General features: G+C 41.2%; 4 protein-coding genes across 5 annotated transcripts; 3 read left to right on the top strand and 1 right to left on the bottom strand.

The window, feature by feature from the left end:
• Positions 1 to 23,615: 23,615 nt before the first annotated feature.
• Positions 23,616 to 26,397, top strand: tlx1 (T cell leukemia homeobox 1; the record flags this gene model as incomplete). The annotated part of the gene is made up of 3 exons (XM_083695037.1): positions 23,616 to 24,039; positions 24,872 to 25,109; positions 26,187 to 26,397. The coding sequence occupies 3 exons, from the start codon at positions 23,616 to 23,618 to the stop codon at positions 26,395 to 26,397; spliced, it is 873 nt and encodes a 290-aa protein (XP_083551163.1).
• A 4,193-nt stretch (positions 26,398 to 30,590) lies between these two features.
• On the top strand, positions 30,591 to 34,452 carry sdhaf4 (succinate dehydrogenase complex assembly factor 4). Its single transcript, XM_083695041.1, has 3 exons — positions 30,591 to 30,755; positions 33,338 to 33,454; positions 34,017 to 34,452. The coding sequence occupies exons 1-3, from the start codon at positions 30,677 to 30,679 to the stop codon at positions 34,124 to 34,126; spliced, it is 306 nt and encodes a 101-aa protein (XP_083551167.1). The 5' UTR covers positions 30,591 to 30,676; the 3' UTR covers positions 34,127 to 34,452.
• A 2,878-nt stretch (positions 34,453 to 37,330) lies between these two features.
• Positions 37,331 to 48,816, top strand: cep68 (centrosomal protein 68). 2 transcript variants are annotated; one of them, XM_083695029.1, is made up of 7 exons: positions 37,331 to 37,468; positions 41,543 to 41,940; positions 42,146 to 43,541; positions 43,694 to 43,899; positions 44,544 to 44,666; positions 45,083 to 45,179; positions 46,115 to 48,816. In XM_083695029.1, the coding sequence occupies exons 2-7, from the start codon at positions 41,590 to 41,592 to the stop codon at positions 46,318 to 46,320; spliced, it is 2,379 nt and encodes a 792-aa protein (XP_083551155.1). In that variant the 5' UTR covers positions 37,331 to 37,468; positions 41,543 to 41,589; the 3' UTR covers positions 46,321 to 48,816. The 2 variants fall into 2 exon arrangements, with proteins under 2 accessions (XP_083551155.1, XP_083551156.1); XM_083695030.1 differs by lacking the exon at positions 37,331 to 37,468 and having other exon boundaries at positions 41,438 to 41,940.
• A 253-nt stretch (positions 48,817 to 49,069) lies between these two features.
• On the bottom strand, positions 49,070 to 62,174 carry LOC310822633 (ras-related protein ORAB-1-like). The gene is made up of 6 exons (XM_083695039.1): positions 61,827 to 62,174; positions 54,471 to 54,543; positions 54,073 to 54,168; positions 51,738 to 51,833; positions 50,403 to 50,534; positions 49,070 to 50,299 (listed from the first exon to the last, which is right to left on the bottom strand). Exons 1-6 carry the CDS (start codon positions 61,838 to 61,840, stop codon positions 50,102 to 50,104), a joined length of 609 nt encoding a protein of 202 aa, XP_083551165.1. The 5' UTR covers positions 61,841 to 62,174; the 3' UTR covers positions 49,070 to 50,101.
• Positions 62,175 to 72,089: the final 9,915 nt, after the last annotated feature.

Raw genomic sequence — 72,089 nt, 5'->3', positions numbered from 1 at the left:
ATAAGTCCTTCTTGGAATTCTACACCAAACTCTACACTTCTGAATGCCCTTCAGTGTTCGCAATGACCCCCAATCCTCTTAACTCATTGACTTACCCTAAGATCAACGAAACCGCCGCTAGGGAACTGGGTGGCCCCGTTTCCACCTTAGAGATACACGATGCGATCAAATCTATGCAAAGCGGGAAGTCCCCTGGTCCTGATGGCTTCACAGTCGAATTCTACAAGGTGTATTCTACACTGTTAGTCCCAATTCTAGTTAGAATGTACGATTACCAGCAACTTTGTCTATGGCCTCCATATCTTTGCTTCTGAAGAAGGATAAGGACCCTACCTCCTGCGGTAGCTATAGGGCCATCTCGCTTTTGAATGTTGATTGTAAATTACTTGCCAAAATCCTGGCCTTCCGCCTCCAACGTGTGCTACCAGCCATAATTCCGCTGGACCAGTCGGGCTTTATGTTAGGAAAACACTCTTTTTTTAACACTACTTACTTAATTACTTACTACTACGTTACTTAATATTATTCATTCTCCCTCCTCTAACTCTCCTGAAATCGTGTTAGCACTTGACGCGGAGAAAGCTTTCGATAGGGTGGAGTGGGGCTACCTGTTTTTTATTTTAGAAAAATGTGGCTTTGACTCCCAATTTATCTCCTGGATTAAGCTTTTGTTTGCCTGCCCATCTGCATCCGTACATACCAATGGCGTCCGATCACCCCCTTTCCCTCTCCACCGTGGAACACGCCAAGGTTGCCCAATTTCCCCACTCTTGTTCGACTTAGCTATCGAGCCTCTTGCCATCTGGCTCAGAGGTCATGATGGGTTTGAAGGCATCACTTGCCACGGTCTGGTCCATAAACTTTCCCTCTACGCTGATGACCTTCTCCTCTTTGTTTCCAATCCCACATCCTCTCTTCCCCCAATTTTGTCAATATTAGACCAGATTGGTCGCATTTCAGGCTACAAACTAAATCTCCAAAAGAGCGAAATATTTTTCATAAACCAACAGGCGAAGTCACTGCCCCAATCTGCATTCCCCGGTGGGAGAGCCTTGGGGGGGTTCAGATACTTAGGGGTGTTTATCACTCCTTTAAAGAGCTGTTCGTCAAACATTTTCAGCCACTTCTGGACAAATGTAAATCGGATATATCTAGATGGGCTGTCCCTTGCAGGCCGTGTTAATCTTATAAAAATTGTCATTCTTCCAAAATTCTTATACCTTTTCCAACACATCCCTATCTGCATTAATAAATCTTTTTTCAATCAGCAGCTGAGTGCATTTATCTAATAACAAACCCGCCCGTATCAATAGGTTGACTCTCCAGCTCCCTAAGTCCTAAGGAGGACTAGCTCTTCCGAATCTCCGTCACTACTTTTGGGCCTGCAACATTAATAAACTCCTCTATTGGGCCAACTGCAAACTCTCCGGCCCCTGCCCACCTTGGCTTCATACCGAGGTGTCGTCCTCATCTTCCTCTTTACACTGCGTAGTTTGCTCTCAGCTCCCTATGGCGGTCCATAAATTATGAAGCAACCCAGTTGTCTCTAGCACAATTAAGATCTGGCTCCAATTAAGGAAACAACATGATCTTCACAGAGCCTCTATTCTTTCGCCGATTTTGAACAACCACCTTTTCTCCCCATCCTGCTCTGACCCCGCCTTTCGCAGGTGGTCAAACAATGGTCTTGTGACACTTAAAGACTTATATAAGGATGGGGTCTTCTCCTCCTTTGCCTCCCTGTCAGTTAAATTTAACTTGTCTAACAATCATCTCTTCCGATTTTTCCAAATAAGACACTTCGTCCAAAAGCAGTTCCCCCATTTCCCCAGTCGCCTCCCTGAATCGATATTGGACCGGTTTCTTACTCTCAATCATGAACAAAAACGTCTGATATCCGTTATGTACTATGAAATTGACTCACTGAATCCGGCCCCCACTGTACCTCTCAAGGAGTCATGGAAGCGTGACTTGGGTATTGACATCACTGACAGCCAGTGGAGCGACATTCTCAATCTGGTACACTCGTCATCCATATGGGCTAGGCATGGCCTACTGCAATGCAAGGTGCTTCACAGAGCTCACTTTACCAATGCTAAACTGGCAAAAATATTCCCAGATAGAAGTGATGCCTGTAATAGATGTAAGCAATCCCTAGCTGAGCTCTGGTCATGCCCGAGACTGACTGAACTTTTGTTCCAGTGTTTTTAAGACCATTGAACAGGCGTACAACACAACTACAGACCCTAACCCTCTAACTGCCTTGTTTGGACTCCCCCCTTCTCAATATATGCCCACGACAGTACAGCGTGTCATTGCCTTCACCACTTTGCTGGCCAGACGTTCTGTTCTCCTTAAATGGAAGCATGTCTCCCCCCCAACACACGATAGGTGGATACAGGAAATCTTACAATGCATACAATTAGAGAAGTTAACATTCTTCCATTCTCATGGAAAGGATCTTTGAAGGCCTTCCACAATACCTGGAATCCCCTATTAGTGTTTATCAACGACCTCAACCTCTTTCCTGATGATTTGGGTGCTCCCTAGACGGAACACAGCAAAGAGAGATTCTCACTGTTTCTTCCCCTTAACCCTTTTTTCACACTTTTTACTGTCTTATTATTATTTATTTTTTAATCTTCTGTTATTGTTATTATTTTTCTTCCTATTTCCTTTTTACTTATTATTTACGTTTGTATTTTTATTGTGACCTTGACCTTGGGGTGGTGGGAGGGGGGGGGGGTTACTATAAAAGAAAATATAGTATGTTGAATGTAGATGTTAAGCGCTGTGTACTCAGGAATTTCCATTTAACTTTTACCTGTTGGCAGAGGCTGATGTAATGTACTTTGCTGACACACTCTTTCTATTGGAAAACAAAGGAACACCATCCAATAGGCTATCTACCTAAAAGAAGAAAGAAAATGTATTGGCTATAGCACTGTCTTTCTTTTTTTATTTCTATTTTGTACACTGTCTCAGTTGCTACTACGTTGTAATGTGAACCGTCTACAATAAAAACATTTATTAAAAAAAAAAAAAAAAAAAAAAGGTACAGCAACAAATATACTGCCTCCGGAGTCTAAGATCTTTTGGGGCCAGCAGCCTCTGGTATTTGTTCTTCTGCCCTATCATGCAAACCATTACCCAGCACTACATGATCACCTGGTACAACAATCTAGCAGTCCAAACTCCGCTCACATCATCATCAGAAGTTATTGGCTGCCTGTAGAGCAAGGTTTCAACAGCAGCTGCATCAACAGCTTGAACAGGTTGGCACATAAGATCTCCTCCGAACCACAGCATCATAGACCCTTCAAAGAAGCCCTGCAGACAACTAAACAAAATGTTACCGCTACAATAATTAATTTATTCCCCACTCAAACTGCTGAATCAGGGTGGCAGCTGAGGAAATGGACTAGTCCAAGCCCATGCACACTACAATTACAACAGTATGGTTTTCTGTGGCTCAGGTCGTAGAGCATGGCGCTAACAACGCTTAGGTTGTGGGTTTGATTCCTCCTGGGACCATATATACTGAAATGTATGAACTCACTGCAATGTAAGTCGCTTTGGTTTAAAAGCATGAGCTAAATGGTATATATTATTACATGCACTTCATATCACTGTACTGTACACTACAACACTTTCTACAAACCATGCATTGTTGCATTGATTATTGGATTTATGTATGTTTCTTGTTTGTTATGTTTTAATATGTCATGTTTGTTATGTTTTAATATGTACAATAAAAACATATCTTATCTTAAGGAGAAAGGCCTTCTAAAGCTGTAACACATCTGGGTCCATGTTATCAAACCAAACCAACATATTTAACATAATGAAATACATGATTTGAATTCATCTCTGGCCAATAAAGCATATAAACAAACAAAACTTAAAATAGGTACATAAAGGTAAGTGCTCGACCACAAAAGTAGATTTTAGAAAGTGCTTTGTTTAGACAAAAGCATCCCTCTTCACTGAACTTCTTTATCATGTGATCCCATTCCTTGATGGCTACTGATTTATCATGGCCATTTAGCACTGTTCTAAAACTCAAACCTACATACTTCACCTTTAATAATCCAGGTGGAAAAGAGGGTTAAAGGGGCCATCTGGGATGGGTACATCAATGTTTTAAATTAATTATAAAGCTATTGATTCTTTAAGAATATAACTTATAAATGCCTCATGAGCTTAGTTCAACGATCTTACCACATCAGAACCCAAAATATAAGCTTTAATGGAAACAATGTAATTGTAAACAAACATTGTAACTAGAATTTGTTGTTGTTTGAAACCCAGTTTGCCCCCTTAACAATTGGTGAAAATTTAGTCCAAACATATACCATTATATATACATATATACCATTAGACCAAGAGAACATCCTCATGGTCTGAGGGCTACCATTCGGTTACAAATCTAAGACAGGGCTATCCATCGCAAGAACATGATTCACCTTGGCTACTACAAGATCTTAACAAAACACAGGGAATGGGTATAACACAGTATGGCTGTGTGGCTCAAACAAATAGTAACACAGATAAGCAGAAATAGTAATATAATTATCCAAAGAGAAACACGCACAAATGCATGTATGCACACACATGCACACACACACACACACACACACACACACACACACACACACACACACACACACACACACACACACACACACACACACACTCACTCGAAGGCATGTACACAAACCCGGCAAACCCGCACAGGCTCACAACGACACCTTACCTGTCTCTCTCCCCTCCAACTCCCTCATCAGTGCCTTTCTCTCTGCTGTGTGTGTGTGTGTGTGTGTGTGTGTGTGTGTTTGTGTGTGTGTGTGTGTGTGTGTGTGTGTGTGTGTGTGTGTGTGTGTGTGTGTGTGTGTGTGTGTGTGTGTGTGTGTGTGTGTGTGTGTGTGAAGGGTTACATAAAGGCCAAGTGGAAAGCACCTTTCTGCTCTTCAGAGTTAGCTCTGCCTAGGTCAGAAAAAAACAAAACACAGTAAAGGCAGGAGTCAGTGTGTCAGAATGAGTACTAAGGCGAGACCAGCTAACTGCCTGCCAGACCCCTGTCCCACTGGGGGACAGTGACCAACACACACACACACACACACACACACACACACACACACACACACACACACACACACACACACACACACACACACACACACTGGCAGCTGACAGAAGCCATTTCAGCAGCAGCTCTTACTTATCTCACTGAGTTATGGACCAGTAATGGCCTGTCAGACTCTCTCTCTCTCTCTCTCTCTCTCTCTCTCTCTCTCTCTCTCTCTCCCACTCGCTTCTCAATTTAATTCAGTTTAATTCAAATATGCATTAATGGCATGGCAGGAAAAAAAACAATGTTGCAATGCAATTCCAATACAATAGAAACAAACATATAGATGCATAGTGAATAAATACAAAGCAAAAACTGTCACTATAGTAGGCAGACATGATATACCATATAGTTTAAGGTGCCTGTCCATTGCCCCTGTGACAATACATCTCTTTACCACAAGAGGGCAGTTTCTTATCAGTGACATACAAGTGGGAGGAAAAATCAATCTTATTCATAACATGATATGAAGCTCCAATCACTCGCATGCATGAAGGTTTATTATATTTATCTATATTATGTCTAATTTGTATTCATATCAATGACCAGCAATGTAGTTAATGCCTTATGAAAACATATTACTCTCTATCACATTGCGTTTTATAACATGATTAAGAATTCTTGATATTTACAAGAAGAAATAGCTTTCATTGTGTCAATATGGAAAATATATAGACTTTGATTTTGATTATAATTTAGATTACCAATTTAGATTTAGATCATTATGAAGGGTATTTCAGTGATTTCAGGGGTGTCAGAGAGAAATAGCATTCAAGACAACAACAAAAAAGTGTTATCAACAGTATTCTACACAAGGCAGTGGATAGTAATTCATGTTTTAAACATGTGGTTCTCTGGTAGAATCCCTGCTTAAATGTACATTAACATTACTGGAACTACTTCATAGGTGTCTGGTTATCTTTTGTAACTGTACAGTTATTGAAAAATAATATACACTCTAGAATGAAATTAGTGCATGTATGATAATCAAGTTGGGAAGATCAAAATCTTGGAAAGATAATTTCTCTCCAAACTTTCCACTTGCAATCACTTGAACATGGTAATATTCATCTTATCTGTCCACAAGACCTTTTTCCAGACGTCTTTAGGCTTTTAAGGCACTTTGACCATCCTTTTTGAGGATTACTAGTGGTTTTCACCTTGCAGTGAAGCCTCTGTAGTTCAGCTGGTGACGTATTCTGCAGATGGTAGTCTCTTTTGAGTTATGTTCCAAACTGTTGATTTTGTCAAGTCGAAGGTTTTGACTTTAATGATGACAGACCCCAATAGTAGACTTCAAAGGCAAACGCAAAGCCTAGAATCAATACTAGACATTGACAGTTCTCTTATGCCTGAACAAATGATTTGAGGGAACACACCTGACTTACCAACACCTGTCAAGCAAATTGTCCCATTATATTGGTGCCCTGAAATAGCGGGACTACGTATAAAAAGTGTAAAACCAATCTGTACGCACATACTGTATATCAAATTAAAGCTGAGAATCTCTACGTTAACCTCATAGTAATTGTTTGATTTCAATTCCAAACTTTTGGAGTATAGAGCTAAAAGAAGAAAATATGCTTCACTGTTCACTCATTACGCAGGGCACTGTATATCTGGGGATTTTACATACTACAGAGCCGACCAGAGCCATACTATGCTGGTTCAGATATTTTCACATCGCACTTTCCAGCACTGTTTCAGCAACTATGGTTGCAGCCTAGTATAGCTCAACTTGGCTCAGCTCAGCTCAGCTTGGTAGTGTAATAATGTGTGTCTGAAAGATCTGAGGGGTTTTGAATCCACTCCATCCAACCCAATCTATAATGGTTTTATGTCTGCATTCTCTTAGCTATTATACAAACCCAGTGAGATGTATGACAACCTCTTACATGCTAAGTGATGTTTACAATGAGCTCTTCTCCTGCGTGCATGTACTGATCTAAACTTTACTTAACATGGTCCCTGATTTACTCCAGAGTTCAAACCAGTCACTCTCTCTGGTAAACTGCATTCAGACTGTGTACCCCTGTAGAAATGGAATACGAAAGAGAGGGGGACAGGGAGACAGAGAGAGAGGGGTTGTGTGTGTGTGTGTGTGTGTGTGTGTGTGTGTGTGTGTGTGTGTGTGTGTGTGTGTGTGTATGCAGGGGTACCTGTGCTCTGTCTCAATCTGCCAGGGCCTCTGACACTGAGATCTATCTTCCAATGGGCAGAAACGGGGGAAGAGGGGGAACAGAAGGAGTGAAAGAGAAAGAAAGAGGCGACAGTAATTAAACCTCTTGGTGGAGGGTGTGTTCCTCTAATGGTGCCAGCTACAATGTGTGTGTGTGTGTGTGTGTGTGTGTGTGTGTGTGTGTGTGTGTGTGTGTGTCTGTGTGTGTGTGTGTGTGTGTGTGTGTGTGTGACACTTTTATTACTGGCAGAGCAATGCAATTTCCTGTCAAGAGGGCTGGGCCTCAGTGACATGATGGCGGCCTAATTTACCTCCAGGATCAAGCCTCTACATCAGCATCAACGACATACACAATCAAACAACAACACATCAGACTTTACATTTATTCATTACCTCATGTTTATTTACATTTATGGAACAGTTGAAGGTTTCATTGCATCCAATCCTTTTCATCTGATGCATCTAGAATTCAATTGAAAGTCCAATATATCATAGAATGAATCCATTTCCAATCCCATGTCAAGGCTTGGCAATGATGTTTTTTTCTGACCTAGGCAGAGCTAACTCTGAAGAGCAGAAAGGTGCTTTCCACTTGGCCTTTATGTAACCCTTCACACACACACACACACACACACACACACACACACACACACACACACACACACACACACACACACACACACACACACACACACACACAGCAGAGAGAAAGGCACTGATGAGGGAGTTGGAGGGGAGAGGGACAGGTAAGGTGTCGTTGTGTGCCTGTGCGGGTTTGCCGGGTTTGTGTACATGCCTTAGAGTGAGTGTGTGTGTGTGTGTGTGTGTGTGTGTGTGTGTGTGTGTGTGTGTGTGTGTGTGTGTGTGTGTGTGTGTGTGAGTGTGAGTGAATGAGTGCGTGCGTGCATGCATGCATGCATGTGTGCGTGGTGCGTGTGTTGGTCCGTGTGTGCGTGTGTGCGTGCATGTAGGTTGGAGCCATGGCCAGCTTTGAGAGGGTAATCCATCTCCATCACTTAAATGATTATCCCCATTAATCTGGTGTAAACTAATAAAGTAAACACAACCCCCCTCACCCTCGCTTCTCTGAATGTTGGACTGAGCTTCATTAAGTCTTTAGTACATTAATATGTCTTCATGTCCTCCTGCCGTTCCCTTCACCTGGTGCTGGGGGTCCCCCGGGACTATCACAGAGGGCCCCTCTCACTCCCTTCACACACCCCCCCCCCTCTCTCTCTCCTCTGGGAGACGAGAAAAAGAGAGAGAGTGATTGTGTGTGTGTGTTTGTGTGTGTGTGTGTGTGTGTGTGTGTGTGTGTGTGAGAGAGAGAGAGAGAGAGAGAGAGAGAGTGTAAGCGTCAGCGCATGTGTGTCTATGTGAAGAGTGCCGTGTATTTAATTTGTTGCTCGAGGCTCAGATGGCCCCCGCGGTCGCCGTGGTAATTTGGCTGATCAGGTTAGAGAACTGTTGCCGCGGTGCGGTGATCAATCATCCGGGTGTCACGGCGACAGGGGCCCCGATCGGCGTTGACTCCGCCTACCCGGCTTGAGTCCGCTGTAATTGGCTCCAGATTGATGCAGTGATATTCTCCTGCGATGTCAAACAAAAGTTTGGTCAATTAAGGCAGTTAAAGTCGCCCCGACCCCCCCACCTCCACCTGTCTGAGGTGTTTATGCTGTCACTGTGTGGAAGGCTGACAACACTAGGACAAGTCACACACTTTGATGGTGGATCTGCTTGCAGTTTGGGTGGAAAGACAAAAGAGAGAGGCTATGCAGTGTGTGCGTCTGTGTGTGCCATTTGTTATAGGAAGCAATGAGTTTGTGTGTGTGTGTGTGTGTGTGTGTGTGTGTGTGTGTGTGTGTGTGTGTGTGTGTGTGTGTGTGTGTGTGTGTGTGTGGACAGAGGGGTCTGGGCTGTTTTAAACTCTGACACTGTTTATCTTGTTGAGTGATGCCGTGCTGCCTCTCCTCATTATTGACCTAAACAGATCATAACTCTCGTACGACACACTCTACACACACACACACACACACACAAACTCATTGCTTCCTATAACAAATGGCACACACAGACACACTCAGTGCTTCCTCTAACACAAGCACGCACACACACACATACCCAAATTCAGGTCCTCTTTCAACACTCACAGGCACACCCAGGCCTTCCGTTGTCCGCCAGACACACACACTCCAAGCTTCCCCCAACAGGCTACGGTCACACACTCCTACCCTCCTCTGACACATTAAGTGCCAAATAGGATAAACAGAATGAGTATGAGAGAGATGGATGCACGTGCTTAACAGCTGGACAGACATGTACAGAGAACAATAGATCTACTATGTTGCTGGAGTGCTGTACTGTGTCATATGAGGAATTTCTTATGAGGATAGCAATGTTAGGGTATGCCATACAATGTCAGAGATAAATCCTTGCAAGCCTCGTAGGTAGGTCATGTTTCAGGTGGTAACAGGTTAGGGTTGTGGTTATGACTCGCCATGACTCCTGCGTAAGTGTGTTTCTCCTGTTTCCTGTGGCGGATCGGAAGCTGCTGTCTTCTCCCCTCTCTCCCCTCCCTCATCTCTCTCCCCCTCTTCTCCCCCCTCACCTCCCTCCCCTCTCAGGGATATTTATGAGCTTGCTAGCGCAGCAGGGTTCACATGCTGTTGGCCAACAAGCTCTCCAACAATGTGGCATTATACGTCAAGCTCTCCTCCTCCCACAGTTATTTTGGACAGACGTTTTCCGTAGTTTATCCATAGTTTGACTTATCGAATGAGTCTTTACAGCTGGAATTCATATGTAAATCAAAACCAATTTGGCTGAGATACTCATTGTGTTCGTCACTGACATATCAATATCAGTCTGTTAATAAGATTAATTGAATTTCAGTTTGAGAGTTAATAACTGTCCATCATTCTCTGTCAGGACTTTTCAGTTCATGAATTTCAATTCATCTACTGAATTCACTGTAATTGTCCCTAACCTAGATCATCCTGTCTTTGATTTTCATTAATTTGTATTTTATGCCTTGGTGTCCCCTTGTTAATGTAAAGTGACCTTGAGTGTTTTGAAAGGTTAAGGATCAAATGTATTATTATTATTATTTCAGTCAGGACACTTACATTGGTTTAATCATGTTTAATGAAATGGTAGTACATTAGGCTTGGCTTAATTGGATGGCTCCACTCTGTATAGGTCCCCGCTAATTTTACAACTTCTCAAACCCACCCTAGGTAGGTTAAATACACAGCGACTGAGCGGCTGGAGGCTGGTACGACCCATAAGTATAACTCTCATAGCCAGTGGCGTCACACTGTTTAACCATGGTGGAGTGTTGCATAACTCGGTTCTTTTAAGCCTCGTCCCATTAACATGTGATGTGTTTAGCATACGTGAGATCAGCTGTCCGTCACTTTGACTTAAAGTGTCCTGCCTGAACGTAAACTTCATTATTATTACTTTTATACTGACTGGACTCTTGAGGGAATCAGAACCTGTGAAATGTTCCAGTATGATTCGAAGAAGAATGATTGTCTAATTATAAAACGACAAATCTAGATTCTTTCTCTGATGCATTTCTATATATATGCTGTAGCTTCTGTTCAGAATGTTCGGCTACTAGTCATGACATGTAGACAGATGACATCATGATTTCTTGTTGTGACAACATTTTACTCCATCAATGAGTGCAGATGAATAGTTTCCTATCATTACAATCCAGTCATTGTTTTATGAACCGTATCATCAATTACCATACAGGCCTACAACTGACTAACATTATTCTGGCAACTGCATGACATTCCTGTGACTCGATAGAGAGTGTTGCTGTGTAACCCTATCTGGTTGTTGTGTGACGGTATTGTGTCTAGAGGCATTTGTTTTGCTCGTTTGTTGCTGTAGCAGTTCTAGGCGGTGCTGCGTGGCGTCTGATCTTGGCTGACCTGAGACCTGTTTGTTTTGGTTCTCCTGGTCCATTAAGCCAATTAGAGCTGACCTTTGACTCCAGCACAGAGAGAGAGAGAAAGAGAGAGCTGTCTGTCACATCAAACCCCCCCCCCCACCCCCCCCCCCGCGCACTGCCAGAGGGTCATCACTACACACACACACAGCCTCTCAACACATGCTTTCATCTCTATCTCTCTCTCACAACACACATATACAGAGACAGACATACAGTACAGACACACAGTACAGACAGACAAATGCAGTACAAAATGTTACAGTGTTGTGGATACAGGAGGCTGAGGGCTTCAGCATGGATCAGTTGCTGCTGCTCATCCTCCCACTAAGTGTGACTGGACAGACACCACAGCCCTATCAGAGCAGGTCATTACACCAGCCACACAGGCCCCTGGGGCTGCATAGGCACCAGCCAGTCTGTGTGTGTGTGTGGGTGCGTGCGTGCGTGCATGCGTGCGTGCGTGCGTGCATGCGTGTGTGCGAGCATGTGTGCCTGCGTGCCTGCGTGCCTGCGTGCCTGCGTGCCTGCGTGCCTGCGTGCGTTCGTGCATGCATGTGTTCATGCATGTGTTTGGGCTGGAAGCCTGTTTGTTTTGCTGTGTGTTGCTGTGTAATTGAGAGGGCCAGGCAACAAGGCCAAACGGATAACCATTGAAGCCTCCTACCTGTCCACTGTGATGCCAGGTCTGTGGCAGTCAGCAGGTCTGTGTTTCTGTGCAAACATGTTGAAAGACCGACAAATCAAGGGTTTTAAGAGTGACAAGTCTTGTTGTGTTTGTTAGTGTGTTTACTGGAGCCCTGTCCAATCAAACCCAGTAACCAGTTTCCAAATCAAAACATTAAAGGAGCAGGGCATATGTTTGTTGGGAATCTGCTACCTCTGGCCACCATGGTTTGAAGTTCCAAACAATAACAGTGTCCCTAATAATAATAATATGACCCCCCAAAATGGACCTGCAGTGTGAGAGACAGAAAGGCGAAAAACACCCCTGGAGAGTAACAACATGTTTGTAAACAAACCAAGTGTCGGGTAAGAAGGAAGCTTTTAGAAGCTTGAATGTTACATACTCAACCTTTAATTCCTCTTTTACAGAGAAAATCCACATTTGGATGTACTCCACAAAAAACATTATGTACAAATGAATATCATTCAAACTTTTTTTCTCATCCTGAAACCTCCCCGGTTACAGTATGCCCTGGTGAAGGCAGGTTACAGGTTTAATGTAATATGCCCTGGTGAAGGCAGCAATAAAGAGTTTATTGATTTACTCGTTATGTAGTTGTCTCTGCTCTCTCTGCTGTACTGTAGACCTAGCCTGGGATTAATGGAGGATTATGATGGAGAAAGATTTCTGATGATATTATTGGATATTATTATAGTACACAAATGTGTACCATGATCTGTAAACAAAAAATACAAAGCGCAAATATAATTTACTATCCACACACAAACACCTCTTGATTTGTATTTGTAAAGCATTATTTTAATAAATGCAAAATTATTTGGAAATATGCCTAAAGATTTGTGAATAAATGCCCTTAAATTCGCAAACAAATTTCACAATGTGTGAATAAAAACGAAAGCAGTGACAAACATCTTTCCAAAGTTATAATTAAAAGCATTGCTTTGTGTAGGTGTCCAATAATTTCAATACAACACTTAGACACATTAGAACTGTCAAACCTGCATTTGTGGATCAAATTACATCATTGGATTTGTTTTCATTTGTTTACAGCATTTTGGCACTAACATTCTGTGTGTTTATAGAGAAATGATCCATAAATGCATAAGCTTTATCTTAGTTGACTATCTCCTTTTAACTAGAACATCATGATGGAAGCTGTAGGCTGGAAAGGCTTCTGCAAAACTTCCTTTCATGTTGACTTGGTTTATACCATAGATTTTTACCACAGTTTATACTCAGAGGGTGACACAACAAGTCGTAAAGACCTCATGAACATTCCATTGTTGCATGACATCAAAAGTGTAAACACAGAACGACAGCTATGCAACAGGTAGATGCCAAGTGGGATCCTTGGGACGACCCTAAAACCTTAACCATTTAGCCAATAAGTCCTAACCCTGCAACACAGAGTATTGTGCTATATCCCAGGCATGGATTTAGCTGATGAGGCTGCTTTTACCTGCTCTATTCCAACCTAAACATCCCTGTAAACATAGTGTATCAAAAAGGGTATTCATCTAACTGGAATTGTATGCTTGCTTCTCTTTCAAAATTGCAAGTCCCATTGCTAGCTTCACACCATTGCTACAAAGTGTCAGTACAATAAAATTAGTCCACAGTTAACTTTTCATAAGTAACAGCCTAACATGTGAACTAAACACAGAGAATGTCTAAACTAACATTTTCAATGTGACGAAAATAAAAGCAGGGAATGGCAAAGATGTTAGAGTTTAATGGAGATAGCCAACTGAGATGCATTTGTGAACCATTTCTCTATGAACACATAGAAGTTTAATGCAAAAGAAATGAAAACAAATCCACAGACATAATTTGATCCACAAATGCAGATTCGATTGTATTCAAATTATTAGATACAGAGCAATGCTTTTATTTATAACTTTGGAAAGATGTCACTGCTTTAGTTTTTATTCACATTCATCGTGACATTTGTTTGCAACTGTTTCATATCGTAAAAGGTTTTGTATTTAATCTAAACTATATGTAAAGTTGCAAAATGCACAAACATTATTTGGGGAATTTTGAAATAAATATGATGATTGTCCACTGGTGTGACTGTTCACAAAGGGCCGCAAAATTGAACATTGATCATTTAAAGAATAATGAGTAAAAATCCACACTTAAATTCCTGGCATGTCAACACAGAAGTGTATTCAAGTCTGTTCATAACATGTTTAAATATGTATAATGGGATTATGAAATATACATTTACTTGGATGGCATTATTCAGAAGAGGCCCATTCTCAATCTGGAGTATAGAGAGCATCGCTGGAGCATATGGTGTGGACAGAGGATGAATTTGTTATCATAAATTAATCAAAATATTGTACTTTTCTAGCATTGCCTTTTGTGTTGAGCTGTTACTTCCTTTGGTGTGACGCCTTTTAAATGAGAATGCAAAAGAATTATATTTTTTTAATCAATAAACTATGAAAACCATTGGGAGAAGAACCCAGTGAGTTCAAATGAAAAGCTTGAGAATCACCACAAGGCCCCAAAATGACCAAACATCATGAAGTCTGTTGATGTGACATTTCAGAGGACATAGCTGTCACACCAATGGACCTGTTCTCAGTGTAACCAGTATAAATGGTGTTTTACAGACAAATTTGCACCCATTCATAATTATTCGGAACATTAAAAGTGATGCGGGGTAGATTATTGACAATCTCAAATGCAATTATCCTTAGAAGGAAAATTAGAGCATGTGTCCACTGTTTGTGAAGGGCAGGATGAGCCTCCCATCTTCCTCACATTCCTTTCTCTCTGTAGCAACTATAGGGTGTAAACTCTGGTTCATATTAATAAGTCATAATGTCCTCTTCTCCATAATTGCAATCAAGAGTTCACTAAACTTGAGGCCTTTTCCAAATATAGCACCGCAAGATCATTTACATACTAACCATAAGACATATGCTGGAGTCTGCTTCTTTTGCAGGGTGTGAGCACGTGAAAGCCTGCTATTGGCCTCTTTTGCTGCCCATCACTGTGAGCAATGCAAAGCATGATGGGATGGATCTAAAGGTTCATTGTGCACTTTGTGCACGTCAGTGAAATATTTACGTTTGTCATGATATGGTTTAATTTGTCCTAAACAGGTGTCCCCACATGAAATTAGTTTCCTATTCTGATCAATTGTCTAAGTATTTTTTATGTTGTGTTTGGAAAAGTACATTCTTGCTACAGTATTTACTATACTTGGGGAGCAGCCTATGTGGCACAATGACAAATTCGCTGATGGACTACTTGAATTTACTCCTGGAGTGGACATTACTCAGGCTTCATAGAGGTGTTCTAACAGATTTCAAGTTGTTTTATTGAATTGTTACATTTAAGAGATGTAAGGGTGTTCACAAATGAATTCATATATTTTTAAGGGAAAAATCTCAGTTTTTTCCTTTGGTGTGATATGGGGTCCTTTGGGGTGGAGCTTATAAAATGAGTGCAAAGAAAAATAATAAAATATAATATAGAGGTACTGTCAGGTACTGTCATTATACCACACAAGTAAATTCATGTTTTTTTAACAATGTGCTGCAAATTGCAGCAAATCTAACTCAAAATGTAATGGAGAGACATACAGGGGTCTCAACATTATAACAGAACATTCTGTCCTATTTCACTTGATAACCAAAAGACAGTAAATTATGTAGAAACAGGAGTAATCAAGGATAAATATAAACATATTTGTTATATATATATATATATATATATATATGTTACATCTGTTATGGTGTCACACCGGAGGACAAATTCAAGGCTCTGATGCATTCAAAGGTTAATAAAATTGGACTGAAACTTCAAATCCAACATAATTGGATACGTTTTGGGACATGAGTTTTTGTCAACTATCCATATATTCACAAATCTTTAGCCATATTTACAAATCATTTTGCATTTATTAAAATAATTGTTTACAAATAGAAGTCAACAGGTGTTTGTTTCTGGACAGTAAATATTATGTGTGCTTTGTGTTTTTTGTTCCCCATCGATGAAATCGGGGAGGGGACGAATATTCTGTCTCTGTTTGTTTCTGTCACACACTTTTTCTCCAACACCACTGGGACAATTTTGATAAAACTTGGGTGAATGATGGGTTTTGCCATAGAGGTTGTTTAGGAGTTTTGAGGTAAAAACATCATAAAAGGGTGCAATGTGTAGAGCTAACAGTATAACCTAATGCAATAGCCCTATAGCCTAACAAATTTGGGAATAATATTTTGTGAGTGAAGTCTGTGATGCAGCATAACGTAAGACTGACACTTGGCCTATATCAATACGGAAACCAGAGTTGTGTAACTTAGATTTATAGCCAGTCGCATCTGTGCAAATATGTTGTCTTTCTCTTTTGGTGAAATTTGTGTGAAGTAAAGGCGTCTTATATCAATAATGATAGGAGCCGAACGACGTCCAAATAATACTTCTCTTTGGTCACAGTAGGTGATCGCACCAACAGGAAAGCCCTCCCTGTGTGCAACGGGGACAAAGCACTGTTAAACAGAGACAACCAGAGTAGCAAAAGGTTTATGAATAAACGTCTTGCTTCTTTCACAGGCTTCTCTATCACTCTCCTTTTACATAGAGGCGCTACATCATTCATGGGAGACATGTTTACTGTACTGTTTGTTTATGGATCATGGTACACATTTGTGAGTTGTACCTTATTTATTTACAATAATATCGGCAGTAATCTATCTCTGTAGATTATTGCCTCCACTCATACAGTCAACACTGGGGTCATGAATATATGTATGAAACCCTGCTTAAGTATTCAGAGCAGGGAGATGATGGGGCTAATTAACAAAGAAGAATTAGGGCCATCTACAGTGTGTCACTTTGATAAATGTCCCCCCCCCCCCACATACACACACACACTGGTGCACCAAGGACAACAGAGTTCCAAAGTAGAGTTCCACAGAGCCCCGCAGAGTTCTATAGGGTTCTGATGTTTTGTAAAGAGTTCCACAGAGTTCTTCCAGTGTTCTAGAGTAGAACAGAGTTAGCAGGCATTCACACGGCTGCAACAGAAAGCGAGGCACTGACTGTAAGTGGATCGCACTGCTTGTTGTTTGCTGTGGCTACGACCCTGCACTGACCACAAGTGGACCACAGGCTTACACTGCTGATGTGCAGGAGTAGGGGCTGAGGAGTGGGGGGAGAGAGACCAGTAGCTAACAAGATTGTCCTATCTGTCCAGGAGGAGTAAACGTCTTCCAGCTGGATGTGCGGCCAGGATGGGAATGGGAAGCAGGAATGCCCCCACTCGTCTTTCCAAATCATACACAGGATACACAGGCGACAGGAAGGCCGCACTCGACCCAACATGCAACAGGACATTACGGGAGGCACCCACGATGCAATGGGGGAGGGCATGGAGGGGGGGCATCTGGGTTGTCAGCACTGACAGGAGCTACCGTTTGGCCAGACAGAGTCCACCTGCTGGCCTGCTGTTGTGTGTGCGTGTGCGTGCGTGTGTGTGTGCGTGTGTGCGTGTGTGTGTGTGTGTGTGTGTGTGTGTGTGTGTGTGTGTGTGTGTGTGTGTGTGTGTGTGTGTGTTTCCTTCAGCTATCACAGGCATCCACATATCTCTAAATTACAAGTGCCATAAACAGTATAGGCTCTGACTCCACTAACACCCAGACCATATACCATCACACTACAGCAGCTGATAGCATTCACACTCATGTCTTCTGATGGACCCTGTATGGCGTTAATGAGGATATTCACATTTCACACTGAACGCTATGATAAATAGCATTCGGTCATGAATGGTGCTATTCACATGGGGTGTAGTGAGAGATCACGGCATAGAGATTCTATGCCGTGGCTCTGTTGTTGTGTCTACACTCCTGAAGCTCTCATGGCACAGATTGCCCTCATTTGTTACCAGGGTGACATGTGTGATGTCATCGGCCCTGCTTTAGTCGCTTTGGTGATCAGTGTTCTCTCTGGAATGTCAGAGCAATCAAAGGAATGATGGAATATGATCGGTTCATAATTCTGCTTGATCTGGACATCTGAGTGGATCATAATTATATGATTATATAAAAATAATTTTTCCAATAGTTTCGTAGCCTAAGTAGCACTTAATTTCTCCCGACAACACCATAACAAAGTCTTCCATGCATGAAATAATGACGTGTCAAATGATTAACTTTGCTAGTCTAGGATAGGAGTGGTTTTGGATTTTAAAGTACATTTAAAAAGTACTACTTTAGCTACAAAGCTTTCGGAACAGAGTAGTCTATCCATAAACACAATTCTGGCCAGGGAGACACAACATTCTCGTACTCCTGCCCCCTCTCTCTCTTACAATAATAACTTTTATTTGTAACACACTTTTCATTTGTACAATCTCAAAGCACATACAGCTGAGTGCAAAATACACTAAAAACAACAAAGAGGACTAGAGGAAGGCTAAACAGGTTCACAGGCCTGGTGTCATAAAGAGGTTTGTGCACACATTCATTATCTCAAGTCAGATTAGGCTCATCAGATCATTTGATTGATAGTTTCATGGATAGATAGATTAATTGATTTTCCTCTATACAAATTCACACAGCAATGTATGGCAAGCATCCTGTCCTACGTCAAAGTTCAGAATAAGAATTGTTATAAGTGCTTGTGATCCTGGAGTCCCTGCTTCCGTTCCAAGCATTATGGCCAAGCATCCCCCATCCTCTCCCTGTCCCTTGGCTTCCCCAGTCACTCCTCTCACCCACACTATCAATCCCTCTGCAGAGGTCAAACACAGTGAGCCGCAGTGACAGGAGGCCTTATATGGGAAAGGCGGAGGGGTTAGTGGATCCATCAGGCCTTTAGTTAGACTATTATGGTCTCATTATTGTAAGAAAAGGTGCAGCTCACCAGGTTAAACTAGATGACGGCAAGTGGTCAGTCTCCCACTCTCTCTCTCTTTCTCTCTCTCTGTCTCTCTCTCTCTGTCTCTCTCTCTCTCTCTGTCTCTGTCTCTCTCTCTCTCTGTCTCTGTGTATCTGTCTGTATGTGTGTGTGTCTCTCTCTCTCTGGTTCCCATCCATCATTTGAAAATGGGCTTTTCTGGAAGTCGCTGACGCTCAGATGATAAGCGTGCTGATATGGACCTGTCACTCAAGCCAGGGAAAGAAAACAGTTATTTTCAGCAAAAAAAAAAAATATATGAAAAAAAAGAAAGTTATATCTGTTATATCCCATGAAATAGTAGAGTTGTTCAAAGAAAATAGGTCAAGTAACTGAATAAGTTAAATTTCCCTGAGATTATGTTGTGTGTGCATATGTGTGTGTGTGTGTGTGTGTGTGTGTGTGTGTGTGTGTGTGTGTGTGTGTGTGTGTGTGTGTGTGTGTGTGTGTGTTGACAGGCTGCATGAGGTCATTGCATCTGTCGTCACCTTCGTATGGCTACACCTATGGTCTGGACTGTAGCAACAAGCAAGCGGGACCATCCTCCACCCCACCACTAAGCACACCTTATTATCTTCCAAGCCTCCCAAAAAAAAGATACCCACAGAGTTTAGATCATACCACTCAAGCCATCCACCCTTAGAAGTCTGCACTGAGCGTAAGCTGAATGGAGGCCTAAACCTGAGCGTGTGTGTGAGTGTATGTGTGTGTGCATACCAGGAGAATGTACATATGTGTACCCTGAGAGTATGCATATATATACCCTGGGAGTGTTTCCTCTCATTTAGAGCATTAGTGTTTTAGACAAAATATTTTGTCTCTACTGCCTCACATTACCCACCGATGTGACAACAAAGTGAAGTTTGCACTGATGGATCATTCTGCCTGAGGCAGTGTGAACCAAAACATGCCTGTCCCCCCCCCATGTTTTTCCTGTGTGTGTGTAACCTGTGTGTTTCTCATGTTTTCGATCGGAGACTGTAATGTGTGTGTGTGTGTGTGTGTGTGTGTGTGCACGCGTGCGTGTGTGTGTGTGTGTGTGTGTGTTAGCTAGCTCTCAGGAGGAAACAGAAGGGTTGTGGGTCTAGCCGTGTCTGTGTCACGTTAGATCCCAGTGGTGGCGGCCATTTCCCTGTGTTACTAAAAAACAGGATGATAGCTCACTTATCTCAGTAATAGCTGTTATTTCAGACCTGAGATGGCCTCATCAGCTACCTCATGGATACACACTGAGTCTCTCCACTCCAGTCAGTCACAGACTATAGGCGCAGGCCTCTCCAGGAAATACTGGAACCTTCGACTCACAGTACACCTCACAGAAACCTCACATAGCCTGTGCCAACATGTATGTGTAATGCTTTGGTTTTTTATAAGGTGGTAAATCATTTATGGATCGATTCTAGCCTATCATTATTTACAACAACAAATCCGCCAGTGCATGACATTTTAGACAGTATAACATATAATAGGCTAGAATATAATATAGCCTAGCCTATGTTAGGATAGGTTGTGCGATCTATTTATAAAATAATTGTCCTACTTTTGCCTGAGTTCAATAGGGTATTTGTGTGCCAGTGGATATCTGGGTGCACAAGCACGCAGGCATTGACATAAGTTTGGCTTGAGGCAGCCGTTGTATTTGACGGCTGCTCCAGTGTGTTGACACAACATGCCCAATGTTCCATCTGGTTAATTCATTTTGAGAATGTGGCTGCGCACTGTTATTCATATTGATACAATTCATTTATGTCTGCATTATCTCCATGGAAAGCGGAGCGGTCTGAGAGTGGATTGTTGGAGAAGAATGGTTTAATGTTCTTGGACGACGAGCGATGAGCCTCACGCTCATCCAAACTGTCACCATGGCCACACGCGCTTGGCTCGGGCGCTCATCTCTCTCTTTCTCTCTCTCTCTCTCTCTCGTTAAGTGCATGTGCGAGAGGGGACAAGCTGATGGAGTTGGCGCCAGGGAAGTCAGGGTCAAGGGTCAAGGACTGCGCAGGTAGACCCAGAAAGATGATAGCCACAGGGAACACACAACAGACGAGTGGAAGAAGAAACAAATACCACCACGACTAGACCTTGCATGATAGAAAGAGCCCAGAGGATCACCATTTTAAAACCAAATACCTTGAAACATGTTTAGGCCTAGCCTATATATTCCTAACAATAGGCTATCGAGGCCTAATATATTATGACATAAATAAGACACTAGAATTAGGCACTGCTACTTTAAGGGTGAGCAATCAATGAATATCACTGAGAGGAGAACTTTTGCCAAACCCCATAAGGACACCCGAGCCGCTCAATAATTGAGTTTGATGATTTGACTGCCGCTGAGATTGGAGTGGTTCTCCTCTCCTTCACATTGACCCAGAGGCAATTCATATTTCACACACATTTCTACTTTATTCACGTATTCACTGCCAGACTGACAATCATAGCCTAGTATTGTGTTATTAGAATAGGTCCAATCATGTAGAAAGTGGAATAAACTTGACTGGTGTTAACGATCATATTTAATAGGCTATTTAATTATTTAAATCATATTTGTGTATAAAGTGCAATAAACTTGACTTGTTATATTAGCCTTATCTTCTGAAGGAAGACGTGTGTAGGTATAGCCAAACTCCCTTTTTCCAAACAAAAAGTGAAGAGAAAAAAAATAACTGCATTAGCAGCATATTGCATTTCATTTTAATAATTGACCCGTCTGTGAACATACATAAGTGTGGGAGCACTGCGTGCATTAAACTTTAATGTCGGTCAATTGCAGAATCGGTGGACCTATATCAAATATTTATACTTTAATGCTTTCTGTTAAATAATCACGTCCCTAAAGCTTTCCAGAGGAGAGATAATCAATGACCCAGATGGTTTAATTTTCATTTAATTGTTTTGAAGTTGGTGTTTTTGTCTGTTGAAATTATAAGTTTGTCTAGTTGAAATGAATTGGACATTAGCTAGATTAATATCGCAGGATACCGAAATGTCACAGATAATTTATGATATTTTATTTAAGAGATAAATTACCCAAACATCTTTGATTTACCTGAAATGTTATTGAATAGGTCTACATGCACAAAGCCATATATAATTAATGAAAGTAATTAATACAATCATAATGTTATAGCCTAATCAATGGAGGAATAAGGCTATTAAAATGTAGCATATGCCTCCCATAGGATATTTTTACTTCTTAAGTTTCATATTATTATTATTATTAGTCTCCTTTAGTTATGTATATATTGGATGATATGAAGTGTGCATATACTAGGCTGGTTCTAAACATGCACTGCAGCCAATTGCTAAGCCTAATTAAAAACGCATTATAATGGTGCCATTGCCACCACGAAACATAAATGAATAATGCATCGGACTATATCAGTACGACACTGAATATCGAATATTTGGATAAAGATATAATTAATCTGGATGAAGATATAATTAATCTTATGCAGGCGTTGCACACAGGATAGGTACTTACAAATATACAGGATACATTTGATCTCAGTTATAACCTATGAAGGGCTATAACTCTCTGTGAAGGACATTATGCCTTTTCGAACCACAATGGATTCTAATCACATTGTTTAATGCGACAGGCGCACACTTTATGAATCATCCATTATAGCCTATACATGATTATTGCAGTTATTCTAAATCAAACATTATAGCCAAGGTTTATATCTTAATTGATTTTATATTTGAATTAAGGCGAATTTTCTGCTTAAGATATTGTGCAGATGAATTCTGTTGTTTTCCCCCACATACTTTCTCCCACCATTGCATGTTCTCTAACCATTGTATAGATGGACCGGCACAATAAATATTGTAAACTAAGTTTTAGTGCTGACTTGAGAGATTTTCTGGGGATGTTTCGGTCAAGATAATTTCCTCAACTCTGACATAGATTTGACTCCACTCCACTCCTGTAAAGACACAGACCTCACTGTCATTCTACATTTGCGTCATGCCTATAGCTCCAATTACAGTCTTTATGATGGATGAATTGACAAAGCGCTAAAGGAGAACATTCTCCCGCAATTAAATCGAGCATTAATTATCAACTGTAAGTGTACTTTGCGGAGTTGGCCACGTCACGTGCATCAGTTAGTCATTCTTTATTGTAATCTTATTAGATACTTTTTCTAATACGTCGTTTTGGGAAAGTGTATCATTCCCTTATTGTAGGCTATATATCGTGAAACTTTAAACAGGCCTTTAAACAATAATTCATTTTTCACACGACTCCTTATGAAGTGTGCCAAGAGTCCATGGAAGAGCAGCGTCCCAGTGCGCAGCTTTCACTGACTGAGCTATGGCCTCGCGGTGTCTTTCGCTAATTGAGTCTCGAGACCTAAAATTGGGGTTTAATCTCGCGCTGCCTATTTGGCACTTTGATTGATGCCCTCGCGCTCCAGCCGGCTTGGCTCTCCAAGCCAAAAAGGGAAGAAGACGAAGAGGGGAAAAAAAACAGACAATCGCGTTTAATCTCACTCTCTCTCTTTCTCTCTCACACACACGCACGCACGCACGCACGCACACACATACACTCTCTCTCTCTCTCTCTCTCTCTCACACACACACACACACACACACACACACACACACACACACACACACAACTATTTGATAACGACTGCATGGAGCGAGAGCAGAAGACCTTTTAAAAAGCTCCAAGATAAGGCGCGCGGCGTGGAGCACCTCTGTACCTCGCGGGGGGCTCGCAGAGGCCATGGATCATATAGGAGCGCATTTCCAGCACGCGGAGCCCATCAGCTTTGGGATCGACCAGATCCTCAACAACGCAGACCAGAGCTGCATGCTCGGCGCGAGGATGCCCGAGCCGGACTACGGCCTCGGCTGCGTCGTCAGCACTGCCTACAACACCATGACCGGCAACTTTACCGGCAATAACTCCGGATATAATGGCAACGCGTGTGGTGTGGCCTCGCTGGGCGGCACCTATAACATGAACATGGGGAATAACTTTAACGCGGCCGGAGTCATCCGTGTGCCTGCGCACCGACCGCTGAACGGCGGCCACTCGTCCATCCCAGGCGGCATGTCCACGATGCAAGGCGCCATCAACAACATGACGGGACTAACGTTCCCGTGGATGGAGAGCAACAGAAGATACACCAAAGACAGGTTCACAGGTACACTATCGAAAATGTTTGGGTCTGTTTGTTTGAATGTGAGAGATGTGCAGTATGTGACGGAAAATTGCTTTGCTTGCAAATACTGTTGTATTTCTTTATGAGTGCATGCAATCTTTAGTTTTTTTTCTCTGATGCATTTAGCTCTCAAAATAATCGATATTTATGATTCGATAATGTGGTTTGGTCAGTGAGAATATTTAGATGTTTTACAATTGCTTAATTTGATAAATACCAATGTTTAGTGAGTTTTAGATGATTATCAATAGGCTACCACTTATTAATTAGGTAATATTAATTTAAGATCTATGGCCTACATAGGCCTATTCGTATAAATTCGTTTACAAATTGTATTTAATAAATTATGACAATGTTGCCCCTATAAGAATAGCCTTATTAAACTATTGTGAAAATAAACGCATGCATTGCACCAGTGTCATTCCATAGTTTTGACACAAAATGCATGCTTATCTTCATGTTACTAGTCTTTAGGACAAATAGGTCAGCATCACCAGATGTTGATAACTGTGATATGCAATTGCATATATAAAGTATGTAAAATATGTTTTAGATCAACCTACAATATGTTTCACTCGCTTTTGAGAGAACATGTGCTCCTAACATCAATATATCAGAGAATCAGATTGGGATTTGACATTTGATAATTAATTGCTGTTATGGGGCATATAGGCTACAGCTTAATACATTTCCCTACGAGATATCCCCTCACGAAGCTTCCCTCTCTGCCTGTCTATGCTAACACTTGCTTTGTCGCTCTTCTTTCGCTGATTTTTTGGTTGCTTGCTTTTCGCCCCTCTGTCTCCCTCCCCAGTGGCGCTCTCACCCCTCACTGTTACACGTCGTGTAGGTCATCCGTACCAGAACCGGACGCCACCCAAAAAGAAAAAGCCCCGGACGTCGTTCACGCGCCTGCAGATCTGCGAGCTGGAGAAGCGGTTCCACCGACAGAAGTACCTGGCGTCCGCGGAGCGCGCGGCCCTGGCCAAGGCTCTCAAGATGACTGACGCGCAAGTCAAAACATGGTTCCAGAACAGAAGGACAAAATGGAGGTGAGATTACAGATGATTGTCTGCAGCCAACAATTTTAAGGTATAAGGTACCCTTCTCCTCTCCAGCACAGAATGTTGTGTCGTTTTTTGTCTTTAGCTCTGTTGATACTTTTGGATAGTCTGGATATAGACTATTGGCACTGCAAATGTAGGCCTAACGGTGTAGGTATTTAAATACAGGTTGATAGTTTATAATCTTATTTTCCTATCTTCATATTTTAAACGTATAGGCCTGTATAACAAAATAAAACGTTTCCTTACTCGGTGTATTGATTTTTTTTTCTCAAGTAAAACTCTAATCTAATTCCATACACACAAATATTTAGTCACTTAACGCATTGAAAATGTCTATCAATCTGCTACAATTTATTTATTTTCTATGTGTCTAACAAAACAGTTATGTACATATTTGGACTAAATTAGAACAGTGAGCTACTGAAATGAGAACATAACGATAGCATGTAGGTTAAGGTATCCCTTTTCTATAATTGTATGATGTTTTGACAAATTCAGTAGGGAAAATATATTGCACACAATTTATGAGGAATAATATGAGACAATACTAATGCGTTATAAAGACATAATATTGCTCGCATTGATTTTGACAAAGTCATTGCATCTAATTATCACATCGAATTGTTAACACAGCTAAATTAGCTGCATCCTCCTATTGCTCCTATTGTAACAGTCCCAGCCTTCGACAACTTGTCCCACATACAATTATTTAGCTATAATATTTAGTGCATTCATTTTTATTTTGGCTAGAGGAAATAAAATATGCTATAGGCTACTTTAATGATATAGCCTTTTGGAATTTGTGTGGTAATGAATTTGGATATCAGTGAGGGTTAATTATTTTTACAGTTAATTTTCTCAATATGCCAATTTACCTATTTTTCATGTTTCGGTTTGTATAATTGTTTTTGAAATGGTAGGCATAAAAGATTAAGTAAATACATTTTAAAAAAACCCCACTGTGGACCAGTATACATCGACAGGTCTGAGGCGCTGTTGTGTGTGCTGGATTGGATTTGTTACTGACGCCCCGGTGTCTCCCTCGTCTCTCCGGTATAACAGGCGGCAGACAGCTGAGGAGAGAGAAGCGGAGAGACAGCAGGCCAACCGGATCCTCATGCAACTCCAACAAGAGGCGTTTCAGAAAACGATAAACCAACCGGTAAACCCTGACCCGCTCTGCCTTCACAACAGCTCCCTGTTCGCCCTCCAGAACCTCCAGCCGTGGAGTGAGAACACTACTAAAATGAGCAGCGTGTCCGCTTGCGAATAGGAAAACAAACTATGAGATTTGACTTATTTTTCTTGTTTCAGATTTTTCTAAAGGCTATTGAAGTCATTATGGAACAGTTACTCTTAAATTTCATGTGAACTTGAATATCATGACTCATGAGGACCGACCGGGATGACGGGATTCGTTTGACTTCAACTGACTCTAAAACATGTCTAAAAGCATCACTGACCATCAGGACACATACTGTACATTTGTCTCACAATCTTATTGCTGTAGTAGGCCTAGGCCTTATAGCAACTTGATTTTTATTGATCTCATATCATTTTCACTGTAAGGGAATTAGGCTATGAACTCTAAAAAAGAAGCACTTCTTATAGCACTTTTGAAGTTAATAACGTCATATACATATTATCAATCAATATGATTCATTTACGAAAAACTGTATATTTCGCAATATGATCGAATGATGGCTTTTGATGATTTCTCAATAAGTAGCCTATCTGATGAAATATGATTATTACGACTATTTGTATCAATAAAATGTTTTTGAAGAGGGCTGTATGGGGGCAGCCTCACCTCCGTGCAGAAGAAATGTTTTGTCAGACCGCATAATGTATCGTCATTAATAAGAGCCCTTTTATCAAACAACAATTTGACCTTTTACCACATCACAGGTACTGAGCACTTAGGTATGTTAGGATAAGGATTAATTTCTAGTCTGGTGGGAATTAAAGGTAGGCCAAAATGGTAATATAGTATATAGTATATAGTAATTAGCCTACTCAACAATACGTTTTTTTATTATTTTTTTATTTAAATAAACAACACTTGGTATAATCTAGTGGGCCCCATAGTATCAAATACTTGTGTTGAGTCTTTGAAGTCAGTAATAGAGGACTCATTGTTTGTATTTGTAGACACTGTTATTAGATAATTTCTAGATCTACCAGGTAGATCCCTGCCCTGCTTGTTGGCTCACTCCCCTCTCTACTGCAACTCTTCCCCAGGTTGTGGCTGCAAAAGAGAACATATTCTCAGTCAATTTACCTGTTAAAATTAGGGATACATTAAACATAAATAAAAAATAAATAACAGCTGAATTTTCAATCATATTTAGGCTACACTCATTCTTTGTTCACATTTCTAGAACTTTCTTGTCCTCACATTCAATGACAGTGATCCATGTTATGCATTATAGACCAACTAGAGTTTATGGCCGTATTAAATATTTTATAAGAATGTATTAATACAACAGCATTGTACTTTGTGTATTTGTAAATTTTTTCACTGATTTTGGAGTGTATGGAATGGGTTAAAATGTTGGGACTATGCTGATCGGAACACTTTCATTTCAGAACAGGCACCATCCCCACACTGTATATCTGTTCAACATTAGTCAGTACCAGACCACTTTAATGGATGTCCTCTGTAAGTGACTGACACTTGTGGTTGTATGATAAATGGGAGTCTACATTATGGAAAATATAGTGTGTCTGTAGTCTGTAGCCATATGTGTGGGTGTGTAGCTAAAGCTGATTGTATGCTATTGCAGGCTGTGTGTGTGTGTGTGTGTGTGTGTGTGTGTGTGTGTGTGTGTGTGTGTGTGTGTGTGTGTGTGTGTGTGTGTGTGTGTGTGTGTGTGTGTGTGTGTGCTGCTGATCACACACAGCTGTAGGACAGTGTGTGTGTGAGTTAGTCCAGGGCTTCTCTCCCCATGGTCAAAAAGGAATGTAGGGTAGAATTTCATCATCCACTCTGAAATATCAGCACTGCGTCACTTAAGTGGCTTTCCCCAAAACTCCTGAAATTCCTAAATCAAGCAAGTGCTTTTTTCTGTTTTTCAAACCCCTTAAGGGAGAAAGGCGGGTAAAATGGCTAATAAGAAGCGACGTAATCAACCCTAACCATAGTAAGTAACAGATGGCCTGTTCCACCTGAGGGAGGGCACATATTAGTGCCATATCCACTACTCCTTTTTTTATTTCTCATTATATTCTGTAAATTTTCTTCATTCTTTATTTATTGTTTTATTCACAGACTTGGCTTATTTAATCAAATAAATGTTTATTTCAAGTCCATTATACAGTACAGTACATACAGATGTCTGCTTATTGCATTTCCACCAGTCTGACTCTAACCCCAAGTGAGCATATAACTTCTTGTTTCTCCTCCACAACAATAACTAGTTTCACAACACATATGTCTCATACTTTGCTAGAAATTGTATGCTATTGCTCTTAGGACAGTTATAGCACATGAAGTTCTAGCACATTTTATGTGTGTGTGTGTGTGTGTGTGTGTGTGTGTGTGTGTGTGTGTGTGTGTGTGTGTGTGTGTGTGTGTGTGTGTGTGTGTATCAGAATATGGAAATGTCAAACATTTATTTTGTTTTAGGGGATTTCGTATACAATGGCTACAATATAATAAACCTGTGATATTTCATATCCCAAAAGCTGTGATGCATTCATCACTACACCAACTCCCAATGGGCATAAACCATGAACTAGAGCATAGCTTCCTGCTTATAGCACCATGATCTAGAACTCTATTACCATTGGTTACCCTAATGTTCTTATACAGTAGCACCAAGATCTAGAACTCTGTTACACTTGGTTACCCTAATGTTTTGACCTCTTCTTTGACCTGCAATGAGGATTTTTTCCTTCTTAATGTAACCTAAATATTTCTAAATTGCAAACTCAAGGCTAGAGCTCTATCCATGTGAGTCTCAGCCCTCCCTGCATCTACACTCACCACCAGATAATAAAGCAACACACTCTGATTAAGGTTGCAGCAAAATTAGCATCAAATAAACAAATGTGCATCGAGCCCTTTCATGAACATTGCTGCAATTAATTTGAAATTAATTTGGGACTGTTTTAAGTTTCCATGAATAAGACTATAGAACACTCAAATTAGCTAGAATATAATTATATTTAGGAGGCTACATTGAGAGTTTGGCAAAACAACTAGATATTAATCACTTATGCATACAAAGCCATACAACTGTGTGTTTGTCGCTGGGGAAGTTTAAATGTATGAATTGATTAAATGTTTGTTTTTTCATTTCAAGCTGCATGTAAAATAAATGTATAGTTTATTGCAGACTTTATCCTTCAATCATTGTTTTCATAATATTTGTGGGTGAACAGCTTATGGAAATGTGTATGTTTCAAATTTGTATTAAATGATTCATGATTTTGTATTTGATAAATAGTTGACTCTTCTGATTCACTTTTCTATATGTAAAATCAGGCACATTATAGTGTCCTTTGTGGGCTACCAAAGATGGCTTTCTGCCCTCACCTCTTCCCCTTGATTAGGCCCAGTGAGGTATAAACACTAGACAGGTTTACAGCAGGCCACTACTTCCACACATCACATCTTAGACTTGTGGTAAAAGCTACGGAAAGCGGCCAAGGATCAAGAAGGCCACTTTAGACTTTTGAGATGCCCTCCAAGTGAAGCAATGTAGCCTATACTGTACATCTGCAATGTTTTGTGGGGAAAATATTTTATTGTCAACCTTAACAGTACACTAAGTTTGAAGTATGTAAAATGCACATGTTTTATACATAGAGGATACAAGATCCTTTTATCACACAACCAAGGGTTGTGGAAGTTGGGGAGCCGCTTTTCACAGCAAGGTGGGGAGTTCTACATTCATTGGCATACTAGTATAATGAACACAAGACAGACATACACTAGCCTGCCCAACCACTCCATATGCTGTAATGTAGCATTTATCTTCTATGAGATCACACTATTTTACTTGGATAAATGTAGCCATTGAAAGTTAGGAACCTAACTTGCAGAGGAGGAGCAGGACCTCTGCAGTCTGCCACTGGTCTGCAGTCTGCCACTGCTGCACATATGGGAATGCTGCACCCACATAACTCAAGCCGGAGGACCTGATGTTGGTTTGATTGACAGAAAAAGAGGGGTTGATATTTGTGCTTTATCTGATCACGGCTGGGGTTAATTAATTCAAAAACAAGTGCCTGGTTTGAATTTACAAAAACAAATACAAAATCATTTGATAAATGCCCTATTTGCAATAATGTAATTATCATTTTATATAACCTAAATTGAAGCCCAACCTTGCATCGACACCTATCGCTTTGAACAGATTCGCAACTGGTGCTCTGGCTCTCCCTAGTGGTCATAGGTGGCTATTGCACCATATTCAGTCGCGAAATGATGACGCTCAAAACGTCAAAGACGCTTGCCATAACACGAGAAAATTGTGTAACTGTCACTGTTAGACTGTAAGCACTTTGCAAGCTGGTGAAACAACGTATTTTCATAAGCAACCAGCATGTCTTATTTACGCTTGTGTGCTTCTACAACAAAATGTCTTGCCAAAAACGGGTTACTCGTGGAATCTGCTTTTACAGGTGAGTAGAGAGGTGGTCGGTGCTGCTTGAGTGGTAGTGCTAACTGTTATTGCTCGCCTCATTGATGATGAAGTAGACTAGCTATGGACTTCGGAGACATTGTCATGTATCGAAATACAAATTATCCCGCCAAGACACCGTTTGTAATAAAATCCTGCTTTCACTTACTGTAATGGTAGGCAGGTCCCATAGAGCATGGGCTTCGAGGTGACCCCGATTCATCTCGTGTCGTGACGGTGCGGCTAAAGGGATTGAGAGCTTGCACTTCACAGGTGTTGCGTGTTCGCATGTCACATTATGGTCGATCACATTTTCACAGAGATATTACATAGTGTATTCTGTATATCTGCTAATGCCGCTCTACAAACAGACATTGACGTATCTTACGCAGCTCATGCATGAAACGTTGCTGTGAACCTGAGTCGTTGTTTATTAGTTATACATACCACAACCCATAATGAACAAGGTCAATGGATGGTCCACACCACGTACACTCTACGTGAATGAAGACTTGGATAGGTATAAGCATTACATGTCTACACTTTGCTACCAGATAGGATGGAATACTAGCCAGATTGGTTATACCTTTCCAGTTCATTTCAGATCCACACGCGGTGTACCTTTGGTGGGGGCTAGGAATTGTTTCTGCACTGTTTCTGCAGATTGAAGGAAAATGTCTAACACATTTGACATGTTCATTTAGAGGTTTATAAAAGGGAAAAGAAACAGACTCAGCAGTGTTGGGGTCAATCGTGAACTGAATGATCATGGACCCTGACATGCATAAGGACATTGTGAACCTTAAACAGAGGGCATGAACCGCCAAGTGAGATTTGATCTGAAGAGAAGAGCAAGTACCTATGAGTATAAGGGTAAGCCTAACAGCACTATTCAATAGTGCACAATTGCAAAAATGTAGCTCCCTTTGAAAATTCTATGAAAGTATCCGATATGTTTGTATCTGAATGTCATTTGACTAGATGAGGAACTCTTCTACAAATGTGCACAGTCTAAAAACAACCCTCACCTGGCCACGGTGGTCAAAACTGCAGCAGAGGTTATATTTGCAGAATCTCACAGAAGCTCTGTTCGAGCTCACTGTGGGGTTCACAGAACCCAGCAGGCCATTGCTGCAATATTCTCTTGGCCATGAATGTCCATAGACGTACAAACAATGGGTAGATGTTAACACACTAGTTCACTCTAAAATCTGTGAATGTAATGTTTTCAGACTTCAAATGGTGTTGATCCATTACTCATATCATTTGTTGTCTAGATCCAGCTACATACCTCAATCCAAAATTAATGAAGGAAACGTGTTGCCTGTATTCTATGACTATCGTTTCCATTAATTTGGGGTTGAAACCTATAGCTCTGTAACCTACATCTACACAGCAAATTGTGTGGGACATGGACTCACCCCAAGAATGGACAATTTGAGGTCTGAAAATCTTTGTAACTTTGATTTTGGAGTGACCCAAGACATGAAAATACTTTGACCAATTATTGATCTTTTTTTATGCAATTTGACTAACCATGCACGTTTCTCCCAAGCAGCATCAATACATTAAAGTTAATAAAGAATCAGCATGCGTGTAGCCTATTGTGCATAATTTGTTAAAGTAGCCTATAGAGTTTGATATGCTAAAATGTGCTGAACAACGCCCCCAACAGGCACACATGTTCACTCATTTGAAATCCACAAACAATTTATTTTGGCTAAACTGTATCGAATGACTAGGCTATATAGACCGCAAAATGAATGACTGCGTTACTTGTCAACTGAGACAGTGGAATCGATTACATTTCAATGATTAACCATGATGTATAACTAGAATGATACATTCATACAATTATGACATGGTTAAGAATTAATTTCTGTTTGTAGAGCGGCATTATCAGAGAGAGAATAGACTAAATGTATTCGTGAAAAAATGTCATCGACCAGAATGTGACATGCGAACACGCACCACCTGTGAAGTGCAAGCGCTCAATTCTTTAGCCGCACCGTCACGACACGAATCGGCGTCACCTCGATACTCGTAACAAACCCAACATTGTGAAGTTCATCGATCCCTGGCGAGGGAGGAGCCGCTTTTTTGTATTTGAGTGTAAATTATTTATAGAAAGCCTTCAACATTTGTTGGCAGCGTTAGTTTGTGCACATATTCATAATAACATATATTTTAATTATCTGTCTGCTCAGGCATTTTCGTTTGAATACTTTGTCGCAGGTCGAATCAGAAAAAAAGTTGTACTTTCTAAATGGTTAGCCCAAGAGTTGAGAATCTCTACTTTGACCTCATAGTAATTGTTTGATTTCAAATCCAAATTGTTGGGAGTATGGAGCTAAAATAAGACAAAATGCTTTCTCTTTCCAATACTTTTGAAGGGCACTGTATAATGCAGGTGATGACTGCTAACTATTTGGATAATGACATCCCAAACCCATGAAAAAGTTGACCTGGCCATAGGAAGTGTTTTTCTATATCGGTCAACTTCTTGCCTGACTCTGCAGACAGAAAAAAACAGCGCTGACTGCAGCATCAGTTTGTAATCTGACATTTGCTGTTTTGTAAAAGGATGCTTGCGGACAGTCAGTGGAGCGGCGAAGGACAATGAGCCACTACGGAAGGCGAAAACCCCCCAGGGCCGCTTTGACATGAACGAAGAGAAGAGCAATAAGGATGTCCTTGAAAGTAGGCACAGCTTTAGTCTGTAATATATGCCCACGTTCTTCTTAATGTATCAATCGGGTCTCCTTGCCCTATAAACAAGGCTCAAGCAGCACATTGCTTCAGTCTCATTTATGGGGCAATGGGACCCCCTCTAATTCCAGTACATATACTGTAGGTGATCCAAAACCTAAGCTGTTCTCTAAATACATGCTTACACATACTAACTAGCTCAGTCATCCCAGGCATATGGAGAATGCTATAATAATGAAGCAGATTTTCTGTTGGGAAACCCTTGTTGGCAAAGGCTTGCCCATAGCTATAATACCTATCAGCTGCCTTGCCTCCCAACACCGCCTCTCTATGATCCTGCTGAAGACTAGTCTGGCTAAAAAGCCAAACGGTTTAGCTATCAATGGCTTTCCAGTTAGCCTAGTAGCATATTCCAGAGGAGAGGTGAAGCAAAGCAGCCATCAGTTAGGCTATCATTAAGCTTGTTATTATACCACCTGGTATGGTACGTCAGGCTAATCAAATACCTCATTGCTTTTCAAACAGGCTAGTAATTCTTTATTGATCTTTCCAGAGTTCCCTGAGGATGTGAACCCAGATACCAAAGAGAAGGGGGGGCCCAGGGGACCTGAACCCACACGCTACGGGGACTGGGAGAGGAAGGGCCGCTGTATCGACTTCTAGTTTATTGTCTATGTGTCTGGTGTATAATAGTAGTGTGGACATATACCATATTCAATACAAAAAACAATGTCATAAGGTAGATATTTAGAGTTGTCAAAAGTTGAAAAAGACAGGAAATTCGATTTGGCACCATACCTCTAAATCTGACCTATGCAACGACAGGGTTTTCCAGTGCACTCAGTTTTGACTGCTGCTACAATAGCTTTGTTGGGCTACTGGACTTCAAACAACATTGGCTACACTCAGCACTGGACAAGCTGTTTGCTTCTCTCAAACAGCCTAACACTTAGTCTTCAGAGAGGTAATAGACCTTATAGTGGACTGTTTTCAGAAGAACAGCCTATCTAGGTTTGCCTTTGGTTGATTGCTACAGAGACGATCTTGCACACACACAAACTTCTATTTTTTGGTTAGATTACAACTTTACATTGAAATATGATTTAGATTATTTATTTATTCATTAGTTTATTATGAATGCAATATCAATTGTTGCACAGTATCCTGTGTAACCTGAAAGTAATTAGTATCTTCAGTAAAATAAATATGTTGTTACTTGATGTTTCGATGTTTTAGAAAGAAATGTTTGAATGTAATTTTGAAATTAATATCAGGCAAAATGAGTAATGGTGTTTTGGTGTCCATTTTACATGTGTAGATTTGAATGAGGTGTGTAATGTTTGTCATGAATGAGGTGTGTATGTTGGCACAGTTAGGACAATTTGAAATCTAATTCTGCATATAATGACTTTTATTCCTGAAACTAGACATCCTAAATTATGTACTAAACATGTTTTATCCGTATTGAATCCCTGTTAATCTAACCTGTGCTGATCTACTGAGATGGATGTATCTTCCAGCCTGTTCTCCGCCACAGATGCCCACCAGGCTCAAATAAGGGTTCGATTTTTGAAGGGATTATTTTTGTATTGCATTACATGCGCCATTTATCACTATAAAACAGATTTGAATGTGTAATCATGAATTGATTGTTGTTGCCCTATCGGGTGTGTGTCCAGGCTTTAGGGATTTACATACTGTAGAACTGAGGTTAGGGTTAACGGTGATATGCCTTTCTAAACTCATTTTGTGCAAAATCTTAAATCTAAAAGATATGTAAATGAACCCCTTTGGTCTAATATTACTTGTAACAATATCATAGGATACAGAATATTAGGAAACTTTGAAAACAGCTGAATTGTACTAATAAACACTAGTAATGATAAGAAGAAGCCCATATTTGATTGATTAAAGGTATCCATATGCCAAGCCTACATAGCATATATCTATATGTGGTTTTATATTAACTTCCATACATTTATTTTGGGAAGTGTAACAACTGTTCCAGATCACACCTGTGAAAACAATACTCTTTCTCTTTCTCTATTTCTTCCTACATAACCACTCATGACTACAACTCTCCTGGATGATTCTGCAAGCTCTTTCCCTCTCTCCCTTTACCTTATAGGATCTGTCAGAAATAGTATTTTCTTCACAGATATGATCTGGAAAAGTGGTTAATTAAGCTCTCAAAACAGTCACTGTATCTTTATCTTGACTCCGACAGAGAATGAAACAGTGAAGCATGTTTCCTCTGAAAACAGTTAGCCAACAGTTTCCATTCAGGAGCCCCAGTTAGCATTGAAGAGTGAAACTACCTGTTCCCAAATGGAGTGATGTTGCTCTGAGCACAATTGTGATCTTGTCAGTCACAGCTGGGGAAGAGCTGGAGTCAACACAGCTCTCCTAACAGCCCAGTGTCCATTTCAATCCATATAAATAGTGACATAATTACTCAGAAACATATGTTGCTATATACTGATATATAAACCTAGTCCTGGATTAAATAACATTAACCCTTTGGGGATCAATAAAGTCATATTTTATTGTATCTTGAAGATACATTTTAGTCTATGATTAGTCTTAATCTGTGTCTGAGATTAAGAGATGTATGGCTGGTGTATGCTTGACAAAAACATGAATTGTGTGCTTGACAAAAACATTGTGAGAGAGAGAGAGAGAAGACACTGACACTGTATGACCTGGATACTGCTGCCAGTGTACTCAGTACATGAATAAAATATGTAAATCAAACAGGAGAGAGAAACGGGGGGTATCCCATACTCAGGGTAACAGCCAATTAAATTGCTCCAAATAATACAGTATACTGAGTACCATAATAAAAGCCCCACACAAGTGTTCCTGACAATAACCAACTCATTTCACTGCCCTCAGACATAAGATGGCAGAGCGCATGCGCCAATCGCATTCAATTCTACAATACCTTTTCCTCCTTCCTCTGAAATGTGTTTGGTTTGGATTTGGATTTTTAATTTTGGATTTGTCGCTCTGTTGCAAACACGCCATATTCAATTGTCTATTGCATCGGATTTTGAAAGTCTCTGGAAGCGTCGCCCCACTGGTTCTGCTATGACGACATATCCCAGAGTCTACCGTTAACGTTCGTGTGGTTTCTGATAGGCTGAGGTAGAAAGCCTCAGATATGACGAAAAGGGGATGAATGTAGTGCAGGGGATTTGGAATCACGTTCTCGTGATGAGCCCTGCCTGCGACTTCTAAACTCAGATGTAGATGCGTGTATAGCATAAAGGTAAACCTGTCACTAAATAACTATGCTTTTCCAAAATGTTCAGGACGTTTCTGGGTGTCTACCACTTGTTGTGGTCGTGTATCCTGTAACTTGCTCATTGGCTCCCTCGTACAAAAATATCAGTCCATAACAGTCCATAATCGTCCATAATCAGTCCAGAACAGTCCATAATCGGTGCCATATGCAGTTTAGATAGGCCACTCTGAGCTGGTTGGCCCCAGTAAGGCTTTAGACTTAAACTCAGCTGATCTGAATTCTAGAAGTGTAGCCCAGTAGACTGGTACCAGAGTTGAAATAAAGTTGAAATAAACCAAAAAACTACTTATAGACACAGTCATCTTTCATCAGGGTAATTAGCATATTAGAAGAACTACAAACCCTTAAAAAAAACAAATAATACATAGAGAGGATTACATGTTTATTTACAGATACAGTTACATATAATATGTTCCTTTATCCATATTTACTATTTTAAATGCTTAAACATGTTTAACGTGGGTGCTTTTATTTTGAAGAAATCTACATTTACATACGCCCGAGGTAGGTGGGCGGAGTTCCACTGTTGTAGTTCAATAACCGAAGATATATTTATCTTCTCTCGCCGTTGTTGCATCTTTGTTACAAGAAGAACAAATATGTCGCGACAAATGTTGCCGCAAGAATGCGTCTATTGCAACATTTTGGTAATTAGTTGACACTGCGCTCTCATACAATAGACGCGCCTGCTAAAGGAGGTATGTATTGTTTGGGTAAAGCTTCCCGTAGATAAGCAACATTTATGCCAAGAGCTGTGCTTAAACTGCGCTGTATTTCAGAGATGTCTGGATCATGGATAGTGATTGGCTACTTGACTGCTAGAGAAGTAGCACAACAACGGCAAGTGATAGTTTAGTTTCAACTCAAATTGTGCATAATGCCCTGTCCTATCTTCATGGGGAATAATTATCCTTAATTTGTGACTAGACATACTACTTTTTACATTTGGATGTTGTCATGTGGTTGCTAGGGGGCTAGCTTGTTGATCTTAATTTCTTGTCGGCTCTCTTCATATTTGAGAGGTATATCTGAGAGGTGACAGCCCTCTGCAATAGTGAGTGATGAATTTAATACATCCTGTATTGGGAGATCGATGCTGTAACAAGTGTTGTTTGTGGCTTATTTATAATCTGCTCACTGTAGGATATAAAACGTTAACCTGCTTGCTAGACAAGTGCTTATTGGACATTCACAAATGTTCAGTACGGGAAATCCAAAAGAGTGTGCTCTAACATATCTGGGACCTTATTTGTACAGTTGTACGTGACACGCCTCTTTGTTAACCCATACACAGCATTTCGAGGTGCAGTTACAGTATCATTAGAGTATTTTTTTAATAAATAAAAATATTTCTGGATATCAAAGCTCACAAACTGTATGCTATATGGATGTTTGAAAAATGTGACCATCTAGACGATATTCAGGAGGTCAGGCTGCACTATTATGAGCGAATGCATTGCATAGCCCAAGTGAAAGTGATGAGGTGTCATGTTACAGTACTTATAGTCTGGTGTAGCCATATCTCCAAATCACATTGTTCTAACGCCTCCTTTGGAGGTCTGGAGAATTTTAGATTAGCCGATCTGGCTTGGATTGAACTGGACAGAGCGATGGGAGAATATGCTGCAATTTCATTGGAAGTTACATTCCATGAACCCTCCCCCTATAGCATGGTTGCTTGTTGTTATGTGTGTAGTCTTTTTCAACTGGGTACGACTATTTTGCAGAGAGTTGCAACATTGAAGAAAAACTGAATTCTCTTCTTCTTCTTTTTTAGCTCTGCCCAAGCAAGGTATTTCATTGCTTTAACACGCAAGGCATCATTCATTTCAAATGGGTTTCCTTTGTAGCTACTTTCTGCAAAGGATTTCCCCAGGCCTTCCAAATTCCCGATTACGATCCCTTATTGTGAACCTAAAGTCCTCTCCTTCCATACTACCCAGAAATTATTTTCAGGTCACAACATATACAACTTTAATCCGCCATTTAAGACCTACCTGATATCCATGTACACTCCTTGCAGATCACTTCGCAAACATTCTGCAATTTCACAGAATGACCCTGAGGCTCGATTTTCCACTTTCAAATGTATGATGAAAAATCAAAATCTCTTGATGGCAAAGTTGAACAAACTATACAACTTTATACACAAGGACTACTTCTAACAATTACGCTTTTACTTTAAGATCTATGCAGCCTAAAATCTCCCTGGGTTTTTTATATAACCATCTTTCCCCAAAACGCTGTTAAATATCTGCTCCAAATTAAGATTCAAATATGTCTGCACAAGGAGTGGGATGTTAGCTATCATATGATACTTACATATGTATAGAAAGTGTTGTCATTTCTAAATGGTGAAACCAATATGTACACATATACCCTCAAATAGTAATAATAATAGTAATTGTTTGATTTCAAATCAAAACTTTTGGAGTGTAGATCCATACAAATAGAAAATGCTTCACTGTCCCATTACTTATGCAGGCCACCGCATGTCATCATTCTCAATGGAAGTGCTTCATATTTGTGTGATTTGCTGGCTTTGCTTTCCCTACTGTACTCAACAACAAAGAAGTCTCCATTTATTGGAGCATGAGATGAGGATGTTGATGCTGTTGTAACTACTACTGTATGATTTCCCACAGTTTTTCAGCTGTCCCTGTGGAAGTACCCTTTTGGAACCCTTTTAAGTTCCATGTAGAACCCTTTTGGGTTCCATGTAGAACCCTTTTAACAGAGGGTTCTACATGGAACCCAAAAGCATTCTTCATGGAACCCAAAAGGGTTCCTTACAGGGTTCTCCCACAGGGACAGTCGCTTTTAGGTTCTGTACAACCTGTACAATATGTGAATGTAGCCAATTCAATTTCAGTAATTATGTTACTGATTTTATGTGGCAATCCTGTTACCGATTAAGTAACAGAATTACCAGTTTAAATCACATATTAATTCATAAACTAAATCGGATATCAGTAGAAACACTACAAGTATTTGGTAGGTATACCTATATTTCTTACATTTGTTCACTTTCATTATCCTTGCTCCTCATGAGGCAGAGAAATCTGAAAATATCTTACACTTATGTGGGTTCTTGATATTGATATTAGTTGACCGGGGTCTATACTTGAACATTAATGAAGTTTGATGTTTTTCTAAACACCTTTAAATACCTTTTCTGGTAAATGTTTTCTTAGATGATTTCCCATGTTTGACCAGAAGTCAAGTTTGCTAGTTTGCTAGTCCCTATTTTTATGATGGAAGATGGTTGAGAAATGTATTTCTGACTTAATTTCCCCAAAATATGACTCTTCGCTTTCATTTGACACCCAATTTGATTGCTCCAATGAATTTCACATTTTGATCATCCTCATGGGTCCTTTTACACGGAACTGCCTATATCTAAGTTAAAGATTTTCCCATAGGAAGGAGATAAGGACTAGGCCTTTCTCTAAATTGTTGAGGCTAGCACTATCTTTAAAGCCTAATGTGTTACTAATGTGCTAGCTTGCTTGCTTACAAGAGGTATCATCATTGGGTGCTGAATCAGATGATCAGTAATTCAGTGACTGTTTCTCAGGCATGTATGAATGGAGGCAAACATTGTTGCTAAGGCTGTATCCCAGCAGTCCTCACCAGAGTGAGAGTGGCAATGAACCCCAGCATGCCAAAAGAATAAGGCCTAGCCTAATCAGTATCAGATACAGGAAGATACATATTTTTCTTTGTGTAATATTTTGGTGCAGTCCAATATTTTTCGGTATTGCTATCATGTTTTGTTACAGGTCAAATGTAGCATAACAAAGGAGGTAACAGACCAGAGCGAGTGTTCTATGTAGGTATTTGTTCTGTAACACACTTTGATTGACAGCTCCATGATCAGTGTTCTAGAGTCAACCTCTAGGCCTTTGCCATGGAAACTAGACACACCCCCAGAGACCATGAGAAAAGCATGCAGCTATCTCTTTAGATACACACACTGACTGGCTGACTGTGAAATGTGTTGTATAATATTCACAAAACATTTTGTTTTCCCTATGTTTTAGCTCGTTTAGTATGCCATTAGAACAGGAATAATATCTGTCATTATAATTACCTAAGATAGCACTATATTAGCTATTCAATGTCGAACAAACAAAATATTCATGAATATTACCACTAGTCTAGTGGCTATAGCTTAATGCTAGGCTGAATATGTTTATGTGCCTTATCTGTGGTTGTATAGAATGGTAGAGTCCATGAGCCTTGGCAAGTGAGACTAGTATGGTTGTAGCTAGGCTCTAAGGTAGCCCACACGATAGGTGTGGACAAAGGCCAGTGTTCCTTCTGCTGGTTCAGTGAACACAAGCAAGTCTGAGCATGCAGTCTTAATGAGATCAGTGGGGTGAGGCATCCAATAGCTAACATATCATTACACTCACATGGAACCAATGAACATCCTCATACTCATTAACTCCTACGTCTGCCAACTCTCATGACAAACACATAGCACTACCAGTAGGCTACACAACAAGAATCTAGAGCTTTACGTCATTACAGTACGGTTTATAAACAGAGCCCTCAATGTCTTATGACTCCATCCAGTTCAGTCGAAGCACGGTTACGCTAGAACAACAACACATGAAGTAAGACAATGACAGACTCCTATACATTTTTATTTCAATCTGATATTTGTTTATTTTCTCCTCTCTTGAAGAAATGTCTTAATGTATGTGTGCCCATAGATGTTGCTTAATTTTCTCCCACTTTATCAGTGACTGTTTATCTCATTACAGCAGTCGCCATAGACACATGAAGCATCACTGCACCATGCCCGATAAGCATGGTGCTGGCAGTTGACCAGCCCTTTCCAGCATCTCTCTCTCCGATGGAACCCAAGGGCTGCAGCAGGCGATGGAAGACCCAGATCCCAGAATTTATCCACAGTGGAACAGGGACAGGGACTTCCTCATCCCGGTATTTCAAAGACAAAGACAGGGACAGGGATAAGGAAATAGGATACAAGGGGATAGGGGACAGGGAGAGGGGAGGTCCCAGGAAAAGTGTTAGCATGGCGCCCACCTCCAGGTATATGAGTGATAGGAGGCAGTACTCTGTGAGGAAACCACTGATCACCTCAGAACAGCAGACCTCCATTCTGAAGACGTCACATCTACAGGAGCACCCTAAAAAGGTCAGACACGATGAGGAAGCATATACTGTAGTTCATGTTATGAAATAAATTAAATACTTAGAAACTACTACTGTCCCACTACTGCAAATTTAAATGAATGACTACTATCTCTGCTTTGCCACTAGTCATATCATTATGATAATAACAATTATCATTGCATGTTAGCTTAAGATGACTATTCTTTAACCCTATCCCTTCACCATAGGAGCGACAGTGGGTTGGTAGTAGAAATGAAGCACATCATCATAGAGAGACAGACTTCCACACCAGACGGGCCGATAAGGAGAACCCAGACAGCCTTAACCCCTCTCAGGCTGGCCTCTTGACCTTCTCAGCCTCCAGAGAGGACCTCAACAACCCTCTAGGTGTGTCTGACCTCCGGGCCTGGCTGTCCCAAGAGGAGCCCGCCTTCGGCTCACCCTATATGGGCAACAGGCCTGGCCGACACAGCCACTCCTGCCCACCCAGGGAGGTCCATACCCTCAGCTCACCCCTCAGCCCCAGATGGACCTCCACCCCCCTGTCCCCCCTCTCCCCCTCATCTTACACGCCCCACTCGCACCCCTCCAGGCCGAGCAGGCCAGAGCTGAGACAGGTCATAGGAGGAGGAGGGGATATACACCTTAACATGGGCTCCTCAATAGGCTCTTCCAAGAGCCGCTCCGCCCCTGCCCTCCACACCATGACCCCCCACCAAGCTAACTACTGGGCCTGCGTGATTCCCAGCTCCCTGCCCCCTTCCCCGGACAGACGCTCACCAGGTTGGGACCCGGATAAGGAGTACCAGGCCCTCCTGGACTACACGTACCCCCTGAGGGCCGGCAGGGTGTTTGGTGGGTGGGATATATCAGATCTGGGAGGTAGGTCTCTGCTCCAGACAGACCCAGGGATCCAGGACTCAGGGATAGAGCTGGACCGCCTCTGCAGCTCCACCAGCCTATCAGGGTTGGACTTTTCCCTGAGTGGCACGTTGGGGGCGGGGACTGGCAGGATCAGGGAGAGGGGGGTGTTTGGTGTAGTTCAAAGGTCGTCTGAGCTACATGGACTCTCACACTCCAAATCCTCTGATGGTTTTCTCTCCAGTAGCCCCTTCTCCTCGGCGGACCCCATCGGTCTGTCCGTGGAGAATCTGGACTGTGGTTGGGTTGGGGGTGGACTGAACCACTCCCGTCACAGTGGGGGTGGCGGCCATTACCACTACCGCCAACATGGTGTATTATCCTCCACATCCCACTCAACCTCCGCCACCTTCATCCGCTCCACAAGTGTGCTCCCCCGGCCGGGGTGCCTGAGCGGCGGGGAGTGGGATGAGGAGTTTTGGCCTCTCCCAGAGAGGCTGGAGGAGTTCCAGGTGTTGTCCCAGCAGGTCAGGGAGGTGACGGCCCAGCTCAGCCAGCCTGTCACAGCCAGCTGGGAGTCCCTGGTGAGGGGCAGCACATCCCTCCAGTCCTCTATGACCCTGGCTGAGAAAAGGGATGCAGAGGAGGAGGTGGAGAGAAAAGAGGTAGAGGAGGGGGAGGAGAAAGAAGAAGAAGAGGAGGAGGAGGAGAAAAAGGAGAAGGAGGTGTCCATTTTTGAAACACTTCAATACTTCAGTAAAGGTATGAGCTTTTAAGTGTTCAAGCCCTATGATTTTGTTATTTTTTCTCTGGTCATCATGCATTTGGCCTATAAAGATACAATATATCAAATTACACATCCCATACAAGCATTATATTGTGTCTTTGCCCTTAAACACTTATCCTCTCTGCAGTGGCCCACAGTGGAGCCTCCACCCAGGCAGTGGAAGGTCCTAACCCCGGGGTGGAGGCAGGGGCTCCAGGCAGGGGAGTGAGTAGGGCCAGCCTGAGGGAGGTGGAGGCCATGGTTGAGCAGCTGAGTGGACTAGCTCTGCCTGAGGCCCAGAGCAGGAACCAGGGGGAGCAGGGGCACAGGGACTCCCTGATGCAACACATCCAGGTACAGACAGTGCCCCCCTGTCACATTATCAACATGTTAATTCAAAGCACTTTTTACTTTAAATTTGCTTATATGATTGGAATCCTCCTATGAACTTCGTTCAAAGAGAAGTTTATATGCATTCTGGTTAAAGTATTATGAGTAATATGAGTCCTCAACTTGTGGTCAAGTGGTTTGAGAGGGTGCTAAGTCATGTTGGGGGGTCATGCTGGGGGTCAGGTGGGGGCTCAAGTCCCTAACTACAGTAGTAAGGATCTGCTACCATTACAATGCAGTACAGTACAGTACAATATGATTCAACTCAATACAATTTAATACAATACAATACATTACAATCAATCTCAAGGGAGATGAGAGGAAGGTGCAGGACAACAGTCTTTCAAGTGAAGTCAGGTGTTTATTCACAAGATGGTGATACACGATTGGCAATTGACTTGAATATGTACAGTTTAGATGTACTTACAATGTGTGGATAGTCTATCCATATGAATGTATTAAATACATATACATTTAACACTGGCAGCATTGAATGAATCAACTGATAATGAATTCCAACTATTGTGGGGGCATGTGGTTGGTTGAGCTGTGATCAGTGAATCCCAGTACTGATGATATTATTATGTATCTTAAATTTGACCCATCAGACCTTCTGCTCTAACCTGGAGGAGCTCATCCAATGGCTGTACACGGTGGTGGCTAGGATGGAGGTGCTGGCTCCGCCCTCTGTGGACCTAGAGAGCGTCAAGATGTCCCTGGCGGATTATAAGGTCAGTGGTGGACACTTGGGTTACCCACTCATCCACCCACCGTTACCCACTACAGGGTAGTAGTGGACATAATCCTTTTTAGCAACTATGGTGGATGAGTAACCAGCCCAGCTCATCCCAGCTTAGCTCAACTTAACCCGGCCCGGCCCAGCCCAGCCCAGCCCAGCTCAGCTCAGCCCAGCTCAGCTCTGTAGTGTGATTAGGGGTTGATATTCAAAGGTAGCAGTAGCTTTGTGTGTCTCAGACTAGGAAGTCTCACTCCATCTAACAATGCCTCTACCTCCTCATTCCCTATCTTTTCTTCTCCTTTCCTTTTTTCCTTTCTCTCTCTCCCCACCCCCCCCCCCCCTCTCTCTTTCTTTCATTCTCTGCTGCTCTCTCGCTCTCTCTCTCTCCTTCTCTCCCTCCCTCCACAGAGCTATCAGAGAGAGGTAATAGCCCACCAGCCCCTGACCACCTCTGTCCTGCAGAGCGGGGAGCTCCTCCTGGGCTGTATGACCTCCAGTTCTTCAGGTGAGGCTTCAAACACTGGCAAGACTGACCTTGTGGCATACGTAATCTAGAGACATATGAGCACTTTGTTTTATAGCCCTATTTAGACTGGTATTTACTGGGAAAGTAGCCTATATGTATTATATTATAGGTACTTTCTGGTATCCTACTTACTTCTAGTAGAAGATTTGAGTTAGCCCATAATGTCAATCACATTGTAATCTTATACTAAACTTTTTTGGTTTCTTTGACGTGCAGTTTAATTACAAGTCTGATTCAGTAGGAAGTATTTTACAATATACTCACCTCCTACTGTTAGCCTTTTTTTAGCTCTCTTTTCCTGCAGCTGTTTAATTCCATACAAACAAGCAGAGAAGTCTGTGGAACTAGACCAGGGTGTGGAAGAGATTTACTAACCGTACACAATGAGGAAAACAAAGCAGCTTCCTCTGTTTCTCCCCCCCTTAGTGAAATTCAGAATTATGCCTGCTCTCTTTTTTCCACAAATGAGTGCCAATGAGTATCATTGTGCAGCACAAACAACATCTAAAACTTGAAATCGGTCCTGTGTTTTAATGGCTCACTACACTCTACAAAGAGCAGTTGTACACTGTAGTAGGGATGTTCTGGTTGACTAGGGTAACTCTATACCCACAGTCCTCTCCTCTGTCAGAAACAGGAAACGCAGTGTGTGGAGAAAGCGGCCATGCATGCATAACTGAGAGAGTGCTGTGTTGAGGTTCTGTTCTCTCTCTCCCTTCCCCCCATCCCAAACTGTCACATGTCACAGGCGAACAGGAAGGGATTTTTGTAAAGATGAATGTGTTGAATGTGAGACATACCACCAAATTTACCAATATCTCTTTCGCTTCCTGTTTCTCTCTCTTGTCCCGCCCCCATGGTCTCTCTTTCTCTCTCTCTTGCTCTCCCTCCCTCCTCTCCCTTCCCTCCTCCAGTTTTGAAAGACACCCTAGCTCTTATAGAGAGGCAGTCGCGGGCGCTTGAGACCCACGCGGAGCACCTCTTCTCCTCCATCCTCTCAGCCATGGACAGTCTGACCCGCCCCCCCCAGCCCCCCCAGCCAAGGGAGACAGAGCCTTGTGAAGGAGAGGAGGAGGCTTGCGCAGGGGACCCCGGGAGGATGGAGGTCCAGGGATTCTGATTCAGAAAACTTTGTTGTCCCACACTTGGGCTATCGGTCTTGTATCTTAAAGACACAAAACGCATCCTCTTTCTCTTTCAGCAATGAAGCCTGAATGGGAGGCAGGTTGGTAGAGCAGTTTTGATGAAAGGAAAGAGCTTCCTCTGTCTCACATCATCGCCTTTTAAGGAAATTACATCACTGACCCCTCAATTCAACGGTTACTAGGACCTGGAGAACCACTAGACTTGACTCATGTCATGCTCATGTTTTATTATTTAAGTGCTTTTAAAATGTATGCATGCAAATTAAAGCTTATCCTCCTCCTAGTCCTTCTGCTCCAATACTTAAACAGCGTATTATGTTTGGATCGGCTCGAATTTCTGAGAACTAATACAGGCAGGGTCGGTTTTGGGTTGAGTATTTTGCAAGCATTACAGTTGGCCTATATGACAAACAGAATTTTGGTGTGGGGCCTTTATCTCCCTTGTCCTCCTAGCCCATTAGTGAGACACTTCCATGCTGTGACGACATAAAACAAACCTTCCCGTCTTTCCGTTCTATTCTCCCTGATCCTGGTCTCAGGTAGTGTCCTCAACAGTAGTGTTTGAATGGTAATGTACACCAATCATGACTTACTGCACCTGTCTCTGGTATGTCTGTTGAATAACTCACTCCTGGAGGGAAGGTCCAGGTGTGTCCACACTTGTGCTATGTTGGTGTTTTTTAACCATTGGCCATTCAATGTTCTCAATGAGTTTGGTATTCAATACCATACATACTGATGTTCACTTCAATTAGACAGTCAGCTACATACAGGATGTGGACACTATAGAGTAATCACCAGCCTGAGACAACACAGTTTTGAGCACCAATTGTATTTATAGTTTATTTGTATAGGGATAGATACAAACACATATGCAATAATCATATCTATTGGTTGCTGTTAACACACATACCAATGTTTGTGTGCATTACGTCATACGTACAGCCTTTAATGTGCATCAAAATGTATCCAATGTCTTTTTTGTTACTGTAATAATCAAATGGTCATTGTTATTAAGAGTGTAATGTACACTTCAAATAAAACCACAGCCTTTAGGCATCTTGAAAGCCCAAACTTTGTATTCACACTTCAAAGATTCATAGAATAAACCCACTGAAACCATACACTTTACCATGAGCTTGATCTCCCTCTCTGGCAGCTTTAGTTCTGTGTACTGTGTAATAAATGGTTAACATCAGGCTTGATGCTTTGTGCTTCTTAATGAGTTATCTGGAATGGGAGGCCCTCCATTGGATTTCCTTCTTTTTTTTAAATGTATTCTAATCTTTCACTTCCACTGGAAGGAGAGGGCCTTGTCCAAAAGTAATGTGACAGATTCATATAATGGACATATTGTGTGGATTTAAATCCGAACATTGTTTCTGTACACTTCAGAATACATTCTACTGCTGCTGTCAGCAGTTACATCATCAATTAAGACAAGTTAGCCAGTTCTAGTGGCAGCTATACATGCCCAAACCATTTACATTTACATTCATAACACTCTCTCCACCATATTTTACAGACAGGTGGTATGCTGTAAACAATAATATAATAATAATAATAATATATTCCATTTAGCTGAAGCTTTTATCCAAAGCAACTTACATTGCAGTGAGTGCATACATTTTTCATTTACATTTAAGGCATTTAGCAGACGCCTTTATCTAAAGCGACTTAGGACAAATACATTTGTTGAAGTAAGTGAATCATCTATCCATCAGTCATCATAAGACAAAGTAATCAATGCTCGGACCAGCGGCCATCTTTCAGTATATAGGGTCCCAGCGGGAATCTTAGGCAGATCCTTTATTTTCTCTGGAGAGTGTTCCTGATCTTTAGGACAGTTTTTTTTTTTTATAATTATGGTGAGCATTCTTCGGTCATCCACTGTAAACTGTATACGTTTTCATTGGCCTACCAGGCCATTTGCAATTGCTGAGCTCACCAGTGCCTCTTTTCTTTTTAATGATGTTCCAGATTGTTGATTTTGGCAAGCCTACGGTTATGGCTTTGTTTCAAATTTTTCTTCAACCAAATAATGGCTTCCTTGACTTTCATTAACACCTCCCCGGTCCTCATATTGACAGACACCAATAGCAGACTTCAAAGGCAAGAACAAAGCCTAGAATCAATACTAGACATTGACAGTTCTCTTATGCCTACACAAGTGATGTGACAGAACACATCTGACTTACATGAAACACCTGTTTCTGCAGCCAATCTTAGGGTGAAGGGGTTGTTTCTGGACAGGGCCAAGGCCACGTTATCAGGGCATATACCAGATAGATGGAGGTCAGGAACCAAGTAAAAATACTATAGTTACTGTAGATACAACCACAACAGTTTTCTACTATGGCTATGATTTGAGTGTGTGTGTGTGTGAATATGGCTTTTGCATAAGAATGTGTCAGTAAAGTTCGTGTAGAGAAAGCACTATAAGTCAGAGGGTAGGCTGTTCTACACACTTATGTTGGAGCTGACCCTCAACTAGTGATGGAAAAATGTGTGTGTGTGTCCTTTTTATAACACAAAACTATCTAGACACATATGGAGCAAACAACACAAATAGTGATGGAGAAATTATATCAGAGTTCTTTTAAAACTGATATCAGTTACCTTTATTATGAAAAAAAGAACATAGTGTTGTATATATGCAATTCTGTACTGAGAATATTCCACAGATAATGGCCAATTTGCAAACAAGGTCCTAAGTTACTGGTATATATATTTGCCATGTACATGTAGAATAAATAATAAAAACACAAAATGTTTTCTACATATTCCACCAAGAATCGCAGACAGATCTTTCCGTATCATACAGTCTGGTAGTACAATATGTATTTTCTTTTTTTCCATTTAAATGTTGAGCAACACAATTACAATTTTCTGCAGCCACAAATGTAATGCAGAGATTAAGAAGTCAAGACTACGCATATAATGTAATGAATTCTACAGACCTAGTGTATCAGATCATACATATATACATAATGTATATGTACATATATTTTTTCACTAGACTTTTTCAACATGGGACAGTGAGACACTGTTGTGCAGTTGGCTGACATGTAAATTGCAGATAAAATACCTTTGAAGGGAACAGATGTAACCATGCCGATACAAACAGCAAAAACAACAACAGAGAGAAAAGAAACAGAAAGAGAAAATGTGGGGGAACAGAAAACGTCATTGAATTTGACCACAGACCAACCCTGTAATAGGAATGCAATGAGACACACACACACACCTCATAAATCAGCACGCAGAAGAGGGCATTTAACCGGAGGGGGGGAAGCAAAATCTGTTGTCTCTGAGGAGGTCCGGGTTAGGGAATGGGAAGTGGGGGGGGGTAACCCTAACCCCCAGGACGGGGCTGGGTGGGGGCTTAGAGGGAGGTCAAATCTTCTGACCATTAACAGATTGCTGAGACCGTCTTACTATTCACCATTACCAGGGCAAAAGGGGGGAGGAATAATTCTTCAACTTTTTTTGATAGTGAGGCTACAGTACATACAGTACAAATTCAGGCAACTTAATTTTCTTCTCACTCACACACACACACACACACACACACACACACACACACACACACACACACAAACTCTATCAGACTCCCCCACTCTTTCTGTTACTGTTGGACTTGCTGGGACATGGTGGAGACTGGATAATGGGGCTGATAGGCCAGAGTGGGGGTAGGAGCGGTTGGAGAAGGAGGTGGCTGTCGGGGGGCCTGGTTAGGGGGGTGGGGTCTCTCTCTCAGCAGCAGCCCCCAGAGGAAGGCTTAACAGGGGTGCTCTGGATCTTGACGTTGGACTTCTCTGAACCTCCGGATGTGGCTCCAGGGCCCATCCTCTTCTTGATCTCAGCAGCCATGGTCATGAAGGCTTGCTCCACGTTGGTGGCATTCTTGGCGCTGGTTTCCAAGAAAGGGATTCCCAGGGAGTCTGCAAACTCCTGCAAAGAGAGGGGAAAAGAGAGACAGAGGGAGGTGGGGGTTATTTCAAAGTGATCAGTCAAATTTATTCTACTAGACTCTATTAAACTGTGACAACCTTACCTTTGCTGTTGTGTAATCCACCACCTTCTTTGTTGTCAGGTCACACTTGTTCCCCACCAACAGCTTGTTGACGTTTTCACTGGCATAGCGGTCGATCTCCTGTAGCCACTGTTTGACGTTGTTGAAGGACTCCTACAACAGGAAAGAGAACAAGTGTACTGTAAACATGTTGTCCCCCACGAATGGTAGAGACCCTCTATGAAAGGAGTAATGGAATGAACGTCTATTCTTAAACCTTTTACTAAGACACTCTCGTTATCTCTGTTTTACAGTGCTCAATCCCTGTTGCACACAGGGAGGGTGCGTTCACCTTCTGTGACCAAAGAGAACAATTATTTGATCGACATAAGGCTACTATTGTACTAACTCTGTATTGATATAAGACGCCTTTATTTCAAACACAAAATTCACCAATAGGCTAAAACAAAATATTTGCATAGCCAAATTATTTGATTATAAATGCGACTGGCTATAAACCGAGGTTACACAACTCTGGTTTCCATATTGATATAGGCTAAGTGTCAGTCTTAAATTATGCTGCATAACATCATACTGCATACTTCACTCACAAAATATTATTCCCAAATGTGTTACTGCATTAGGCTACACTCTTACAGCTGCATTCGTAGCCAGACTTAAAAGTTACCGTAAGTTCTTATTTCATTAGTTGATCAGTATCTCTTCTTACAGCTTTGCGTTGATTTCTCAAAATATTATTCCCAAATTTGTAAGGCTATAAGCCTACTGCATTAGGCTACATTCCGAGCTCTACACTTTGTACCCTATTATGATGTGTTTAATGATGAATCGGCTTCACCTCGAAATTTGTAAACAACCTTTATGGCAAGATGCAACATTTTGCATTTAAAACATTTTGGGCAAAATTGGGCCAAACAGTGTAATTTTGTAAATGTCCCATCTGAATGGCCAGACCCATCATTCACCCAAGTTTCATAAAAATTGTCCCAGTGGTGTCGTTGAAAAAACGTGACATACGAACGGACAGAGTCCGAATCATAGTCCCCTCCCTGATTTCCTTGGTGGGGGACAATAACAATACAGACATGAAATGTTTGAAAAGAGTTTTGTGAGTGAGCATCCAAAAAACACCTTTATCCTCCCTCAGCATTTACACTGCAGCTGAGCTATTAAAACTGACACCCCACAATGTCAACATTTTGATGACAAAACTCCACTTGTTCTTGTTGTGCATAAACATTCTAAGTGAACATAGTGTGGTTTCCCTTTATCTGCAATTGATTGAATGAAAACAGTTCATTGTGAAACAGCATACCAATATAGACACACAGCTGAAGCAGAGAGAAGCACACTGACCTGGTCTGTGACGTCGTAGACCACGATGATGCCGTGGGCTCCTCTGTAGTAGCTGGATGTGATTGTGCGAAACCTCTCCTGTCCCGCCGTGTCCCACTATCAACACACAGCATAGCCACACTCAGTGAGAGAGTGAGGTAAATTTTCCTGTAATTTCTTTCAAATTTGCATTGGATTTGGTCAGTCAAACATAGAGAGATGAGACCCCTGGTCTCGTCGCATTTTGTTTAAATGTCCCTTGTCGCGGCACGTCTAACTGAAACAAAGCTGAACAGAATGTGGTTAATTGCTTCTGTGTCTGGATTAGATTTACACTTGTCCGCAATGCAGCCACAATGCAAGCTCATCCACCTCTGGAGGTGGATTCAAAGAATGGATTGCAATCACAATGTTTATTTTTTACATTTCCACACATCTTCCACAATCAGAATGGGGATGGTCCTGAAGGTGTAAATCTGGTCTCTCTTTACATACACAAAAAAACCTGTGTTCGAAAACATTTCACTGTCCGCAACTGATTTCCACACTCGCACTGCAACAACATAAGACAACACAAACAGGTGAGGAGCCAGTAAGGACATTTGAAAATATCAATTAATAGGAATATCCCGTTTAATACAGTGCCCTGCGGAAGTAATGGTACAGTGAAGCATTTTTTTAAATTCTTTTGGCTCTATACTCCAAAAGTTTGGATTTGAAGTATGGATTACAGGGTACCAAAGGTAATGGTTAAATTGACTTGACAGGTGTTTCTGGTAAGTCTGGTGTGTTCCATCACATCATTTGTGCAGGCATAGTGAGCTGTCAATGTCTAGTATTGATTCTAGGCTTTGCATTTGCCTTTGGAGTCTGCTATTGGTCTCTGTCAACATGAGGACCAAAGAGATGTCAATGAAAGTATAGGAAGCCATTATTTGGCTCATTAAAAATAATGGATTGTCAGGTTAGTTTGTTAAAACGTACCTAAAAAGCCTGCAGAGGTGTGGAAAAAGGTAATGTGGACAGATATTATGAATATGATCATGTACCAGAGTGATTGCAAGAGGAAGGTTTGGAGAAAAAAAGTATCTCGCCAAGATTTACAGCATACCACCTCACTTGTGAATCATGGTGTAGGGGGTGTTATGGATTAGGCATGTATAGCTGCCACTAGAACTGGCTAACTTGTCTTCATTTATGATGTAACTGCTAAGGCAGCAGCATATGAAGTGTATAAAAATATCTTGTCTGCTTGAGGACAAGGTTCATCAGATGGCGCTTCATCATACAGTAAGAAAATGACCCAAAACATATTGCCATAGCAACTAGAGAGTTTTTCAGGGCCAAAAAGTGGAAAGTTGTTGACTGGCCAAGTCAATCTTTTGATTTAAATCCAATTGAACATACATTTAATTTGCTGATGATACGATTTTAGGCAAAGACACTAGAGCCCTGCGCGGGACTGTTTTCTTCATCCCGCTCCCGCCCACTCTCACTGAGTTTCTGACCATTACCGCCCGCGACCGCAGAGTGCGTGTTACACTCCCGCCCGCTCCTGCAGTGTGTATGTCCACTCCCGCCCGTGTCCGCAAAACTCAGGAGAAAACACGTAATTTTATAGGCTATTAATAAAGAGATTCATGGGGTTGTTTGTTTCGTTTGCCTGGCCTGCATGTATTTTGACGCGGTTAGGGAAAGCGCTTCTATTTCGTCAATACATCCCGATCCCGCAGTGTTTTTTTTAGCCGCCCGTTCCCGCCCGCAGCAAAGTTTGCTGTTGGGTCCCGCGGGACCCGGCGGGACCCAATCCCAATGCAGCCCTCTAAAAGACACCTCAAAACAAACAACATCTGAAGATGGCTGCAGTACAGGCCTGGTGGAGCATCACCAGAAGACACCCAGCATCTGGTGGGGTCAATGGGTCACAGACTTCAGGTAGCTATTGCATGCAAGGACTGTCGGCCAAATACTAAAGATTTGCTTAATTTGGACATTATATTAATCTGTCCTATTACTTATGGTGTCCTGAAATAGGGGGACTATGTATGGAGTGTTGAAACCAATACGTACATTAATACATCAAATACACACTGGGAATCTCTACTTCAACCTCATAGTAATTGTTTGATTTCAAATTCAAACTTTTGGAGTATTGAGCCAAAAGATGAAAAAAATGCTTCACGTCCCATTACTTACACAGGGAACTGTAGTTCACCATACTAATGGAGCCCCCCCGGCTCCATTTTTGAATAACTGGTGAATACAGTTCAGTTTAGCATGCATATAGTAGCACTGCTTTCTGCAGTTCTACAGGCAGAGTGAAATTCATGGAGCACAAAAGGGGATCTGTACTTACGATCTGAAGTTTAATGGTTTTTCCATCTAATTCTATAGTTCGTATTTTGAAGTCCACTCCAATAGTGCTAATGTAGCTTTCTGTGTATGTGTCATCCTGGGCAGAGAGGAGAGAGAGGAGAGGAGGAAGCCGGTGAGGGGACATTCAGACATCCTGGAACAAACACTCACATCCTGCTTTAAGTACAAACACTTTTAACCTTTTCATATTCTCTCTCAGTCAGAGATATTATATACAAATATTTGACATGGTACATACAGTACACATTATAAAGCATCTAGTTCCAACCTGCAGCATTTGAAGCAGGGCACTCATAACACTGGGCAGCCTATGGACACCTAGTGAGTGCTTAAGAGCATCTTATGAATGGTTATGAATATCCATCACAGGACACTTACTGCGAATCGAAGGAGAAGGCAAGACTTTCCGACGCCAGAGTCACCGATCAGGAGCAGCTTGAATAAATAGTCACTTTAGAGAGAGACAGAAAAAGAGGTGAACGACTTAACAGGCATCTAGAAACAGTTCACAACCTCTTCCATGTCGTAGCCTCGTTTCAATTACACTTCACAGCCTTTTAGAAAACATAGCAGTTTGACTCTGTAGACAGCATTTTAGCTTCGATGGATTTTTTTGCAAAACTTCAACATCTAGAGAAGACACAGTAACAGGAGGACAATTCACTGTGTTCTCATTACACAAAACTCAAAGACATTGTCATCTAGCCTATTGCTTACAGTACTTTGGGAAAGATGCTGTAGGCTATTTATTTTACAAACTCTCATTTGACCCAATTCTGTCATAATACAAAATGTGCAGGGGTGTCTCACGTCAAATACTTGTGTGAATATCTACTCAGGTAGTGTCTATTTCCAGATTTTGATATTGCGCAACAATCAGAAGTATGAGTATGTGTATTTAATGTATGTTTTCGGGTGCAGATCATCATATACGCTTGTTGCCTCCCTTTCTCACGTAGTCCGCGTAGCATGATAGAGATGTCCCTGCTCTTTCACGCGTGATCTGCAGGGTTCGACTACTGCTTGGAACATGTTTTGTGGGGGATTTAAGTTATTTCATTTTAATGGTCGAGTTGAACAGCACTTATGGCTGCCTAATGTTTAATAGGATAAATACTGTAGTGGCGCTACCTTGATACAAACGCATATTAGCTACATTACACCTAATATACACTCACTTGGCACTTTATTAGGTACACCTTGCTAGTACTGGGTTGGACCCCCTTTTGCCTTCAGAACTGCCTTAATTCTTTGTGGCATAGATTCAACAAGGTGCTGGAAACATTCCTCAGAGATTTTCGTCCATATTGACATGATAGCATCACGCAGTTGCTGCAGATTTGTCGGCTGCACATCCATGATGTGAATCTCCCGTTCCACCGCATCCCAAAGGTGCTCTATTGGATTGAGATCTGGTGACTGTGGAGGCCATTGGAGTACAGTGAATTCATTGTCATGTTCAAGAAACCAGTTTGAGATGATGTGAGCTTTGTGACATGACACGTTATCCTGCTGGAAGTAGCCATCAGAAGATGGGTACACTGTGGTCATAAAGGGATGGACATGGTCAGCAACAATACTCAGGTAGGCTGTGGCGTTTAAATGATGCTCAATTGGTACTAAGGGGCCCAAAGTGTGCCAAGAAAATATCCCCCACACCATTACACACCATCCCCCACACCACCACCAGCCTGAACTGTTGAGGCAGGATGGATCCATGCCTTCATGTTGTTTACGCCAAATTCTGACCCTACCATCTGAATGTCGCAGCAGAAATCGAGACTCATCAGACAAGGAAACATTTTTCCAATCTTCTATTGTCCAATTTTTCCATCTGCTTCAAGGTTCGACGTGTTGTGCATTCAGAGATGGTCTTCTGCATACCTTGGATGTAACGAGTGGTTATTTGAGTTACTGTTGCCTTTCTATCATCTCGAACCAGTCTGGCCATTCTCCTCTGACATCAAGAAGGCATTTTCTGCTCACTGGATATTTTCTCTTTTTTGGACCATTCTCTGTAAACCCTAGAGATGGTTGTGCGTGAAAATCCCAGTAGATCAGCAGTTTCTGAAATACTCAGTCCAGCCCGTCTGGTACCAACAACCATGCCACGTTCAAAGTCACTTAAATCACCTTTCTTCCCCATTCTGATGCTCGGTTTGAACTTCAGCAGGTCGTCTTGACCATGTCTACATGCCTAAATGCATTGAGTTGCTGACATGCGATTGGCTGATTAGATATTTGTGTTAACAAGCAGTTGAACAGGTGTACCTAATAAAGTGGCCGGTGAGTGTATACTAATACTGGGTAGGACCTCCCTTTGCTTTCAAAACAGCCTCAATTCTTCATGGCATTGATTCCACAAGATGTTGGAAACATTCCTTTGAGATTCTGGTCCAGGATGACATGATTGCATCACACAATTCCTGCAGATTTTTCAGGTGCACTTTCAAGCTGTAAATCTCCCGTTCTACGGTGCAGGGTTCGATCCCACAAAAGTGACATGAATGCAGACTAGCTCAAGACAGACAGATAGATAGAAACACACACACACGCACACACACGCTCACACACACACACACACACACACTTAAAGCTTGCTTTGGCTTCTCAGTGGTAGAAAAGTCCATAGAAATAGACTGATCAAACTGCCAAAACCCCTAAGGCCATGGCAATTTGACTGGTACACTCAATATAGCAGAAATTGTATTGTTGTAATACATAACTATTTTTCTATGGCCAGGTTTCCTTGCAGATATTATGTCCTATCAACCTGCTGCATTTGATGAGCCATTAATGATCCATTTGATTGTTTTCATTTGGGAACAGAACCCCACCAATGAGCTCAACAAAGAACTTGTGCTGTTGTTTCTTATAATATATATGTTTTGTTTTTTATAGGGGTGATGGATGACTCTCTCGTGTCTGCAAACATTATGTATATTCAAATGTATATAGGTCTATGTTTACACATTTAGCTATTTTTATTATTATTATTATTATTATTATTATGTTTTGCAAACACTCCATGCTATTTAGAAACTGGCCCAATTAGCCAATTTCAGTCAGCTATGATTCTGGCTCGAGTGTAAAACTCTGTGCTGGAGAAGGCTTGATGCCGAAACGCGTCCACAGTGACTATGCTCATTATGCATTAAATCATCATTTATTTTTCTATTTGAGTGTTGGCTGTATTTATTGTCCCCCACTGATGAAATTAGAGAGGGGACTATGATATTCGGTCTCTGTCCTTTTGTATGTCACAAGCTTTTTCAATTTGGATTCAATTCAGGTGAATGATGTGACATTTACAAAATTACACTGATTGGCGAGTTTCGGGGTGACGCCGATTCATCATTAAACACATCATAATAGGTTGCAAAGTGGAGAGCTAGGAGTGTAGCCTAATGCAGGAGGCTTATATCCTTTAGGAATAATATTTTGTGAGTGAAGTCTGTTGTGCAGCATCATTTAATACCAAAACTTGGCCTATATCAATACGGAAACCAGAGTTGTGTAACTGAGGTTTATAGCCAGTCGCATTTGTAACCAAATTATTTGCCTGTGCAAATGTGTTTTAGCCTATTGGTGAATTTTGTGTTTGAAATAAAGACGGCTTATATCAATACAGAGTTACTACGATAGTAGCCTAATGGCACCCACAGAAGGTGATCAATCCCTCCCTGTGCGCAACAGGGATTGAGCACTGTAAAACAGACAACCAGAGTGTCATAGTAAAACATTTATGAATAAATGTCTTGCTTCATTCACGTTTCTCCATCACTCTCCTTTTATAGAGGGGCGCTACATCATTTGTGGGGGACAATATTTTTACTGTGCACAATCTTTATTCCTCGATGAATGAATAAAAATTAATAAATGAAAAGGCTTTCAAATAATACTGTCAAATAAAAGAAAGAATGAAAGGCTATATTAGCCTGCTGTAAAATACTGTCTGCTTTCCCACTTGGTGACAATGCCATTGTAAAAACATGAATTACAATAATTAAAATGACAATATAAAAGTAATATCAGCTCACAAATGGGGCAAGGGGAGATGCAGATATGAGCTACTGTTGTTTAAGTTAAGTTTAAGTTGTGCTAAGTTGTTTTTCCTGAAATCAAATGTGTGAAAAAGTGAAGATGAATCGTTACTGCTGTGGTGGTACCAACGCTCTACCGTCGCTCAACCAAGAACCTTTTAAACTCTGACCCATATTCACTTGTGTGTTAGCGGCCATATTCTCATATTCAGAAAACAGTTGAAAAGGTGGGTCCCATTTGAACCTCATTAAAGTAGGGCTAGGCCCTAAACCTACTTGCATTGCCTTGCAACAAGAAGAAAACTTGGCTCGGTGAAAAACCACCATTAGATGATTTTATATCCATTTTGTGTAACCTCACTTTAGCCCTGCTTATGAAAAAATAAATAAAAAAATAAAAAAGCTGATTTCCTAACAGAACCACCAGTAGAATGTAGAAGAGAAAAATGCCTCAACTGTCCATAGGCTAGGCCTACTTCCCACCCACTCTCTCCTTAACTGTGTGAATTAGGCTAAATGCTAATGCTCCCCTGTTAAAATAGGTCAGACATTTAAGACAAACCTACAGCAAACTATACAGTCATTGTCCAGTAATGTTTATTCAACAGGGGTATGTGCGTGCGTGCTGTGCTCGACAGTGAGGCTACACACAGAGGTAAGGAAACTCCTGTAAGATGAAAAAGCATTCCTAGTAGAGGCGAATTCAGATGGGCTCCTTGAGTCCAAAGATGGACCATTCCTCTGCTCTGTCAGTTCACACAGGGGAAGGAGGAAAGGAAGGCAAGGCAGGCTTGGGACAAACCTGGCCCTGTTCGAATTCCTTCACAATACATCCTTCGATTGTCCCTTCATTGATATAGCCTAATCAATGATCTACCATTACTTTGCCTTCACCAATCAAGTCATGTCAGATCAGTGATTTATTTACAGCAGAAAGGAAGGAAGAAAGGATGCATTGTATTGTAAAAGTATTCCAACAGAGCCTATAGTTTGGTCTGACCCAGCCCCATGCCACAATCCTCATCTAGCAGCCCTAAGCTCACAGGCCTGTCTGTTTCCTGCCTTCCTTGACTCTCCTCTTCCTCTCCCTAACCCATTGTAATGAATTCTAGTCGTGCCCTCTTCATTAAGCCAATGGCTGAGGAAGACAATGATGGGCCCTGTGTGAGGTTGAATAACCACTAACAACAACGAACGGCTCAAGACACCGGTAGCTTATGCTTTTTCAAATGAAAATTCTACAGGACAGCAACAAAGCTCAAAGAATTTAGTTAGACTTAATCGGCTACTAGTTATCAGATCAAAATGGTTTATTCGAGGCCATGGAAGCAGTTCAGGTGGGCATGGATGGCAGCAAGTAGTAGTCTAGACTCTATAGTACACCTCAGCAAAAACAACAAAGAGTGGTGAGTAGAAAGAGAGTCCTGGTCCTGTGTGTCTCAGTTGGTAGAGCATGGCACTAGCAACACTAAGGTTGTGGGTTTGATTCCCGCTGGGACCATATACAAAAAATGTATGCACTAATAAGTCGCTTTGGATAAAAGTGTCAGTTAAATGGCATATATAAATCAAATCAAAAGTCCTGGAGAGCTCCTGTTTGACCAAGTAAGAAAATCTGCAAAGGTAGTGTTGAATCCCAATCAGAAGGTGCGGGTAGGTCTAGGCTAAGGCTACACAGAAGTGGCCAAATGCATGTGCCTAAAGATGTGCCAATACAAGAAAGAAACAAGGCTAGGCTACTCTACATAGATATTCTCTGGATTGTGTATACTAGGCCTATATGCACAAGTTCTCTCCTGTTTTATATTATATTTAAAAAAAAAAAGAAGAAAAAAAAAGGCTTCTGGCATTACGACTGCCAATGGCCCCTGGTGTGAGCATTGATTACTTTGTCTTATATTGACTGTTGGATAGATGATTCACTTACTTAAACAAATGTATTTGTTGTAAGTCGCTTTGGATAAAGGCATCTGCTAAATGCCATAAATGTAAATGTAAAATGCTTTTCAAATCACATGTAGGCTATACAATCCTGCCAGTGAAACTGTTGCATTGATAAAATAAAAAAAATCAAATGTGAGTGGAGAGCAGACTACTGACTGTAGGCTATACGTGGGTGTATAGAGATCAATAGAAAATGTGCTACAAAATAATAACAGATAAACTATAGGTCCCAGGTCCATGCCATCATGGAAGACAGAGAGGTTGAGCAGTATCTATGATGCAACAACCAGTGAGTTGCCCAACAGCCCAAATGAGTGTTGAAAGAGGCATTTAGCATGTGACCTACACATGACTGAGTCACACCGTGTAGAGGGGGTGCCTCCTATCCTGTCCCAATGCTTAACACTATTTGACCAAATTCATGGAATACCATTAAAGGTATAGGCTATAATTCGAGTTAAAGATATAGTTGTAAACAAATCAATAAAGCTGTTGACACTGAGGTGGGGTTTGTTACAAACGATCAACGGGTTGATGGACTAAACAATGCTTCAGTCGCGATAACTGTCATAGGTCTACTCAACCAGGCAACAGGTGAGATAGACCAAGTTGCTATGACGTTTTCAAATACATAATTCCTTGCTAAAGCCTGCTACTAACACAACTAGTAGATGCTGGCAACAAACTGTAGAGAAAGGCTTAGCTAATATTGTGTGAAGTAGCTAGCTTCTAGTTAGTGCGTTGACTGTTGCGAACTCACATTAAACTACACTTTTACGCCTTCTTTTGTCATCAATTGACTCATTTTGACAATCTAGTTAAGTAAGTGACTGATTTGACTGATCCAAGTCGGATAGCATCCTCCTCTATTCAGTCCTACGGACAGAGGGAGTCGGAGACTTTCTCGTGTATCAAAATAAAAAATGACCCAGCCAGTTTGTAATAAAATCCTTCTTTCACTGACTCGGATGCTTCATTGGATGGTTGTCCGCTTTGCAAAGTAATTTAATAGCAAGTAAAGGGAGTTAGCGAGCTAACTTTGACAAAATCCCGACTTGGAGCTAAAGTTAGCGAGCTTCCGTATACCCATCGAGTAGTTCCGTTCATTTATTTTTTGGAAGGCACATTTAGCAAGATTTATACCCGCCAAAGAAGACAACTACCAGAGGAACAATCAGTATGTGATCGAAGGACTTTACTACAAACTAGTGTAGTCAGTTTTATTGATATACATGACAAAGTCTCTGACTCTATCTGTCTATAGGACTGTATAGAAGAGCATGTTATCCGGCTAGACTGATGCATGATTAAACTAAAACTTTCTATGGTACTTAACACAGCTACAAATTGAAAAGTAAAACGTTGAATTCGGTTTTGGGAAGCTAACTTTTAAATATTCCTTAACGATCAGATGCCCTTCTAGACATTTTTTAACAATTTTAAAAATGACGTGTTTAACAACCTGGAAGAGGAACACAAAAATGGAATTACAACGAACGACCCCCCACACACACACAAATTGACATTAGCTGGTTAAGCTAGCTCAGCTGGTACCCATCATCTCAATTAGTATTCTACACTAACTGGCGACCCAGAAAAACAGCTTTGGCTAGTTAGCTAGCTACATTACGTGCATTGCCCCAATTCAAAACACCAAAACAATAAGCCACCAAGACAGCAGAAGAACAATACTATACAATACAACAGACCAGCTAGCTAACGTTAGCTAGCTACGTCGGTTACTTACTATTCGGGATTCATCGTGGACTCGTCACAGTAAACCCCCTTTTCTTATAAAAAACGACACTCCCTTACGCTCTGATATTGATGTGAATACCTTGTATCTCTAAAAAGGTATGTAGAGAGCTACTTCACCCCGAAGACTTGCCAGTTGTCTAGAAACGCAAAATGGCTGCTATACCAACCCGGAAATAGCTGCTTCTAAACCAGCGTAGCTAGTTTGTTACTAATGTGTCGTCAGATATTCAATGCGTTACGCCGATCTAAATGTGACTACAGTATGCCACTGACAATGAATGTATGCAAGTTGGTTGGTTGGTCGTTGTTTTAGCTAACAGCTCGCTTGCCCAACTCTGCTTGCTGTCAAAGCCCCAAAAAGATGACGTCATTATTGAAACGTGGCAACATGTTGTCTGTCAAATGACAGTAGTAGGGATCAGCCTTTATTGATCAGATCCAAATGAAGCCCTGTCAGATTCGGTACTGTCTGCCCTGTGTAGGCTCCATAGTCAATACATTTAATTTTCCAGAATTACCATGATCATATGTATTTGTGCTATCAAAGAATGCTCACATCATATTTATTTCACAAACGAAAAAAGGCAGTTTATATTCTCTTGACAAAATCATCAAATCTGAACCACACCAAATGTTCATGATGCATCCTGAAATGTACCACTCAAATACGCTGGTAAAGTGATTGCATCACAATCAAAGACTACCATGACAACGAAAATATCTGGAGACCAACCTAGCAAGCTTGTATAGAACGCTCAATAGGACATTGTAAATATAGCTATTTAAGACAGATTGTTGAAGGTGATAAAATATTTTTTATTGTCCCCCACCGATGAAACATGCCACATGATGGGTCCTGCCATACAAATGGGACATAAAACCCTAAACCCGAAATTACACTAATTGGCCCAACTTAAAATTGAAAGATATGTCTTCCTTAGTAGGGCATAGGCCGGACGCCAACATTTTGAAGTTCATCGATCGCTGGCGATGGAGGAGCTGCTTTTTTGTATTTGAGTGTAAATTATTTATAGAAAGCCTTCAACATTTGTTGGCATCGCTAGTTTGTGCACATATTCATAATAACATATATTTTAATTATCTGTCTGCTCAGGCATTTTCGTCTTAGTACTTTGTGGAAGGTCCAATCAGAACTCTGGTATTTACGCCATGGACAACAGCCAATAGCGTGTCCCAAACCAGAAGGAAGAAGTAAACAATGTTCAACGTGGTACCGTGTCCTGTTGTCGGTAGCCGGTCTGTTCGGTTCATGATACAGCTGCTTTTGGGTGCACTTGAATTATGAAATGTCATCGTCGCGGTGTAACTGCCTGTTTATATTGTTCAAACATTGTAATGATCGAAGAAATTGGCTAGCAGAAAACCTATGTGCTAAGGGCTGTGGCTATAATTTCTGAATAACGTGCATAAGCTGTTCAACTTCACCTGTTTATTTGTGCTGCGTCTCTTATCTGTCTTAGTTTACTAAACTTAACTTCAACCACACACTTAATCATCTTTATCAGTGATGTTAGTGCAGTGAATCCAAGTAATATCAGTTTACCCACCTTATATGCTACGTCTGCTATTTACATTAGCGATTTCCAACCTATTCAATTGAAGATTATGTCTATTCCAACAGTTTATACTTTCAAATACTGTAGCAGTTCCATCAATTATTGTCCCAGTCGGGAACTGCATTGTGCAGCCAAGAGTTGATACAAGACATGTTGATACATAACAAGATACATCATTCTAAAAATGTTGAGGCAGCCTGTGGGGTCAGGTGCTACCACAGGCAAAGGACCTGGGTTGATTATCTGGTACAGAGGCTCAGGGAGGCAGGATAAATGTCCAGACATAAGTCTTTATTCACATAAGGTTAAATAAAGTATATCATATATGATATAACTTCATAATATACATACATTTATACATACACTGACACAGTTCACATCACAAATACACAACTGACAATTATTTAAATGAGATGTTACGAGGACAACATTTATGGATTGTATCTGTCCGAAAAAAGGGTGAAATGACTGCAGGTTTGTGGTAGGGAGGTTTCCTCAGGGGCAGGTCTAACCCGAGTGTGTCTCACAACTGTACGTATGTGGGTCCTGAGGCTCGCCTTTTGTGGCTGCCGAGGGGATTAACTCCTATGGCACAATGTCGTCCTATCAGGTCTTAATGTTATTCCATTCCCTATTGCAATTCCTCATTGTAAATTTGAAAGAATTTTGTATTCATTCTGATCCGAAGATTATTTCAAAATAGTATGGAAGTAGAGGACTTCAGGTTCACAATGAGGTATTGCAATAAGGAATCGATTAACATTAAGAACGCCCATGGGATGACTTTGTGCCGTAGAAGTCAATCCCCTCAGTAGCCACAGTAGGGGAGCCTCGGACCCCACATACCAAGTCCATATTGATTGATGTTTTTAGTAAACCATTAACCAAGTAATGTCAGAATAGGCCATTTGATTTTTGTTCCATTGTCACAAATGTCTCCAGTTAGCTAACGTGACTTGCATTACAAGACTCTGGGACTTGTGTATCCACCATAACACACTAGCTAGCTATGAGATTTAAATCCCATTACGCCCTTTATGGACAGCTACTTGGTTTACGGAAAGCACACGGTCAAATCAGTCATGCATGAATGAACATGAACATATTTGGTTGTATCTGAATTACCCATAGCAAAATGTTCTGGACTAGCTGGCTATTTGTGATGGAGACATCAGGCCAACTGTACACAGAATTCCCCAAAATTGAGGGGTTGACTGGAGGATGACTTCTTCGTAAGGCATTGGGTAAAGTAATGTTATACCGTCTTCAAAGGCAATATGTTTTCAAAGTATTATCACAGAAGATGAAACTCATGGTAATGTGATCTTTGTTTTCAGGGGGCAATGGTAAAAGATGACTCACTGTGATTCGCCGGATTCAGAAGAATACACAGAATCCCAGATCAAGACAGCTACAGGTTCTGGGAAAACAGTCCTTTATATTGTTCCTTTACAGGAGGAACTTGACCGTAATCCTCTCCCTGCAGATTTGAAAAAATGCAAAGGCGACATGCCAAATGTACATTCAAAGCCTGTGAGGATGAAGGTACATCTCAGGATGGAGAGATGTGCCAAGCGTTTTATTTTTTTGCTGTTACTTGAGTAATTTAGATGTTAGATAGAGATATGTATTACTCACTGTATGATAGATAGGGCGCACACATGCTAACAAGGGGCTCTTGTAGATCTTTTATTTCATTTATACTGTACATACAAGTTGACCAGCCTGACATTTAGGCTTGTGCCTTTATGAAGGAAGCTGATAAACCTTGGACACAAAAGCAACATTATGACAACAGCAGACTGTGTGGTGATGAGATGCTAATGATTAATGAGAGCTAGTGGGAGTGGCAGGTGTCTGGATACGATGTAGGCTATGTAAGTGGAGAGTATCACCTTATCACTGTTGCTTTTGTGTACTCAATTTACCAGCTTCCTTGATAAAGGAAGTAGAAACATTGGGACTGGTCTACTTGTGATATGTCAATAAATGTAACAAAATTACATCTACTGGCTTAGTTTCTGCAGACCTTTGTGTGACCAACGCAGTTTCATATACTGGTGTTCTGCTTGGTGTGGAGGGTTTGAATTTATTACTCCCTACACACAGTGGACTTTGTTGATCAGAGCCACATGATACTATTTTACAGGAGAAGACCGAAGTTCTGTTTGTCTCTGAAATTAAGAGAGAAGAGATGCAACCAGAATCATATCTTACTGAGGTAACATGAGCCACAATCCATGATTTAATGTTTTGTGGGTAGCCCAGGTTTTAGACGCCATCTCCACCCCTATGTGTTTACACTTGAAGTTGGGATGGCAATAGCACTTTTTCACTTATCCCTTATTGTGGCTTTAAGATGATCACTGCAACATCTGTCTTTCTTCTGTCATTTTAACCCTGGTCTCTTGTTAATTGTGTGACTTGCAGTGCTCAGTTTGTTTCGTCAACTTTCCTGTGGCAGAATTTACACTGCATGCAAGCGTATGTGGAGGAAAGGTAATGCTAATTCTTCATGAGTTAACCCTGGTCATGGGGACACATTATAATCAAAATTTAATAGAAACTAAAAATACAAATGTAATAGTATATCAATGATACAAGTATTGCTTAGGTTTATTGCTATGACTACATTTGTACACTGTGCATCCCTGGAAATAAAAAAATAAAAAACACTGATTCTGTGCATGTTTGTCTTATGAATTGATAATTTGCTCAATCTACAGCCCTGTGAAATCCCCTGGGCACAGCTCTTTTTGGAACCCTGAGTCGCAGCTCTTGGCTCATCGATGATGATACAGCAGGCAAGAAGTATTCTAACGAAATGTTATGGTCATATTAACAGTTTTCCTTCTATGATTACATTACATTATGTAATGTTGTCATACATGAATGGAAACGTGTCTCTCTCTCTCACCAGCAACAATGAAGATGATGTGGTGCGGCTGCTTGCTGACTGTGGATGAAGATTATCTGTTTTACATCTATGTTTCACCGGCCAACCTCATCGAAAGGGGGCTTAAACAGTGGCAGAGACAAAAGAAAGGTTCCCCTGTCAACAAACTTAAAGTTTCTTTCATTGTTGAGGCAGGAGTCGACTCATTCTGTGATCAAGACGGCATGTCAGCGCCTGTTTTTCCTGTTTTTTCTTTGGCATGGACCGTCAGATCATCACAAACTTTTACAGATGCACCACAGAGAGTATCCTGACTGGCTGTGATTAAGTTTATTGTACTCATCATGGCTATCAAAACGCATGTATGGTATAATGATACAATGGTGACATACAAAACGGGATTATTCCATGGTTTCCAAAGAGCAGAATACTGAGACAGTGACAATAAGATGGGATAGTACAGTATAGATAGAGATGAGAAGTGTTACTCACAATGTGGTCTGGAGGTGGAGTGATCTGTCCCTTCTCACAAGTCCACTACAGAAGTGCATGCAGACCCATGGCACCCAGGAGGTGTCTGACATGGGGTAACCATGTCATTGGGAATAAGGGGAACAGCTCCTGGAAAAAAGTGGGACCTACTTCAAAGCACATGGTGTGTTCGAGGGAAGCCTTGGAATGGATGACTTTAACTCACATTGAATGTTCCAACCAGTAGATCAAGAAGCCTTATATTCCCCCATTGCCCATCCTAAATTCATCTGTCATCTCCTATTGCCCATTTATTCTATTTTAGACATTGTCATGTCCAACAGAGAGGTCATTTGCTAACACTGACAACATTCAAGTGTGTTTTACATTGTTGTACTTAATTCAGTGGAAATAGGATCATATCAGGCAGCAAAATAACACGCCCTTGATTAATTCAATATATGACAATAAAGCGATCAGGTCTTGGTCTCTTATAAGTTGTCATTCAAATAAACCAAGACCACTTTGTACCACTTTGTCGTAAATTATTCCCAACACTTGTATGTGTGAGCCAATATTCTGCTCTATTGTAGTTTTAAGCACAACTGTGAATGTGCACGTGTTAGTTCTCAAAGCCTCTCCTCTGTCCAACCTCCCTCCCCTCACACATGTGAGCTTAGCTGATCCAACTTTATCCCTTGTGTGGGTGGAGTAAAACTCAAAATGTGCCCACAGACTTGCCAAACAATTAATGGATGCATGTCTTTCCCTCTCGGCTCCTGGCCGTCATGACTCAGCAGATAAGGAGGGCAGAGATCTCAACTGGAAAGCCTGAATCTTTTTTTAACATTATTTTTTTCAACTTTAATTTCACTTATGTTTAGGACTCTTAGGAAATTAGGGAATCATTTTTTCCCATTGTTCTTTTACCTTGGGTGGGAGTATTTCAAATGTGGGACTTTTCAACGCAAACTCTGAATTCTGAAGCTGAATTGATATGATCTCATTTTGAAATGGGGTTAGACCACCACCCTGCTGTACGGAAGCGTCATGACAACATCATGAGAGCTCACAGACTATAATGTCTGCTGTACCCATTACATGTAATGTGAAGTCCCTCCCACTAATGCTTTAGATCACCAGCCATGTACAGAGAATGTCTGTGGAACCAAATGTAAACATTGCTCATCAGAGTTTGTCATCATGTGTCTTTCCCATTCTTTGTCAATCCCATGTTTACACAGGAGCACAGTAAATGCACACTGTATTCCTACTGGGATCTAGCTGGATAGGAAAAAAAACACACAAAAAAACATGTGCATTTATGTTTTCATTTACTGTCTGTCTATTGTTCATTTAGCTGCTGCGGGACTACTGTATACTATCCATGCTAACTGTCTTAAGTGATTTACTGTCAGAGACAGAGAAAGAGGGAGCCAAATTCACTGGGGCAGGAACAGAGACAGAGACAAAGACAGAGACGGAGACAGAGGGAGCGCACGCCACAGGAGCAGCAGTCACAGGAGCAAGTGTGACCACAGACAAAGGAGCTGTGCAACAATACAAGATGCATAATTAATTCATAACTAATAATGTAATGTGTAATTGTTGTTTAATATAAATCAATCTCTATTGGAAAAAGTGATTAGAAAACAAGGGAAATCATTACATGAATGAAGTCGAGAGAAGCTAGGAAGATACAAATCCCCCTTAATGGCAATGAGGACAGAAAAGGGTGCAAAAAGCGATGATATTTGTGCAGAGAGAAGTATTTAATGATGACGCCAAAGCTAACCCAAACTACATTTTAATTAAAGCTGTGCAAGCTACAAGCTACGATGCCTGGTAACCATGGTAACCATGTACCACTTACATTATCACAACAGACTACCTCCTTTGAAGACGGGTTAGGGTTCGGAAGGATGTCAACATAATAATGTAAGATTATGACAGAAGTCATGATCAGAATCAGAATTCTTTTATTTGGCCAAGTATATTTGCACATACAGGAAATTGACTTGGTGAGGTTGGTGCATGAACATAAAAAACAAATAGCAATATATGATATTCATATTGCTACCATGTTACCTTTCATATACCACCTCTCGCTCTCACACATTGACAGAGTAACATACCTGGAGGATGGTACATTTTCACATCGATTGCTGCAGGCAACAAGTCGGCATCACATGGCTCAGAGGGCACTGGCGTGGCCACATTGGCTCTGTGTGTGTCAACACTGCCCTGACTTCTCATCCATCCACACCCTTTACTACCATTGTAAACCGAACTTTGACCAGGAAGTCACATTTAGTTATTTTGTCTTTCTTTGTTGGTTAAAAATAAATCTTTATTTGTTTGTGACTGTAAGACAATTAAACCTTCTTCCTTGACTGAAGTATTGACATTCAGGGAGTGGATCATAGTACCATGAAAACAGATATACCCTTACAAACATTAACATATATTTCACCCAGTGACAATCTTAATTTTTATACATAAGTCCAGACAGAGGGATGTCTTTATTCACATACTGTCCATACCTACAGTATGTATTCTATCTATCAATACATTCTATTAGACAATACAGTTTCACATCGTGTTTCACAGATGTGGTGGTATGCTGTGGATTCTTTTTTCTCCAAACTTTCCTCTTGCTATCACTCTGGTACATGATAATAATGTCTTATCTGTCCACAATATTTTTTTTTCCAGAACTATGTACTTTTTCTTTTTTTAGTAACTAGGTAGCTAGTGTTTTGCACCTTGCTTGTTTGGCTGGGGAAGTCTTCTGCTGGTAGCCTCTGACACATTCACGCCTACCTCCTGGAGAGTGTTCCAGGAACAGTTGTCAACTGTCAAACAGTTGATTAGGGATTTTTCTTAATTATGGTGAGCATTTTTTGTCATCCACTGTAGAGGACTTCCTTGGCCTACCAGGCTGTTTGTGATTGCTGAGCTCACCAGTGCTTTCTTTATTTTATAAGTTGTTGATGTTGGTAAGCTTAAGGTTTTTGCTACGTTTCTGGTAGATTTCTTCAGATTGTTCAGCTTTATAATGGCTTCCTTGACTTTCATTGACACCTCTTTGGTCCTCATGTTGACAGACAACAATAGCAGACTCCAAAGGCAACCGCAAAGCCTAGCATCAACTCTCGTATGCCTGCACAAATGATGTGACAGAACACACCTGACTAACCAGCAACACCTGTCAAGCCAATTGTCCCAATACTTTTAGTGCCATGAAATAGGGGGACTATGTATAAAAAGTGTTGTAATTTCAAAATGGTGAAACTAATATGTACACAAATAACCTAAAATAAAAGCTGATAATTTATAGTTCATAGTCATAGTAATTGTTTGATTTTAAATCCAAACTTATATTATAGAGTATAAAGTAGAACCAACTTGCATCTATCACTGACTAGAGCAGAGGGAGAAGGGGCTGTAGGTGTGCTGTGAGTTATCAGACACAGCCACGCAGGATTATATCTAAAACAACATTAAACACAGCTCAGTCGTGTTAAAGCCCGGCCCGACTCAACCCTCTTCTACAGACAGAAACCGCTCCATGGAGATCCAAATCGTGAGTGTCATGGTCAATGCATGAGAGTTGGCAACCCTGGGTTATGTTGAAGGCAACCTGTGGTGGAAGTCTAGGATTTACCACTCTGTACTTCAGCTCTTCGGAGGTAAGAATCAAGAAACAAGTCCTGAGTAGCCACAATATCTGAGTCCGGTATTTATTGCTTGCAAACAAGAGACAAGAGCGTAACAGCAGCCCAGCGTAGATCCGGGGGTATGTTCAGCACAAGTCTTACGAGGCGATTATCAGGGTTGTCTTTTATACAGTTTAAACATAAAGGTAGGCGGCTGATGGGCTTGTGCTTATGTGAGGGAGGGCGGGAGAGAATGAACAATGGGGAGACTTTCTTACTGATCAATCGGCGCTTTCTTACTGATCAATCGGCGTTCAACATTTCACACCTATCGGCAAGATACGTCTGTCCCCCCATTACTGCTCTCCCTCACCACTCCCTCCGAAACCACCGCTGTTCATACGGTACATTATACAGTGCTTCTCAGAACAATGGCTATATAACTTTAGAGGTGTGGCAAGAGAAAATGTAATCACAGTATTTACACAAGTTGTATCAGTCATATGAAAGTGTATAACCTGAAAACAGTTCTATCAATGTATTTTACATAACAAACCTTACTTATTTTGCAGCTTCTTGATACCATTTATAATTTACACATAAGCATTTAAACTTCATCATTAACCTCTAGGTGACGCTACAGGCTAAAAGACCAGGCTACATTGGTACTATATCAGATTTTGTTTGGTGCTGAAAATTATGCAAGTGTGCCAAATTTCATACTCACTTTCAAATTTATCTACTGGACTATACAGAAACCGATCTGACTGTAAGTTGTAAAATAGTGAACTATCCCCAAAAGGGACATATTCAGGACACACCTAACACAGCAATGCTACGGCCTGGTCCTAAAAAGCCCCTGTACTTATTGCATCAAAATAACATTTGAAAACCAGACTGAATGGATTCCATCATGTAGATGCTAAGTCTGGGGTAGTGGGCATCCACTAACAAACCTTATTTGATAATATGTATGTATGTATGTTTACTCACAGAGTAATAACTGTTGTGATGTTGCTATTGTAAGAGGACACCTATCAAGATTATTTGAAGGCTTAATGTTTTTATTTGCAATATTAAGACTATCTAGATGGGTTGCTATTCACTTTTGCTATGGTAAGAGTATTTGGTGGGCTTGGAGGAGGAGGTGGAGCAGTTGGTAGCTGCCAGAACTTCAAGGGGCACAGTGCAATCAGAATCATGTCTCCCGAACCACATAAAGTGTTCCCCTGCCTGGGCTGCAGCAGCTACAGTGGACCTCCCCAGATGGTTTCTGGGAAAACGCCTGCTGGTGGTGCTCTCTGTGTCCTGGCTGTCCTGGTAGTCTGTCTGGTAGGTGGAGAAGTCCCCTTTCGTCTCCTCCACGCTGCTCACACTCCCATGGTGGCATATGCAGAAGTGGGAGTTATGCTGCCTACGCTCGTCTAGGCATTTCTTGCGACCTAAGCCCTATCAAGGAGGACATGATAAAATGTTGTTTCCATTGAGTTTTAAGTTTTTACTTCAACATTTACTGATAATCATTTGAAGACATATATTTTCATGATCTATTTATTGTATGGGCATGCTGCTTACATCATCAAATGGATTAATGGTATCTTGCAATGCCGCCCTGTTATCGTGGGCTGAATATGGATAGACTCTTCCCA

Source organism: Argentina silus, assembly GCF_951799395.1.
Source record: "Argentina silus genome assembly, chromosome: X".
Lineage (NCBI taxonomy): Eukaryota > Metazoa > Chordata > Actinopteri > Argentiniformes > Argentinidae > Argentina > Argentina silus.
The sequence above is the reverse complement of the archived record's forward strand: the minus strand, read 5'-3'. Positions and strand labels throughout refer to the sequence as shown.

Bases quoted from the DNA above. Each gene is read 5' to 3' on its own strand.
- sdhaf4 (XM_083695041.1), top strand. From the start codon at position 30,677: ATGTCTTATTTACGCTTGTGTGCTTCTACAACAAAATGTCTTGCCAAA. The intron at 30,756-33,337 runs GTGAGTAGAGAG...GTTTTGTAAAAG, and splicing joins CGTGGAATCTGCTTTTACAG to GATGCTTGCGGACAGTCAGT. The intron at 33,455-34,016 runs GTAGGCACAGCT...TGATCTTTCCAG, and splicing joins CAATAAGGATGTCCTTGAAA to AGTTCCCTGAGGATGTGAAC.
- cep68 (XM_083695029.1), top strand. From the start codon at position 41,590: ATGGTGCTGGCAGTTGACCAGCCCTTTCCAGCATCTCTCTCTCCGATG. The intron at 41,941-42,145 runs GTCAGACACGAT...CCTTCACCATAG, and splicing joins TACAGGAGCACCCTAAAAAG to GAGCGACAGTGGGTTGGTAG. The intron at 43,900-44,543 runs GTACAGACAGTG...TTGACCCATCAG, and splicing joins CCCTGATGCAACACATCCAG to ACCTTCTGCTCTAACCTGGA.
- LOC310822633 (XM_083695039.1), bottom strand. The intron at 51,834-54,072 runs GTAAGTACAGAT...GTGTGTTGATAG, and splicing joins AAACCATTAAACTTCAGATC to TGGGACACGGCGGGACAGGA. The intron at 50,535-51,737 runs GTCAGTGTGCTT...TTCCTGTTGTAG, and splicing joins TCTACGACGTCACAGACCAG to GAGTCCTTCAACAACGTCAA.